At 39.8% G+C, this 72,089-nt stretch overlaps 1 protein-coding gene across 6 annotated transcripts; it reads right to left on the bottom strand.

Annotated features, from left to right (window-relative positions):
• Positions 1-16,988: 16,988 nt before the first annotated feature.
• LOC101422619 (zinc finger protein 705A-like) lies at positions 16,989-49,285 on the bottom strand. 6 transcript variants are annotated; one of them, XM_012520954.3, is made up of 7 exons: positions 49,106-49,285; positions 48,418-48,515; positions 23,307-23,389; positions 21,012-21,138; positions 19,305-19,400; positions 18,713-18,795; positions 16,989-18,265 (listed from the first exon to the last, which is right to left on the bottom strand). In XM_012520954.3, the coding sequence occupies exons 3-7, from the start codon at positions 23,334-23,336 to the stop codon at positions 17,429-17,431; spliced, it is 1,173 nt and encodes a 390-aa protein (XP_012376408.2). In that variant the 5' UTR covers positions 23,337-23,389; positions 48,418-48,515; positions 49,106-49,285; the 3' UTR covers positions 16,989-17,428. The 6 variants fall into 6 exon arrangements, with proteins under 6 accessions (XP_012376408.2, XP_058148401.1, XP_058148400.1 ...); XM_058292418.1 differs by lacking the exon at positions 48,418-48,515 and adding an exon at positions 32,754-32,905 and having other exon boundaries at positions 21,012-21,178; XM_058292417.2 differs by lacking the exon at positions 48,418-48,515 and adding an exon at positions 19,544-20,453 and having other exon boundaries at positions 49,106-49,268.
• Between the last annotated feature and the right edge of the window lie 22,804 nt (positions 49,286-72,089).

Below are 72,089 nucleotides of genomic sequence, written 5' to 3'. Positions count from 1 at the left end.
CTGCAAAGAAGACTATTGGAATTTTGATTGAAATTGCATTGGATCTGTAAATCACTTTGGTAGAATTAACTCTTAACAATGTTTAGTCTTCTGATCCATGAACACGGAATGGCCTTCCCTTTATTTATGTCTTGGTTTCTTATGGCAATGCTTTGTAGCTTCCTCTGTACAAGTCCTTTATATTGTTGGTTAGATATATTCCTAGATGTTTGATTCTTTTAATTGCTATTGTAAATGTGATACCATTTCCTTGATTACTTTTACCCATTTGTTCATTACTAGTGTACAGAAATACCATCGACTTTGGGGTGTTGATCTTGTACTACACCATTTTGCTGAATTTATTTATTAGTTCTAACAGCACTGTAATGGATTTTTCAGAATTTTTTGTATATAGAACTTTGACATTTGCAAATAGAAAGTTTTACTTCTTTCCGATGTGGATGGCTTTTACTTCTTTTTCTTGCCTATCTACTCAGACTAGAAATTCTAGTACGATGGTGTTTGAGGGCATCCTTGTCTAGTTCCCTACCTTACAGGGAAAATTTTCAGCCTTTCTGCACTAAGTATAATAGCTGTGGGTTTTTCATTTATGCCCTTTATTATGTTGAAGAGGTTTCCTTCTATTCCTGTTTTTCTAAATGTTTTTATCAAGGAGTGCTGGATTTCATCAATTAAGATGATCATGTGTTTTCCCCCTTTCATTCTGTTAAAGTGGTGTATTATTTATTTTCTTATGTTGAACCACTTTCGTATACCTCAGATAAATCTCATTAGATCATGTTGTATAAGTCTTTTAATGTGCTATTGGATTCTGGTTTTTTTTTTAGGAATTTTGCATCTATATTCATAAAAGATATTCGCCTGGGTTCTTCGTTCTTGTGATATCTCTATCTGGCTTTGATATGAGGGTGATGGCCTCCTAGAATAAGTAACAGATATATTTTTAAAATATTCACTTCTTGGTTATCATGGAACTTAAATTTAACATCTTAAGTTTTTAAAAATCATGTTTAAGAGGACAAAAAATTAACTTATAGGTAACATACATATAAACTTTTCCTACATCCCTCCATCCCCCAACTTCCTTTTTAACATGTTACAAATTATATCTTTTGACACTGTTTGTCCAAAACCATAGATTTATCATAACATTTATACATTTACACTGTAGAATCTTTAAGAAGTAAGCAATAATTATATACCCAAAACTACAATTAGTACTGACATTTATAAATACTCATATAGTTATCTTTATTGGAAGACTTTCCTTTCAGTCTGAAGAACTCCTTTTAGCGTTGCTTGTGAGGCAGGTCTAGTAGGACTGAACTCCCTTAGGTTTTGTTTATCTGGGAATTTCTTAAACTAGCTCTCACTTTTGAAAGAAAGATTCACAAGATATAAAATTCTTGGCTAGAAGTTGTCCTTCAGAACTCTGAGTATTTAAACACCCTGCCTTCTTGCTTCCATGATTTCTGATGAGAAATTGGCATGTAATCTTATCAGGACTCTCTTTTTCCTAACACAGTTGCTTTTTTCTTGCAGCTTTTAGAAGTCCCTCCTTGTCCTTTGTATTCAATAGCTTTTCTACTATATGTCTGGGTGTATTTCTCTTCATGGTTATCCTATATGGTGTTTGTTGGGCTTCTTAGATATGTATATTCATGCCTTTAGCCTAGTTAGGGAAGTTTTCTGTCATTATTCCTTTTAATGTTTCATCTGGCCTTTTTCTTTTCCTTCTTCTGGGGCTCCCATAATGCCTATATTGGTATGCTTGATGGTGCTTACAGGTCTCTTAGGCAATTTTTGCTTTTTTGAATTCTTTTTTATTTCTGTTTCTCAGCCTGACTCATTTCAATTGTCTAGCCTTTGAATTTACTGAGTCTATTTTTTGCCAGTTCTAATCTGTTATTGAAACCAGAGGTTTTTTCTTCAGTTATCGGTTCTTTATCCCCAGCAGTTCTGTTTGGTTACCCTTAAAATTTTCTATCTCTTTGTTCATTTTCTATCTTCATTCTTTTTCCTCTTAATATAGTTTAATTCTTTCTCAGTATTTTCCTTCATCTATTTGAGCATACTGAAGATAATTTTTAAAAAGTCTTTTTCTGCTATATCTACAGTCTTGTCTTCTTTATTGATCTTTTTTGGACTTTATCCTCTTTCTTTGGATAAGCTACCATTTCCTGTTGGTCTTATCATCTTTTGTTGCAGAGATTTAGGCCCTTAGCTGTTTCTTGGTTTTGTATTCTGCTAGAAGATGACGGATTTTCTTGAGTGCCTGGAGCTAATAAAACCAAGCAAATTAAAAACCTAACTTTCACAGTCTTTGCAAATTGACTTTGCATTGGCTGGTGTTCTCCTTAACATTTCAGAAATGTTGACAGAAAGGTCAAGCCCAGCTGAATAGGAAGTTCAGGGCCCTCCCTATCTTTACTAAACCTGTGTCTTGTCCTAGGCTTGTGCTTGCTAGTGGTATTAGGAGCTCCCGTGATTAGAGGAGGCAGTGAAGAAGGGCCAGCAAGGTTGCCAGGAATATCTATGGCTTTTCAAAGCTCCATTTTCTTAATTTGGCAGTTGCCCAGTAAATGCAGACCTTTAACTGTGTTCTATCATTTTAAGACTACTTTGCCACTCTTGCTTGAGGTTCAACAATGGCCGCCTCAGAGTCAGGACCCCAGCAATCTAAAGTAACCAATCAAAAGTAGCGACTGGAGAGAGGGGGCAAGATGGCAGCAAAGTGAAGGGTTCCAAGAGTTAGATTATCCTACTGATAGCTGGAAAACGTGCTTATTGAAATTTCTCCACTTTAGCAGCTTTGAAAATTCTAAAACTAACTGAACCAGTTTTCTATGAATCTAACTTTAGAAGTGTACTTTTTGCACTTAGTTCCCTGAAGGATATTAACCAGACTGTCTCAGTTTTGCTTACAGGATTAAGATAATGCCTTAAAGCAAAAACCAGACAAAATGGTATAAATCTGTAACTTTTCTAAGAGACAAAGAGTTTGATATCCTTGATTGAGAAAGTAGCCATGAAGGCCTTGCATCTGCACAACTATTTCTAAACTGTGGTTTATTAGCTGCTGAAATCAAGGACAAGTTGGATGTGATTGAGACAACACAGGACTTAGAATTTGCACATACCCTCCTCAGAATACCTCTGGCATCACTTGTTTTTTATTTTTTACTTGTTTTTCTTCTTCCTCTACCCTCTCTTTTGCCTTTAAAAACTCTAGTTTCCATTCTTACTTTGAACTGGTTTGGGGAAGGTTCCCCCAGTTCCTTGTTTGTGTACTCATAATAATTGCCTTTTCACTAAAAGACATGTTTTTCCTTTGTAGAGCAGTATCAGGTGGGCCTGTCTATTAGAAATAGCCATCCTTATGGAAACACTAAAGGGCAGTTAGTAAAATAAGTCAAACTATCTAAATTACCTGTTTGGGGGCCCAGGAGACAAAAGAGCATCCTGCAACATCCTTGGATAAATGGAAGGAGGAGACTGTCCACCTGCATTGAAGATTCATGAGTAGAGCACTCCACACCATGGAGGCCCATGCCCATCCTCCACTGGCAGCACAAGCTGCCTCAGGAGCTAGTCCTTGGCTGGATTTGGAAGCTCCATGTCCAAAAACAAGGGAGGAAGAGATGGTCAGGCACCAATTTCAGCTACTGATTTGTAAATTCAGGTCCAATTCAAAGGACAGCTAAAATTTGAACCTGTTACGTTGGAAAGATGCTGGTAGCCTCCGTTTTAACTCTGCCCCTGGCATGAGTGGAAGCAGGGCTAACTGAAAAGCACAGTGAATGTAGGGGTCCACTTCTTTCCACCCAGGTTGGATTGCAGCCTTAGCCTGGGCTCCAACCCCACCTCCAGCAAGGAGGTAGCTGGAGGGACTTGCAGTAGCCTCTCTGGGCAACTGCAGTCATGTTCATCCCACACTGACTAGAATGGTGGGAAAACTTGTGGATACATCTCTGCCCCCAACAGTATAGGAGGGGGGTGGTGTTTCCTCAACCTCCCTGGGCAACTGCAGGCATTTTGGCCTGCATGGACTAGAGTGTTGGGCACTCCTGGGGTTCCATCCCACCCCTGACAGGGAAGAAGGGATGGTGCTTTCCCAACCTCTCTGGGCAACTGAAGCTGTTTTGGGCCCACATGAACTAGATTATGGGACACATCTGTGGCTCCATCCCCACCCCTAAAGAGCAGGATGAGGATGAGTGCTCCACCAGCCTCTCTGGGCAACTGAAGTTACTTTTGAACTGCACAAAATGGATTGTTGGGAACACTGGAGGCTCCATTACCATCCCTGGCAGGGTAGGCTGGTGTCCAGTGCTCCCTCAATCTACCTGGGCAGCTGCAGTCAGTGTTGACTCAGTTTAGTTTGCTGTTCACACCTGCAGCTCCATCCCCACCCCAGGCAAGGGATGAAGGGGTATGGAACTTCATCAGTCTCTCTAGGCATCTACAGAAGGTCTTGGCCTGCATGGCTTGAGTTACTGCACACAGCTGCAGCTTCATCACTACTCCTGGCAAGGTAATGGAAGTTGGGGCTCGTAATCACCCCACCTCCTTGCCACCTGTGAAATGAGTGCACCTCCACCCCCTCCTGGCAACAATGAGTCTGAATGAGGCAGTGCGAAACAGAACCAGGCATCACACAGAATTTTCCAGCCTCCTCCTCCCACTTTCCCCCAGATCTGCAGTGTTCTACTAGACTATGGACTTTCAAGATAGCTGATTCAAGCAGATCCTGCCTGCTTAGCAGATGTTCTAGTGGAGGGACTGATTCCTGGAATTTCCTACACCACTATCTTCCCACAATCATCTCTGATCGGTAGTTTTAAAACTATTTTAAAATAAGACTTTTAGTTTTACTTTTAAACAGTGATTGAAATCTCATATGTAAAATTCAAAAAAAAAAAAGTGAGAGGCTGTGATTAGAGGCAACAAAAGTTGCTGGACACGTAGCCACTTTAGCTCCTCTATGTTGTCCTCTAGAGGCAGGTTAGTTTAGGAAAAAGGAAGATGAGCCACAGCTGAGTCCTGGCAGAGACCGTGGCCATGAGACACAGGACTGTGAAACCCTGCCCGGAAATACCCTGAGGGGAAGACTGCAGGAAAGACCCCAGCCACAAGGTCCCGTCTAGGTCTAGGAGAGGCCCTAGATACCTTCAAAAAGGCATCATCATTGACCCCTGACAACTAAAAGGTGGGGTAACCATCAGAACAGCAAACAGCTAGGGCCCCTCTCCCAACGTTAAGAAGGGGAGGAGTGAATAACGGCTTAATAAGGTAGCTTCATAAGCCCAAAATGCTCTCTCTGCCTAGAGGAGGTCACACCTACACCTGGGGTGTATTATTCTGTTCTTTTCCCCCATTTCTCCATTAAATCTGCTATTTTCTCCCATTCATATTCTTTTCTCCTATTTTTCAATAAACTACTGGCCTACCCTATGGTGTGTTCTTAAATTATTTTATGTAACATAGCCAAGAACCTGGAGGAATACATCACCTCCCCCAGCTGATTCTAGAGGGCAGGTAGCTCTCCCCAGCCCCAGCAAGGACTGGTGAGTCTAAACTTTTAATTATAGTGTGTTTGTGCCCTCTTTTGGTTGCCTGCCATATCCTCTTCTGCCAGCTACTGCTGTCCTCATTTTGGGTCTGTGAGATGCTTCGGAATGTCTTAGAAACTAAGAATGCTTTTGCTAGCAAAGCTTGGGTACCATCCTTGGTAGTACAGGGAAGTTCTGTTCCTTCTCAGCCCCTGGGAGGCCCTGACATTGCCTTGCCTGCCCTGCCTCCCAAGGCTGTTTTCTAGCAAAGACAGAACATTTAGGCTCTTATGCTTTAGTGGACTGTGAAAATCCCTGGCAGTGGCCATAAAATGAGATCACTCAGGAAAAAAAAAAAAAAGCTTTCAAGCCAGGCCTTCTTCTAGGAAGAATCACATGTGCAGCTTGGTTGCTTTGGTCCAGAATCCAGGTCCCGACATCTCCCAAGACCTAGTTTGCCATGTGGCCCCTGATGGATGACATGACTCTGAATTTTCAGGATGCTGAGACCAGAGCAGTTCTTTAGACTGGGGAACAGAGCAGGAAGCTGCCTTCCATGCCTTTAAAACATCCTCCAGCCTTAGGAACCCCTCACCTAAACAAGCCTTTCTCTCCCTGTGTAACTGAGATGAAGGCAGTGCCTCTAGGAGGGTTAGTCCAGAAACTGCGTGAGATTTCCCAACCAGTAGCTTATTCCTCCAAACTTCTGGAAAGCACAGTGCAGGGATGGCCACCTTGCCTGAGAGCAATGGGGGCACATGCCCTTCTAATTGAGCAAGCCATCAAATTAACCTGGGAGCAAGCTCTCACAGTCTTTACCCCACAACAGGTGAAAGATGTCTTGAGGCCAGGGCACCAATGGCTTACAGGCAGCCAATTAATTAAATACTAGTTTCAAAACTAGAGACCTCTGAGGTGCAGGTGAGGGCAGGTCAGATCCTCAGCCCAGCCACCTTGCTACCAGCAGAGGGCCCAACGTCAGATCCTGGGGGGCTCCTCCTCCACTCCTGCCTTAAGTTCTTAACTAAAATGACTCAAGCATGCCAAATTTAAAGGACAAGCCTCCAGCAAACCCAGACTTTGAGTGGTTCACATACGGAAGCAGTTTTATTAGGGAAGGAATTAAAAGAGCAGGCTTTGCAGTGGTCTCTCAATATGAAACCATAGAAGCCCAAGCTCCTCCCTTGGGACCTCAGCCAAGAGGGCAGAGGTGACTGACTTCACCTAAAGTTTAAAGTTGGCAGCTGGGAAAAGAGCGAATATACAGACTTCATATATGCTTTCCTCATTCTCCAGGCTCACTCTGCTGTGTGGTGAGAATGAGGTTTGCTTACTAACAGTGAGCCATCTATTAAACACTGGCAAGAAATCCTGGACTTCCTGGAGGCTGTTCATTGCCCCAAGAAATAGCAGTTATGCATTGTCCAGGACACCAGAAGGTGGACACTGCTATAGTTAGGGGAAGAGCAGAGGCAGCAGTTACTAGCATCTAGGAGCTCAGGAGCAAAATGCTCCCTAGCCCCAGGCATGAATTCTAATCAAAACCTGGCAGAAGAAAAGGCCTCACTTCCAGTTAGAACAGAAATGGAAGGGAACTTACTCTTTGGTTCTGATCACTCCCACAGCTGTTAAGGTTAAAGGAGATGCCAGCTGGGAGCACTTATTCCAAGTGAAGTCAACTGCCCAAGGAAGTGGCAACTCACTGGAAGCACCTGAGGGGACATGTGAGTGAAAGCCATTGGATGGCCTGGACTTCCTCTTCAAGAGACAAAGTTAAGTAGAGCGTGTGTCAAAGCCAACTGTTCTCTCTAACTCTAGCCAAAATGTCTATTGCTAGGGGGAGAGGGCAAGCCAGACACCGCTTAAGAAATCTTGTCTGTGTCCATTTCCTGTATTTTCTCACCATACAGTGGCTAAAAGGGCAATGCCTCTTCTCACCGTCTCCCCACCCCCTTAATTTTTAGGCATAACTATGGCAGTTATGCCTAAAATAAACTGGGGTTGGCAGTTTATAACAAACCCAGCAGGTCTATCCCAACCTCTCCCTAGAGCTAACCAACAGCACAGTAGTAACTAGCTGTGCCTTAGAAGCCCTAAAACAGCAAACAGACTCTCTTGCCATGTGGTGCTCCAAAATAGCAGGGCACTGAACATGCTAACAGCAGCACAGGAAGGAATATGTCTGTTCCTCAAGGAGGATTACTGTTTCCATGTAAATCATTCTGGAATAGTCTGGGAGAATTTGAAATCTACAAGAAGCCCGTTAACCTCAGGAGGATGCAGCCTCTGAAGGCATCTGGCCTTTCTCACTCTCATGGTCCAGCATGTCTTGGCTGGCCCTTTTTTGGGGCTTGCCTAGAACTGTCTTCTCCATCCTTTTAGTAAGGCCATCTATCTTAAATTCTAAGTTTGTTACTTTGAGAATCAATGCCTCATGTGGGGATTTGCTCCAGTTCCAACCATCGTGCTAGACTTGTCCTCCCTCACCTGCAATAGAATAGCCAGAGGGTTTTATACCTTGTCAGTTAGGGCCTGATTCCTCTAGCCAGCAGAAAGCAGAAACAGATGAATGACCTTTGCCTTTCAGCACCCCCTTCAGAATAAACTCTCTGAGGGGTGAATTAAGGCAGGTTGGTTTGAAGAAAAGGAAGATGAACTACAGCTCATCACAGAGAATGTGGCTGTGAGACGAGTGGCAGTGTAACCCCACCTGGAAAACTCCTGAGGGGAAGGCTGTAGGAAAAATCCCATGAGACCCCAGCTATGAGGTCCCGTTCAGGTCAAGAAGTTCCAGATACCTTCAAAAAGGCTTCACCTTTGGCCCCCTGGGAACTGACAGATGGGGTAACATATTGGAACAGCAAATGACAAGGCCTCCCCACCAACATTAGGAAGGGGAGGAGTGAATAATTGCTTATTAAGGATAACCCCATAAGGCCAAATGATCTGCCTAGAGGAGCCTGCACCTACATCTGGGTTGTGTTATTGTGTTCTTTTTCCCCATTTCTCAATAAACTCTCTTCTTTTCTCCCATTTGTTTTTGACATTTAAAAAATATATATTTTAAATTTATTTTTAAAAGATAAATAGATCACACAAAATGTTACTTTAAAAAATATAGGAAGTTCCCATATACCCCATTCCCCACACCCTCACTTTTCCCACATCAATAACTCCTTTCATTAGTATGGTACATTCTTTGCATTTGATGAATATATTTTGCAGCACTGCTACACAGCATGGATTATAGTTTACATTGTAGTTTGCCTTCTTTTCCAGTCCATTCAGTGGGTTATGGCAGATATATAATGTCCTGCATCTGTCCCCGCAATATCATTCGGGACAACTCCAAGTCCCACAAATGCCCCCATATCACAACTCCTTTTTCCTCTGCTTACGTTCAGCAACTCCCATGGCCATTGTCTCCACATCAAAGATATAATTTCTTCCTTTGCTAGAGTACAATAATTCTATAGTAGAATACCAGTAAATCCACTCTAATCCAGATCTTATTCCTCCAACCTGAGGACCCTGGGAAGGCGATGGCTGCTCCACCCCAACTGAGAGGTACCTTTGATCCCACATGGCTGGTGGATAGGACTCTCATGCACACAGCTGTAGACTCTCTTGGTCCCTTGGTGTGGTGATTGTCCATCCTTACCTCCCTGTCAGCTGACCTGGGTAAGTCCAATGAACTGGAAAGGAGAGGCTGCAAAACTGCTGAGGCTCAGGGCCCAGCTGGCACATGGACAGACCAGAGATTCAAGTCTCCTGGGCATACACCAACCACAGTGTCAACCACAGGCTCAATAAAAGAGACAGAAGAGGCATGTGTGGAGAAGTCATGTCTGAGTCCAACTCCATCACCCTCAGGAGCATCACTACCTGGGATTGTATCTACTTTGGCTGTCTCTGAGATTCTGCTGAGATGTGCATAAGCATGACTCCTCTGATGACCTCCCAACTCATTTTGAAGTCACTTAGCCACATAAAATCATTTGTCTTTACCATTTTCCACTTTTTTTTTTTTTTTTTTATTTAATTTCCCCCCCTCCCCTGGTTGTCTGTTCTTGGTGTCTGTTTGCTGCGTCTTGTTTCTTTGTCCGCTTCTGTTGTCGTCAGCGGCACCCGCTTCTGTTGTCGTCAGCGGCACGGGAAGTGTGGGTGGCGCCATTCCTGGGCAGGCTGCTCTTTCTTTTCACGCTGGGCGGCTTTCCTCACGGGCGCACTCCTTGCGCGTGGGGCTCCCCCACGCGGGGGACACCCTTGCGTGGCACGGCACTCCTTGCGCGCATCAGCACTGCGCATGGCCAGCTCCACACGGGTCAAGGCGGCCCGGGGTTTGAACCGCGGACCTCCCATATGGTAGACGGACGCCCTAACCACTGGGCCAAAGTCCGTTTCCCCATTTTCCACTTTTATTCAAGTTCTTTTTCTAGCTGCATCACCAGCCAGTGCTTGGTAGTAATACTTTGGTGCCAGGGTGACTCAACCCTGGGAGTCATGTCCCACACTGAAGAGAAGGTAATGCATTTATATTCTGAGTTTGGCTTAGAGAGTGGCCACATTTGAGCAACTTGGAGTTTCTCGGGAGATAACTTTTAGGCACCCTACTGCTCTAGGCCAAGTTGTAATTTCAAGTGCAACAGACTCATAAGCATATGCACCTGTATCAAGGGCCCATCATTGGGCCATCCTTCTTCACTGGCCATTGCCCTTGCAGTTGGGGGGTTGTTGCTGTTCCATTAGGGAATGTGACAGAGTTCCCCAGGATGGGAACCCAGCACTCCCTCAGTTGTCATGTGAATTTCTACCCAGTGTGTCAATAGCCAGTGAACATCTGAACATATCTATATACCATACATGCAGGCCCAGGTGAACTCCCTTCCATGCATCCCCCACTATATTCCAACAAGAAGGCCAACTTAGAGGAAATGGACAAATTCCTAGAAACACATAAGCAGCCTACATTGATGAAAGAAGAAACTGATGATCTCAACAGACCAATCACAAGTAATGAGATAGAAGCAGTCATTAAAAATCTCCCAACTAAGAAGAGCCCAGGACCAGATGGTTTCACAGGTGAATTCTACCAAACATTCCAGAAAGAACTAACACCAATCTTGCTTAAACACTTCCAAAAAATTGAAATAGAAGGACCATTGCCTAACTCATTCTATGATGCCAACATTACCCTAATACCAAAGCCAAACAAAGATGCCACAAGAAAGGAAATTTACAGTCTAGTATCTCTAATGAACATAGATGCTAAAACCCTCAACAAAATACTTGCTAATCATATTCAACAAAACATCACACGAATTATACATCATGACCAAGTGGGTTTTACCCCTGGTATGCAAGGGTGGTTCAATATAAGAAAATCAATGTAACACACCACATTAACAAATTAAAAGAAAAAACTCATGTGACCATATCTAGAGATGGAGAAAAAGCATTCAGCAAAATGCAGCACCCTTTTTGATAAAAACACTGCAAAGGATAGGAATAGAAGGAAACTTTCTGAACATGGTAAAGGGTATATATGAAAAACCCACAGCTAACATCATTTACAATGGTGAAATACTAAAATATTTCACTCTAAGATTGGGAACAAGACAAGGATGCCCACTAGCACCCCTTCTATTTAACGTTGTGTTAGAAGTACTTGCTCAAGCACTGAGGCAAGAAAAAGACATCCAAATTGGAAAGGAAAAAGTCAAAATTTCATTATTTGCCAGTGACATGAGCCTATACATAAAAAGGCCAGAGAAATCTACAACAAAGCTTCTAGATTCATATGAGTTCAGTATATTTGTGGGCTATAAGATCAATGTGCAAAAATCAGTAGCATTTTTGTACACCAATAATGAGTAATCTGAGGAGGAAATCAAAGAAAAACATCATTTACAATAGTAGATTTAAAAAATCAAATACCTAGGAATAAATTTAACTAGAGATGTAAAGACTTATGCACAGAAAACTACACAATACTATTAAAGGAAATCAAAGAAGACTTAAATAAATGGAAAAATATTCCCTGTTCATGGATAGGCAGACTAAATATCATTAAGATGTCTAACCTACCAAAACTAATCTACAGATTTAATGCAATCCCCAAAAAAATCAACACAACATTTTTTACTGAATTTGAAAAACTGACTGAAATTTATTTGAAGGGAAAGAGGTCCCAAATACCTAAAGACATACTGAAAAAGAAAAATGAAATTAGAGGAATCAGACAACCTGAGTTTAAAACATACTACAAAGCTAGAGTGGTGAAAACAGCATGATCTTGGCACAAGGACCAATGGAACCAAATTGAGATTTCGGATGTAGATCCTCACAAATACAGTCATCTGATATTCGACAAGGGACCAAGCCCACTCAACTGGGAGAGAATGACCTCTTTACTATATAGTGCTTGGAGAACTGGATATCCATATGCAAAAGAATGAGAGGAACACTATCTCACACCTTATACAAAAACCAACTCAAGATGGATCAAAGATCTAAATATATGAGCCAAGACCATAAAGACCTTGGAAAACAATGTAGGGGAGCATCTATAGGACCTTGTAATAGGAAATGGCTTCATGAACTTCACTTCCAAAGCATGAGCAGTGAAAGATAAAATATATATACAAGACCTTCTCAAAATTAAAACCTTTTGCACCTCAAAGGAGTTTGTCAAGAAAGTGAAAAGACAGCTCACCCAAACAGAGAAAATATTTGGTAACCATGTATCTGATAGGAGACCAATATCCAGCATATATAAAGAAATCCTATAACTTGAAATTTAAAGGACAAACAACCCAATTAAAAAATGGGCAAGAGATGAGAAGAGGACTTGGCCCAGTGGTTAAGGCATCTGTCTACCACATGGGAGGTCCACAGTTCAAACCCCTGGCCACCTTGACCCGTATGTAGCTGGCCCACACACAGTGCTGATGGGCGCAAGGAGTGCCCTGCCACGCAGGTGGTCCCCCGCGTAGGGGAGCCCCATGCACAAGGAGTGTGCCCTGTAAGGAGAGCTGCCCAGCATGAAAGAAAGTGTAGCCTGCCCAGGAATGGTGCCACACACACGGAGAGCTGACACAACAAGATGACACAACAAAAAGATTCCCATGCTGCTGACAACAACAGAAGTGGACAAAGAAAATGCAGCAAATAGACACAGAGAACAGACAACCAGGTCAGGGGGAAAGGGGAGAGAAATGAATGAATGAATGAATGAATGAATGAATAAATCTTAAAAAAAAAAATGGGCAAGAGATTTGAACAGATGCTTCTCCAAAGAAGAAATACAAATGGCTAAAAAACACATGAAAAGATGCTCAAAATCACTAGCTATTAGGGAAATGCAAATCAAAACTATAATGAGATACCATCTAACATCCATTAGTTTGGTGGCTATTAAAAAAACAGAAGACTACAAGTGTTGGAGAGGATGTGCAGGAATGGGAACCCTCATCCATTGCTGGTAGGAATGTAGAGGGATCCAGCCATTTTGGAGGACTAGCTATAGATTTACCATGTGACCCAGCAATTCCACTGCTGGGTATATACCCAGAACTGAAAAGAAGGACACGAACCAATATATGCATATCAATGTTCATAGTGGCATTATTCACTATTGCCAAAAGTTGGAATCAACCCAAATGCCCATCAACTGATGAATGGATAAACAAAGTGTGATATATACATACAATGAAATACTGCTCAGCCGTAAAAGGGAATACAGTACTAACACACAGGATAACATGGATGAATCTTGAGGACCATTTGTTTTCCATTCTTTTTTCTCCTATCTCTCAATTAACTACTGGCCTACCCAATGATGTGTTCTTAAATTCTCTTACATGACATAGTCAAGAACCTGGAGGAATCCATCATCCCCCTCCACTTCCCCTCCACCCACCGAGGAGTATTTTCTGAAATCCACTGAATTAACTTGCTGTGGAAATACATGTCTTTTTAAAACCATGGTTGTGTGAGCACAGTGATTTTAAAAGAATGGTTCCCTCAGATACTTTTATTCATATATTTAATTAATCATCCTTTGATATACCTGAAGAAAAAAATATCTTGAAACCTGGCCAAAAAATGTTCCTGCACTATTTTTTCTGTTACTTAAAACTTTAAAATGCTCGTTTTGTTTTTTTTTAGATTTATTTATTTATTTATTTCTCTCCTCTCCTCCTCCCCCCCCCCCCCACCTAGTTGTCTGTTCTCTGTGTCTATTCGCTGCATGTTCTTCTTTGTTCGTTTTCTGTTGTTGCCAGCGGCACGGGAATCTGTGTTTCTTTTTGTTGTGTCATCTTGTTTTGTCAGCTCTCTGTGTGGGCGGCGCCATTCCTGGGCAGGCTGCACTTTCACGCTGGGCGGCTCTCCTTACGGGGTGCACGCCTTGCGCGTGGTGCTCCCCTTGCATGTGGTGCTCCCCTATTCGGGGAACACCCCTGTGTGGCAGGGCACTCCTTGTGCGCATCAGCACTGTGCATGGGCCAGCTCCATACAGGTCAAGGAGGCCCGAGGTTTGAACCGCAGACCTCCCATGTGGTAGATGGACGCCCTAACCACTGGGCCAAGCCCTCCTCCCTACTCTAAGTTCTTATACCAGTTGCAGATCCTTTCACTGGGCCTAAGTGGGGAGTGCTTGCCTTTTTGATACTAAAATATGCATTCTTTGTAAAATAAAGTGGCTTGTGATGTCTTTAATGGTTAACAATATTAGGAAAATATTTATCACTGGAGACCTAAGTGCATTTGGAATTCTGATCTCAATCAGGCTCATGGGACATCTGGGGGAAAAATGGGGCAGGAAAGACTTCTGGCTGACCCTGTTTCACATTGCCTCATTCAGACTCATTGTTGCCAGATGGGTGTGGAGGTTCACAACACATGTGGCAAGAAAGTGGGGTGATTACCAGTCCCAATTTGCATCACTTTGTTGAATCTCATGGCTACTGCATAGGGTGGAAGCTCAGCTCTGAACTCAGGGCCCCCTTCTGTCTCTTGACAGGGATTTTGGCTTTATCAGGCTGAGCGGATGAGCTCTCACACAGATGCTCAACCACTGTAACAGCAGTGAATGAACAAGAGCACCACCTGGTTCTATCATGTGGTGAATGGAAGAAGAGCCATTTATTTCTGCTTATGTTAGCAGATTGGGACTACAGGCTTCTGCAGTTTCCTGTCCAGGAAAAATGGTAGCCAGTTAAGAAAATCAGGGAACTAACCACCATGTGCAATTACTCAAGCTCCTAAGGAGTCCACATTCTTTCAACTCTGTTTCATTATATGCCTGTTTAGAATTTCTAAAGTTTTTAGTTATAAGGTAAAGTATCTAGCAGAAATGAGGCCTGTTCTAGGAAGAGAGGCTGGGTTTTTCTCATATGACCTACATCATGGCCCAAAAAAGTCATGTTCATAACTCTGACTTCCCCTTGTTTCCACTGTGCATCTCTCCCATCTCTGATCTGTTGCATGGGCCAGTGAATGACCAAGAAATAATGTCTTCATAACATCTTTGCTAATTTAATTCAGCTTCCATAAGGTCAGGTATTCACAGAGAAAGAAAAATATTTCCATTTTCTCATAAAATATGTGTGTGGCCTTGGAGAGAATGAGATGGAATCACGTATCAAGTAAGTGGCTGGAATAAGCTCAGGAGGCACCTGGGAGGCAAGTGCATCAGTAGGTGTGATGGTCTGAAGTTATATGGACCCCAGAAAATCATGGTCCTAAAACAAATCCTTTCTTGTGGGTATAAATCTATTGTAAGTAGGACCTTTTGATTAGGTTACCTTAGTTAAGGCATGGCCCAGGTGGGTCTTAATCATCTTACCGGAGTCCTTTGAAAGAGAATGTAATTCAGAGAGGAAAGACATTAGGAATCTAGAGGCAATGAAACCTGGAGGGGAAAGAACCCAGCAGACTCTACCATGTGCCTTGCCACGTGATGGAGGAACGCAGGATTGCTGGCAGCTAGTCTTTGGGGAAAAAGCATCACCTAAAGAAGCCTTGATTTGGACATTTTTCTCAGCCTTCAAACTAAGCTTGTACAATAAATTCCCACAGTAAAAGCTAAAGCATTTCTGGTATTTGCTTTAGCAGTCCAGCAGACTAAAACAGTAGATTAAATCAATCTAATCAGTACCACAGGGGTGTAAACCCTGGAATATTGTGGGTCCTGAGTAGTAGAATTACCCAGAATCCTGAGTCAGGTTGAACTCCACACATTCTGTTTATTTCTGTATTACTACCCCTAGGATATCAACTTTGTGAAGGTGTGAAATTAAGATCAGGTGAATGCTATGGACCCTCTCCCTACTTATGCAAATATGCAAAGACAGACTTCAGCCAACCTGAAGCGCTTTGTTTCTCCCCTTGAATTCCATAGTTCAAGCTATTAGCATTTCTCGGACCTTAGATTTATAAATTATGAATTTGGGCGGTAGGAAAGGAACAGCTATTGATCTGATGACAGGACAGAAGTGATCATGCAGCTTCTGCCCTTGCCGTAGCCAGCCATCAAAAACATTTTACTTCTAAGAAGGGAATTCTCCCTTGGTAGCTGTTTCTTTCTCTCCGGTTTTTCTATATTTGTCCCATATAGTCTGGATAAAGAGGGGTAAATAAGAGTGGAAATATACAAAATTGATCACCAAAGGTCAGTACTTCATGAAGATATGAATAAATGTATGCACCCCATGTCCATTATATAGCATAGTAAAAATACGGCCCACCTCACATCTGCAATGATAGTCCACCTCCTTAATCCTTGCGATATTTATCTGTATTTTGTGACAAAAGTCACTGGGCAATACAGTTTTAATGTAGGGAATGACCCATTGCCTGACTCAGGATTGTGGGAATTTTTCATCGTTAGGTCCCTCAATACTCTGCCTGGATTGACAACCTTATATTTCTTCTACATTTAAATTAATTTTAATTCTATCTTAACTTATGAAAGCATGGCATTTTGAGGAAATTTATACATCACCAAAAATTACTTACATATAATCTGTTTATGTTCTATTCATCTTTGCCATAAACATGCTTATTAACAGTATATAACAATTATGGCACAGCATTTTGTGCTATATTAATACATTTATCAGTGAACCATTGAAGTAATTTTCCAATCCTACCAAATCATAAAAATGGGTTGAGTTGCATAAAAATAGAAAATTTCAGCAACAACTTTTACTCATTACAAAATTGTTTCAGCATTCCCAGATAACTTCTGAATCCTACATTTTTATCTTAAGTTTCTCAATAATAGGACATTAGGAAATATTCTGAATTCATGGTTGAATTGTATGGTAAAAATTTCTCATTAGATGTTTCCCCAATCTGATATTCCTGATATGAGCTACAGCCAAAGGTTTTTTCACTTTTAGGATTGGCATAACACTGTTGAAGGAATTCAAAGTCACTAAAGATGTTCCTTTATTCATTACACAGAAATGTTTTGTACAATGTAAAACCTCACGTATATTACAAATTTTGTTATTTTTCATTTTTATATTACTGAATAACTTCCCCAGCAAAAATTATGTTATTCCCCTAGCATCCCCTCCTCCTCATAAAGACATTCCCCTCAGATTTTGTGTTATAAGAGTTATTCCTACTTTAAGTTTTTCTTATGCACACAAAGGTTGGAGCTCAGCTGAAATCTACAGTTAGGTACAGACAGTGACCCTTCAAGCATAGTACAATCATGTTGTTTTAGGAAAAATTGTAAATAAAGGCATTTCTACAGTGATTACATTTACATAGATTAATTTGTTCATTTATTTAAAGGCTAGATTTGTGGCTAATGACCCCTGCATATTCATAATATTTTTAGTGTGAGTTTTTGCATGTCATCTACGAGCAGAACAATGAGTGAGTAAAGGTTTTCCCACATGGGTGACATTTGTATGTTTCCTCTCCAGTGCGCATTCTCTCATATTGTCTAAAGTTGGAAGACTGACTAAAGGCTCTACTACATAGATGGCAGCCACGTAGTTTCTCTCTGGTGTAGTTTTCTCAGGCTTTCTAATATGAGAACTATTAGTGAAGTCTTTCCCACATACATGACATTCATATGGTTTCTCTCCGGTGTGGGTACTCTTATGTTGTCGAAGGGTAGAATAGGGACTGAAGGCTTTCCCACAGAGATGACATTCGTATGTTTTCTCTCCACTGTGAATTCTCTCATGTTTTCTAAGTGTAGAACACTGACTGAAGGCTTTTCCACATAGATGGCAACCGTAAGGTTTCTCCCCAGTGTGAGTTCTGTCATGTCGTCTAAGGTTGGAAGACTGACTGAAGGCTTTCCCACATACGAGGCAGGCATATGGTTTCTGTCCAGTATGAATTCTTTCATGTTGCCTGAGCTTGGATGATTGACTGAAGGCTTTCCCACAAATATGGCAGGCATATGGTTTCTCTCCAGTGTGAGTTCTCTCATGCTGCCTAAGAACATAACTTCTTCCGAAGTCTTTCCCACATATATGACAGTCAAATGATTTATTTCTAGGGTGAATGTGCTTATGTTGGTTAAAGGATGAGTGGTCACTGAGGGCTTTTCGAAATTGTTTGCTGATGTAGGGTTTCTTTCCTGTGTGAGCTGATACATACTGAGTCAACGTGGAACTGTGAATGAAATTTTCTTCCAAATCATTACATTCAAATTGATTCTTTCCAGTGTGAGAAATCTGATGTTAGGAAGGAAAGGAGAAAACTGTTAAAGGTTTGCCCGTATATATTTATTCATCATTTCTCTATACACGAATAATAGACTAATTATTTAGTGAGTTTCTCCTTATTTTCACATTAGTTACAAAAATATTGTTATTGTGTTACCTTCATAGAGTTTCTCTTTTGTATTACCACAACTGCAGAACTAAATTATTTTGAAGACTTCCTTACATTTGAAAGACTAGATACATAAGCCACATTTAGGCAATCACCCTTTTATAAATCCCAGGTTATGGTTTTGAGCTAAGGTTAATTTTTTCCTAAAGTGAAACTTTCTAAAATTTTAGGCTGGGATAGTTCTTAATCACAACTTTAATTATAGGCAGGAAATTGTGCTGACTTCCTAAATTATTCTATCCCAGGTTTATATTTGGATGACCAGGATTCATATGCATGAAGCGTACCTTTGACAGGATGATGGATGTATCCTTCCTGGAGATATGTTGCATGGACATCAGTTCTTGTTTTTTAAGGTCACTTTCCATATCTAAAATAATTTTTAAAAGATACCCATTGTTACAGTGGAATTAATAGAACGAAAAATATGAAAATGAAAAATATGCCCCAATGACCACATTGTCACTTAATGGGGAAAAATGTATAATTAAGTTATAATCTAAGACATAGAATTTTTTAGGATATTGACAACTATAGTATTTTCAGATTAAAGTAAGGGGGAAAAATGAAGACTGGATATTGGGAAGGTAAAGAGAGAGAAAATCTTCAAGAGGATGACCAGGACAAAGGACATTATGTGGAAGTTTAACTTGAACAGGTACATTAAAATGTCTTTACCCTAGGCCAAAGACAATGAGATGAAAAGAGACAGAGAAGTCCATGAAGTAATGAAGTCACTTGAGGAAATGTTTCCTTAAAGCCTTTGCCTACATGTCAGAGAATATCATTCATTTAAGGAATTCTTCAGATGATATTTCCAAGGACCTGCTCATTCATTGAGGCCCCTTGCCATACTAAAGCACAGGTTCCCGAACTCACTTGGACTCTGGCCATGGAGAAATCCTAATCTTTCTCTCCATAGTTCCTCTCCTTGCTCCAACTGGGAAGTCACATCTGATTTACAGAGCTGATACCCTGTTTATGGGAAAGAGAAACAAAGATTTTGAGTTCTGGGCTGCAAACAGTCCATGACCAAGTCCAGGGTAGGCTATGAAGTAGAGTAAGATAAACACTGAAGGTTAGCACAGGAAAATATACTTTCCACAGTGGATATTGACCTGTGAAGGATGACTTTGGTTTGGGGTAATTTGTTACTCTACTTTCCATGGAGAAGTCTTTTTCTGTTGTTGTGGTTGTTGGAAGATCATAACTAGAGAAGTATGTAGCTCCGATACTGTTTCTCAAAAGGCTGCAGAGCAATCTGTGGTGTCTATTATACAGACAATTCCTGAAGCACATGGGCAATCTGTACCACAATCACAATAACCAGAACAATAAAATGGTAGTCATGATTAAAAAAAAACAAACCAGCAAAGGGATGATGACATTGTGCCAGAAGTCATTAGGGACCTCAGGTTCTTGATGTACATGACCAGTATCCTCAGTTTTTTCATACCAGGAGAAATTATGTTTCTACGTTGATTGAACAGGATTTTTAAAAAATATCCAATGAGAGAAGAGGATGTGGCTCAAGTGACAGGGCTTCCGCCTACCATATGGGAAGACCCAGGTTTGATCCCTGGGGCCTCCTGGTGAAAAAGAAGAAAAAGCATGTCTGCACAGTGCGCCAGTGCCTGCGTGGCGAGTTGAGTGCCCACACAGTGAGCCAAGTGCCCACGTGGTGAGCTGAGTGCCCACGTGATGAGCTGACTGCCCATGTGAATGCCCGTGTGGTGAGCCAATGCCCATGCAGCGAGCAAGTGCCTGCATGGTGAGCTGAGTGCCCATGTGAGTGCCAGTGTGGTGAGCTGAGTGCTCATGTGAGTGCCCACACAGCAAGCCAAGTGCCAAGTGGTGAGCCAATGCCCATGCAAGTGAAACGCACAGCAAGATGACAATGCAACAAAAGAGAGACAAAGGGGAGAGTCAAGGAGAAGTGCAGCAGAGACCAGGAAATGAGGTGGTGAAATTGACAAGGAACCTTTCCACATCAGAGCAGAGGTTCCCAGGGTTGAATCCCGGTGAATCCTAGAGGAGAAAGATGAAAATAGAAGACAAAAAGAGAGACAGATACAGAAGATCACACAGCGAATGGACACAGACAGCAAAAACAGGGTGGGGGAGGGGGAGGGAAGAATAAAATACATATATCCAATAAATAGAAGCTCCATCAGAACAATCTAAGATCTATGTGGAAAAAGAAATATTTGTTATTGTACTACTGTCTTCTAAACTCACCACAGTCCCTAAAGCATAATAATTAGTGAGAGAATATTTAGTCCATTGATTTATCAATTGTAATACTATTCCTGGATTATTTGGCCCTATTGTGATTGTTGGGATTGAATAGGAACAAAGACATGAAATTTTCGACAGGAGGATTATATTACACTGCTACAACAAATGAGATATAAGTAAAAACTGAAGGAACAAATTTCTTTCAGATAATTCTAAGTGTTATTAAAGACTTGGCGTGAAGATTGGTGTGGCAAATAGGGAGGCTGTTCTAGATATTTCTTGAATAGATAATGGATAGATTATATAAATAATTAAATACATACATAAATGGAATTTTGATAGACTCACCAAGGAAAACAAGATGATTGATATTCTCCAGCATGACATCTCTGAACAGCTTTCTCTGGGTTGTGTTCAGGAGGGCCCACTCTTCACGTGTGAAGTCTATAGCTAAATCTTTGAAGGTCACTGATTCCTATAACAACATGGACATGCTGTTTCAGACAAGGCCGCCCCTACCAATGTCAAGAGTAGGACGGTTAAGATTACACATTGAAGACGGGAGGAGCTGCAGGTATAAAAAGCTGAAACTGTTTCAAGTTCATTAATATCATTCTCAGTGCTAACCAGGCATCTATCTCTCTTACAGAGAAACACACATTTTGAACACATATAATTTTATTATAAGGCAATATCACAAGAATTGTATGTGATACAATCTTGAAAGTTCCCCACATACTGGTAATTATGACTTTCAGATGGGGGTTATAAAATTTGTACTTGAGTATATTCAGAAATAGAACACTTTTCACCACCAATTTCAAATACATCTATGGACAGATTACAATACAAGAAACATCCATAATCTGACTTTTTTTTTTCTTTTTCTTTTAAATGTTACATTAAAAAAATATAAGTGGTCGCCATATACCCCCCCGCTCCTCTCACATCAACAACGTCTTTCATCATCATGGCACATACATTGCATTTAGTGAATACATTTTGGAGCACTGCTGCACCACATGGATAATGGTTTACATGGTAGTTTACACTCTTCCCCAGTCCACCCAGTGGGCCATGGCAGGACATACAATGTCCAGCATCTGTCCCTGCAGTACCACCCAGGACAACTCCAAGTCCTGAAAATGCCCCCACATCATCTCTCTTCTTTCCTCTCCCTACCCTCAGCTGCTACCATGCCTACTTTCTCCTCATCACTGCTACAATTTTGTCCATTATTAATCACAATAGTTCCATAGTAGATTATCAGTAAATCCACTCTAATCCATACTCTATTCCTCCATCCTGTGGACCCTGGGATGATGATGTCCACTCCACCTCTATATCGAGAGGGGGCTTAGATTCCATATGGATGATGGATACAATCCTGCTTGCAGTTGTAGGCACTCTTGGCTCCCTGGTGTGGTAGGTGACCTTCATCTTCCTGTTAGCTGGCCAGAAACCATGACTATGGTTAAATTACTCCATTTACTATCTTCAATGTCCCCATCTATGAAATGATTTAACAAACTCTCAAGAGTTCTAAAATTTCCAATGAATTGTGGTATAAAGTGCCTCCTAAATAACCACACTCATAAAATATAAGTGATAGATCTAATATTTATTAAAAGAGCAGAAATAAAAACTTGAAGCAACACTCTGCAGATCAACTTCATAGAGAAGTTAGGATCAGTAGGTTCTTCCTCTTTCAACTCTGCAGACTTCAAGTGTTCATTACAAGACATGAGGGTAAACAGTTCCAAAGCGCACGCCAGGGCTCCTGAGAGCGCTGTAGTGAAGTACGGTCGGAGCCAGACTTCCTCCTGCACTTAATTTTCTCTTGGACCTCCAAATGCCTATTTTCATTGTCTCTCTTGTATCTCTGTTTAAGGATAAAATTAACCTCTTTATTGGTTTTGGTTTCTCCAGTTCCTCAAAAAATTTCACAGGGCCATAAATTTTATTCTCATTGCTATATTCCTTCTCCTGTATGCACTGTCTAAATTAAGGTCTTCCATTTGGATACCTCCTAGTCATAGCTTCCACTTATCAAAATTATACAAAGGTTATTTTCAAAGAGAGAAAATTGGTGACTAGGGACTATACAGCAATGAGAATTTTAAACATCTTTTCAAAATATGCAAATATATTTCACCAAATTTACTACTTAAAAAATAAATTATTTTTCATTGCCTTTTTGGCCTACCAATTTTTTCTGTGCTCCTGGACAATGCATGTCCTTCACCCCAGCACCTGTAATATTGGACTGAACTCACCTGATGACATATCTGCCTCCTTGTTGGACTGCTGAGCTCTTTAAAAATCACTAATATGGTAAATGAGTCAATCACTTCTCCACCCAGACCATAGGCTGCATGAGGAAAATATATCCTTTCACATATCTTCTGTGAATACACAGGATTAATGGAAGCTGGAACAAATTAGTGTAAATATTGGAAAGGAGATTATTTCTTACTCCCTGGGCACCATGATTATCCATCCCAGAGTCCTGCAGAAACTTAAGTGGATCTCAGATCAGTGAATATTTTGAGTATATATATATAACAATGAGGTCAACAGGAGAAATATGCTCATATTCTGGCAGATGTGTAATTTCAGTAAAAATAGCAATTCCTTTCTCACCAGCGGTTGCATTGTCAATATTTCAGCCATTAAGGGTCTTCCTCTGGTTTTTCACACTCAGGCCAAGCACAAAGTAGGCAATGCTGACAAAAGAGAAAGAAACCATGAGACTCAAGTCTTGTCCACTTATCCAGATCACCTCTCCTAGATACCCATTCACCTGGTAGTATTTCCAAAGTTAATCAAGAAAAGCATACAATGTACTCCAAGAGAAATATGGGGAGGATTCTCATCTTTCACTGTCAAATGTAAGAAACTATGGTTATTATTCATAATTAAGAAAACATCAATATGGATATTTTACAAAAATGAACATGAAACCATTGAGTTTTATAAATTAATCCCTCCCTGATTCCAAAACACAGGAATCCCTAATTCATGTCACACATAGAATTTGGTCTCTACTTGCGGGAAAACACTCAGAAATTTTTCAGGTTAATTATTCTCTGTTTATATGCTAGCATTGGTTCTCTAAAATCCATTCCAACCCTCTGAACCCCCATGCGCTTCTCACTTTAGTGCCCCTAAATCTGCCCCTGCCCTTCTGAATACTTTTGCCCTAAATCATCTTGATTTCCCCACATGCAATTTCTAGAAATATTACTCCTTCAACTTTCAACCCTGACTTTTAGATCTTTCATCCACAGATCTGTATACCATTCCTGCAAATGAAAGGCTTATTTCATTCACAGGGATCATTATTACCTATCCACTAAAACTGGACCTTAAAGTACCCTGTGTATCAAAAAGCAGCAGGGAATAGTTTCAGGAAAATGGTGCCGAAGTATGTAGGCAGAGCCTGACATTCTCATAAAAAAGATGGAAAGAAGGCTGAGACCTAAAGGAGCTTGCTTTGGGTATATATAGAACAGGAAGGTGTCTGAGTCATCTAGGAGGATACTAGAAAGATAAAGAAGCCAAAGGAAAACTGAGTTGCTCACCCCGTGGATGGAAACAGCACATATACCCCACCCTTGGGGCAAGCAGCCTAAGTGGAACCCCTGGCTGGATGCTGCCAAAAGACTGGAAGGGGGTGTTCCCTGGGAGGAAGAGGGGTCTGACGGAAGGTGAAGAGTTGCTTCTTGGTGTTGAGTTTGGTCAGGTGAGCCCCCTTTAAATCTAGGAAGGAGCCCTGACCTGACAGGGAAAGGGGAGGGAGGATCTGCTCAGGTAGGCTGTCATGCCTAGCCCCCCTGGGAGAGACAGGGACTAGATTAGAGAGGGGGTGAGGACAGGTGCCAATCAGCCGGACTCTAGCAAACTGCAGAAGTCTAAACCGCCTGGGGAAAAGGGGGCAGCTAGCTTTCTAAAACCTAATTTAACCCAAGGAGACAATTTAGCTCAGTGGAGGAATTCCCACTTTGCATTTAAGAGACCCCTGGTTCAATTGCCTGGTCTTCTTAGAGAAGTGATCAAGACAGTGATGTACCAGGTTATCAGGCATCTCGCTGATAGGCAACATATACACTTGTTTTTTTTGTTTTGTTTTAGTTTCTTGGATCTGTTATTGTTTTTAAAAAGGTTCCTTTTTTTTCTTTCCCTTATTTTACTTGCTAAAACCCGGTACATCACTTGCAGTGGGCAGGCTGCAGGGTGACTGGCTGATGAACACTAGCAGCCTGAGAAGCTCCTCCTGGGCCTAGGAGGGAAGGCTGTTTTTCCTTAGTTATTATTATTATTTTATAGTTGCTTCTTTGTTGTGTTTCCCCTTTCTTTATTTACCCCATTTTTTCTTTTACCAATTTTTTCCTACTTACTTGTATCTTTTTTTTCCTCATTTTTATATCTCCTGTTTTCTTTTATTCTACCTCTTTTTGCTAGGTCTTCGACATTTTTTGTTTTAATTTCTCTTTTTTTATGTTTTCTTTTTTTTTTACTTTTTCTTTTTTCCTTTCTCATCATTCAAGCCTTTTAATTCATTTTATGTTTTCTCTATTTTGCTTCTCATTTCCTTTCTATTACACTTTTATGATTCTTATTTTTCTGTATTTCTTATGATTTTTACTCATTAATTATTTATTTTCCTAGCTCCTCTTCTATATTTTTATTATTATTATTACTATTATTCTCTTCTTATCTCTTTCCTTTTCTCTGGTCCTAATTTTTTTTTTCCCCAAAGGAACACAGACAACAGCAAGGAAACAGAATAAGAGGAACAAAGTGTCAAAATGAAACTGTACCATGCACATAAAAACAACAACAAAGTAAAACCCTAGAGTAGAAAGAGAAGCTAACCAACCAAGTAAGCCCATCAAGATAAATACATGCCTAGACACCAACAATAAATTACAAGCTATATTAAGAAACAGGAAAAAATGACCTAATCTAATGAACAAACTAAAAACAGGAAGAGATGCAGAATGTGGAACAACTAATAAAGGATGTTTAAACAAATATGAATCAACTTAATGAAGTGAAGGAAGAGATTAAGGATATTAAGAAGACACTGTGAGAATATACTGAAGAATTTGTAAAGATATGTAAAAAGATAATGGTGATGAATGGCACAATGCAAGAAATCAAAAATACACTGGAAGCACAAAACAGCAGATTTGAACAGGCAGTGGAAATAATCAGTGATGTAGATGACAGTACATCTGAAATCAGATAGACAGTAGAACAGATAGATAAAAAGATAGAAAAAATCCAGCAGGGACTTAGGGACTTGAATTACAACATGAAACACATGAAGATACACATTATTGGCATCCCAGAAAAAGAAGAGAAGAGAAAAGGGGGCATAAGGAGTGTTGGAGGAAGTAATAGCTGAAAATTTCCCAACTGTAAAGAGGGACATGGATATACATGTCCAGGAAGTACAGTGCACCCCAAACAGTATAAATCCTAACAGGCCTACCCCAAGACAAATACTTTTCAAAATGTCCAATACTCAAGTAAAAGATAGAATACTGAAAGCAGCAAGAGAAAAGAGATCCATCACATACAAGGGAAGCTCAATAAAATTAAGTACTGATTTTTAACCTGAAACCATAGAGGCAAGAAGGCAGTGGTATGATATAGATGCTATAAGAAAATCTTCCAGCCAAGGATTCTCTATCCAGTAAAGCTGGCATTCAAAAATGATGGAGAGGGAAACGGACTTTGGCCCAGTGGTTAGGGCGTCCGTCTACCATATGGGAGGCCCGCGGTTCAAACCCCGGGCCTCCTTGACCCATGTGGAGCTGGCCATGCCCAGTGCTGATGCGCGCAAGGAGTACCGTGCCACGCAAGGGTGTCCCCCGCGTGGGGGAGCCCCACGCGCAAGGAGTGCGCCCGTGAGGAAAAGCCGCCCAGCGCGAAAAGAAAGAGCAGCCTGCCCAGGAATTGCGCCGCCCACACTTTCCGTGCCGCTGACGACAACAGAAGCGAACAAAGAAACAAGACGCAGCAAATAGACACCAAGAACAGACAACCAGGGGAGGGGGGGAAATTAAATAAATAAATCTTAAAAAAAAAAAAAATGATGGAGAGTTCAAAATATTCACAGATAAACAGAAATTAAGAGAGTTTGTCAATAAGAAACCTGTCCTTCAAGAAATACAAAAAACCTCTTACAAAAGACCAGCTGTGTGGTGACAGAGTCCTGCCAGAACAGCACCTGCAGGGTGGGAGGTGTCTGGACATCGATCTGGTGAGACTGTAGCAGAAGTGGTGTTTGCTCAAGGTAGAACTGCGGGTTTTTAGGGTTTTTAACACTGAACTCGGAAGCTGTGGGAAGGTAAATCCCTTCCCCCTAGGGCTAAAAGCTGTGGCGTTCTCTGAGAACTCCCAGTTGTGGGGTGGAGTTTCCAAGCCCCATTTACCAAATGCGTGAATCCCAAGGCTGTGTCCCCTGAACCCCCGCGGCCCACGTTTCACAGACCTACATACCCCGAGTCCACATTCTCCTGGGCCTCTGTTTCCCAAGCCCAGCACTCCCAGAAACCCCGCGTTGCCCTACCCCTCTGGTTGCGGGCTAACTCTGGGAATGGGAGAGTTTAGGTGGGAGGTGCCGAGGGGCCAAGGAGTGCAGGTTCAATTTTCTGGTCCCCCCCCCCTTTATTGAGTTTGGAGGAGCATATCAGCTGACTTGGGGAGATCCTAGGAAGAGAGGAGAGGCAAATCTGGTGAAAGAGCACCAATTTACCTAAAAGCCCTGGGATAGGAAAATTGGTCTGGAAGAAGGTGGAGTCAGAAAATTAACCAGCCCCCTTGTAGCACACCGAAGGGAAAGGGACAGTAGGGTGTGCTTTACAGGCTTTCAATAGTATATTTAGGGTTCCTGGCAAGGGGTAGGTGCTCTCTCAATAACTTAAGAGTCAGTATTTTCTCAGGTGAGTTGGTTCACCAGGGACCAATTTGGATTTCCTATGGGAGCCCTCACGCAGCCTTCCTGCTGTGCTGGGAGAGAGGGACGTAAGGAAGGGAGAAAGGGGGAAGGTCGGACTCCTAAGCAGTTTATTCAACTGCAAAGAGGATTCTTTGCCTGATGGCTTGTCTGGTCTTTTTTGTTGGTTTGTTTTCTTGTTTTTTCTTCCTCTTTATCCCTACCACCGCCCCCCCTTTTTTTTCTTTTTCTTCCTCTGCATTTTTTTTTCCTTCTTTCTTTTTCCTCTTTTTTCTTTTTTTATATTAGTGCTGCTGGCAACATTTCTTATTTGCTGTACTTCCTCATCCTCAATTTTCTTTTTTCTGTGTGTACTGATTTTGGCTACCAATGCTACCCCTTTCCTTTATATCATTCTCTCCAACATCATTTATTGTTTCTCTTACATTCCACCTCTCTGTTTTGTCCCCAATGTTTCTGACTTTTTATCTCTAATATCTCTAATCTGTTTTCTATCATTTATTCTCTTTATATTATTGTCCTCTCTTTTCTGTTTCCATCTCTTCTGACTACACTGACCTTTTAGTTCAGTATATTCTTCCCCACATTCAGTTTAATATCTCATTACAGGGACTCCCCTTTTTTATGGTTATAACTATGCACAGCCTACATGAGTTCCATATCCATTCTCCTAGATCTCACATGGCTTTTCTGCTAACTTTCGCTATCAATACTACTATTATATTTTTCTTTTCTTACCCCTTTTGCTTTCTCTTGACCTATATTTTCCTTCAAGCAAATACACAAAATAAGAAATGAGAAGGGTGATATCACTACTGACCCCACTGAAATAAAGACTATTATAAAAGGATACTTTGAAAAACTATATTCCAGCAAGACAGACAATTTAGAGGAAATGGACAAGTTCCTAGAAACACATAAGCAGTCTACATTGACAAAAGAAGAAGTCGATGATCTCAACAAACCAATCACAAGGAAAGAGATAGAATCAATCATTAAAAACTTCCCAACTAAGAAGAGCCCTGGGCCAGATGGCTTCACAGGTGAATTCTACCAAACATTTTGGAAAGAAATAACTCCAATTTTGCTTTAACTCTTCCAAAAAGCTGAAATAGAAGGAACATTGCCTAATTCATTTTATGATACCAACATGACCATAATACTGAAGCCAAACAAAGACACCACAAGAAAGTAAAATTACAGACCAATTTCTCTAATGAACCTAGATGCAAAAATCCTCAACAAAATACTTGCTAATTGTATTCAACAACACATTAAACAAATTATACACCACGACCAAGTGGGCTTGATTCCTGGTATGCAAGGATGGTTCAACATAAGAAAATCAAATAATGTAATACACCACATAAAGAGATTGAAGGAAAAAAATCACATGATCATATCTATAGATGCAGAAAAAGCATTTGACAAAATACAGCACACTTTCTTGATAAAAACACTGCAAAAGATAGGAATAGAAGGAAACTTTCTGAACATAATAAAGAGTATATATGAAAAACTCACAGCTAACATCATTTACAAAGGTGAAATCCTAAAATCTTTCTCTCTAAGATCACGAACAAGACAAGGATGCCCACTATGACCTCTTCTACTTAACATTGTGCTAGAAGTACTTGCTCGAGAACTGAGGCAAGAAAAAGATATAAAAGGAATCCAAATAGGAAAGGAAGAAGTGAACATTTCACTATTTGCAGATGACATAACCCTATACAGAGAAAGCCCTGGGAAGTCTACAACAAAGCTTCTATTACTTATAAGTGAGTTCAGTAAAACTGCAGGGTATAAGATCAATGCACAAAAATCAGTAGCATTTCTGTACACTGATGATGAGCAATCTGAGGAGGAAATAAAAAACTAAATACCATTTACAATAGTAAATAAAAAAATCAAATACCTAGGAATAAATTTAACCAAAGATGTAAAAGACTTATACGCAGAAAACTACATAAAACTGTTCAAGGAAATCAAGGAAAACCTAAACAAATGGAAGAATATTCACTGTTCACGAACAGGAAGACTAAATATTATTAAGATGTCTATCCTGCCAAAATGGATCTACACATTCAATGCAATCCCAATAAAAATCAATACAGCATTTTTTACTGAATTAGAAAAACTAACTATGAAATTTATTTGGAAAGGAAAGAGGCCCTGAATAGCCAAAGACATTGAAAAAGAAAAATAGAACTGGAGGAATCTCACTATCAGACTTCAAAACATACTACAAAGCTACAGTACTGAAAATGGCATGGTATTGGCACAAGGATAGACACACTGACCAATGGAATTGAAATTGAGAGTTCTGATATAGATCCTCATATACACAGTCATCTGATATTCGACAGGCCATCAAGCCCACTCAACTGGGAGAGAATGGCCTCTTCAACAAATGGTGTCTAGAGAATTGGATATCCATATGCAAAAGAAGAAAAGAGGATTACCATCTCACGCTTTATATAAAAATCAATTCTAGATGGAGCAAAGACCTAAATAATAGAGCCAAGACCATAAAGACCTTGGAAAACAATGTAGGGAATCAACTACAGGATCTTGTAATAGGCAATGGCTTCGTGAACTTCACACCAAAAGCATGAGCAGCAAAAGAACAAAGAGATAAATGGGACTTCCTCAAAATTAAAGCCTTCTGCACCTCAAAGGAGTGTGTCATCAAAGTGAAAAGAGAGCCTACTCAATGGGAGAAAATATTTGGTAACCATATATCTGATAGGAGACCTATATCCTACATATATAAAGAATGCCTATATCTTGAAAATAAAAAGACAACCCAGTTAAAAAATGGGAAAAAGATTTGAACAGACACTTCTCCAAAGAAGATATACAAATGGCTAAAAAGCACAAGAAAAAATGCTCAAAATCACTAGCTATTAGGGAAATGCAAATCAAAACAACAATGAGATACCATCTTACTCCCATAAGACTGGCAGCTATCAAAAAATCACAAGACTACAAGTGCTGGAGAGGATGTGGAGGAATGGGAACACACATCCACTGCTGGTGGGAATGCAGAAGGAGCCAGCCATTCTGGAGGACTGTTTGGCGGTTTCTCAAAAAACTCGCTATAGATTTGCCATATGACCCAGCTCTTCCACTGCTGGTTATATATCCAGCCGATCTGAAAATAAGGACACAAACTGATATATGTACACCAATGTTCATAGCAGCATTATACACTATTGCCAAAAGTTGGAATCAACCCAAATGCCCACTGATGGATGAATGGATAAATAAAATGTGGTGTATACATACATTGGAATACTACGAAGCTATAAGAAGGAGTACAGTACAAACACATGTGATAACATGGATGAATCTTGAGGACTTTATGTTGAGTGAAGGAAGCCAGGCATTGAAGGACAAATACTACACAATCTCTCTGATATGAAACAAGCAAACCAAGCTGTCTCAGAGAGCTAAAGACTAGAAGATAGGCTTAAAGGAATTTAGGGGGAAGAGGAAGGTTGTTAGCTAATGCCTACATGGGTGAAGTCTATGATAAGCTGGAGATAAGTATTTGTACAGGGAAGGGATAAGATGGGGGCATAGGGGCAACTTTGGGTGGGGTTTTGTGGGCTTGATGGGTTTAGGGTTGGGAGGATGGGTCAAATGACCCAAGGAATTGTGGGGAGGGCTGGGGGGAACCGCTGAATATGGGAGAATGTCAGGTATATGGTTGAAACTATACTGTTGAGAAAACTCTTTAGAAAATATAATAAGGAAAGATTACGTGTTTAAGGTCCTTGGGGGGGGGGGCATCTGGTACAGGGGCAAGCTTCTAGGGAGTAAGTGAGTGCTCATTTTGTCAGTGTTATATCATTGGGTGGAGACCCATACAATGAGTGTGAAAGTGTACCCACAATCTGGGGAGACCTGATGTTCCCAAAGAGAAGGAATTGTGTCTCTCAAGAGGATCGCTGGCTCCCAATTAGTTAGGGGAGTCTAGTATGTTAAGCCCTCAGCATTGTTACAGTATCTATAAATCTGGTTCCTCAGGTAGTGAAGATTGTCACAGTGTGCCCTGACAGGAGGGGGAGAGAGGTATAGCATGGATGGTAGCAGGGCAACTGGGGGGCAATGGAAGTGCTCCACAAGATCATGCAATGATGGACATGTCAACTTACATCTAAAGTGTATAAAAGTCTATCAACTAAAATGTAAAGTATAATATAAAACATAAGGAAACTGAAAATATAGAAATTTGTACAGTCTAAAATATAAACAATAATGTAAACCAAAATGGAACCATGTTTGATAGCTATGTTTCAAAATTTGTACATCAGCTGCAGCAAATATAACATGAACGTGTAAAGAGATCATTGCTTGGGAAATGGGAAAAGGGTTTGAGGTTGGATATCTGGGAGTCCCCTGTATTGTGCATGTGAATTACTATGATCTGAAACTTTTCTGAACACAAAATTAAAAATTAGAAGAAAAAAAAAGAAGAAGAAAGGATGTAGACACTAAGGAAGAAATGAAAGTGCCTTGCCACTGTACATACAGGGCAACACCTATTACAGTGATGAAAGGCAAAAAGTTAGAAACAAATCTTTGTAATATATTTCATTTTATTAATACACCAATTTATTTTTACTTTATTTTAGTATTTCTAAATTACTGCGTGTTCTATTTCTAAACTTTAAACCCATCACTGTATTTCAATTTCCTATTAATTAAATTTGGCAATATATTAAGATTCATTGTTAAAGAAGTTTTGGACCACAGAGAGGTTCAACTATGGCAGGGGAGGAATGCTGGTGTGGAGTGTTATTGATGCTGGGTACATGGGTGGGTGGTAGTTCACCAGGGCATGTATATAGGGTACATAAATATGTTAGGATATATGTTGGGTACTTTTACAGTAGTTACAGTTACAAACATCAGCTGAAGGAGCGCTGAGTTCCCACCCAGGGGAGCTCTGTCCCATTCCCCAATGGAACAACAATTATCCTCCAAGTGCAAAGGCAAAGACCACCAAGGAAGGATGGTCCAATAATGAGCCCTTGATACTGACGACTATGCTTAGGAGCTTGTGTGCCTTAAATATAAACTAGGTCTAGAGCTGTAGGGTGCCTAAGAGTTACCTCCTGAGAGCCTCCATGTTGCTCAGATGTGGCCATGAAGCAAAACTCAGTATTGTAAATGCATCACCTTCTCTGCAACGTGGGACATGACTCCTGGGGAAGAGCTTCCCTGACGCCAAGGCATTAGTACCAATCACTAACTGGAGAAGCAACTAGAAAGAGACCACGAATAAAAGGGTCAACTCAGATCAGCAGAATATCTCAATCTACATGTTAGATCAAGTGTTAAAAATTGCTCTTTGACTTTGAATAAAAGGGGGAAATGGCAAAGACAAATGAGTTGATATGGCTGAGAGTCTTCCAAAAAGAGTTGGAGTCATCATAAGGGTCACGCTTACGCACAACGCAGTGGGATCCCAGAAAAAGCCCAAGTAGATAAAACCCTAGATACTGGTTCTCCTGAAAGCTATGAAGAGCCACAGGGTATACAGTCATGGCAGATGGATTTGAAGCTCTGTGCCATGTCATAGGGCCTTACTTTGGAATTTGTGCTCCTGAGTGTGATGGAGCTGGACTCAGATGTGACTTTTCTACACATGCCTCTTCTGTTACTTTTACTGAACCTGTAGTTGGTACTAAGGATGGTCCATACTCAGGAGACTTGAATCTCTGGACTGCCCATGTGCCAGCTGGACCCTGAGGCTCAGCAGAGTGGCGACTCCTACTCCCTGGTTCATTGGTCTTACCCAGGTCAGCTAACAGGGAGGTGAAGATGGTCAACCACCACACCAGGGAATCAAGAGTGCCTACAACTATAAGCAGATGAACTGTATCCATCATCCTTGTGGAATCTAAGCCCCCTTTTGATCTAGAGGTGGAGAGGACATCACCATCCCAGGGTCCACAGAATGGAGGAATAAAATATGGACTAGAGTGGACTTACTAATATTCTACTATAAAACTATTGTGATGAGTAATAGAAGACATTTTAGCATCGAGGCGGAGAAAGTGGCCACAGTAGTTGCTGAGGGCAGGGAGAGGGTAGAAGAGATGTGATGTGGGGCATTCTTGGGATTTTGAGTTGTCCTTAATGATACTGCTAGGTCAGATGCTGGACTTTATATATCCTGCCATAACCCACTGAAGGTACTGGGGGACAGTGCGAACTACAGGGTAAATTATTATCTGTGTAGTGCAGCAGTGCCCCAAAATGTGTTCACCAAGTGCGAGGAGTGTGCCACAATGATGAAGGAGGTTGTTGCTGTGGGAGGAATGAGGTGGGGGGGTATACAGGAACGTCTTATATTTTTTAGTGTAACTTTTTTTGTGATGTATGTATCTTCAAAAAATACAATTTACAAAAATGATGTGGTGGAGGATGGGGAGTGGGTTATATGGGAACCTCTTATGGTTTTTGTTTTTTATGTTTTTTAATGTAACATTCCTTGTGATCTATTAACTTTAATTAAAAACAATTAAAATTTTAAAAAATTTAAAGGTAAAATAGTAAAATAAAATACAAAAAAATACAAAAGAAGTTCTGCAGTTTAAAAGGAAAAAACAGGAGAAAGAGAGTTGGAGGTGACTGTAAGAATAACCAACAAGATAAAAGAGAAATTAAAAAAAATATGGCATACATAAACCTAAAGAAAATATGGCTAATGTTATGACAGTAATAACATTGAATGTTAATGGATTAAACTCTCTAAACAAGAGACACAGATTGGCAGAATGGATAAGGAAATAAGACCCATCTCAAGGCTGTCTATAAGAAACTCACCTTAGACCCAAGGACACAAGAAGTCTAAAAGTGAATGGTTAGAAAACAATTTTACATATAAACAATACCTATAAAGGGTGGGTGTAGCTATAATAATATTGGGCAAATATTGGACTAATATTAGATTTTAAATGCAAAACTATTGCAAGAGACAAAGGACACTATGTATTAATAAAAGGGGTAATCTATAAAGAAGAAGGAACAGTCATAAACATTTATGCACCTCACCAGGATGCCTCAAAACACATAAAGCAAACACTGAGAAAACTAAGTGGAGAAATATTAATAGATGCATCTATTAATGGGAGACTTTAATATACCATTATCACCATTAGACTAAGCATTTCAACAGACAATCGATAAAGAAACAAAGACCTTGAATGAGACATTAGAGGATCTGGACCTAATAAACATTTACACAACATTACACCCAGACACAGCGGGATATACATTTTTCTTGAGGTCACATGGACCATTGTCCAGGACAGACCAGAAGCTACACAACAGAACAACTCTCACTGAATTCAGAAAGCTAGAAATTATACAAAGTAATTTTTCTGACCACAATGGAACAAAGCTGGGAATCAATAAGTGGCAGAGAAGCAAATTAGGCACAAAAATATGAAAGTTAAACAACACACTCTTAGACAATCAGTGGGTCAAGCAAGAAATTGCAAAAGAAATCAATAACTATCTTAAAACAAATGAAAACAACAACAGATCATATCAAAACCTACAGGATGCAGCAAAAGCTGTACTGAGATGGAAATTCATATCCATAAGTACCTATACTAAAAAAGAACAGCTAAAATCAAAGAACTAATTGCACACCTGGAGAAATTAGAAATCCACTAGGAAAAATGAAGTGAAAAGTTGGTTCTTTGAGAAGATTAATAAAATTGACAAACCCTTAGCTAAATTAACAAAGAAAAAAAGAGAAGATACAAATATATAAAATAAGAAATGAGGAAGGGGACATCACCACTGACTCCACAGAAATAGAATATCATAAGAGGATACTTCGAAAAATTGTGTGCCAACATGGATAATTTAGAGGAAATGGGAAAATTCCTAGAAACATACAAGGAGCTTACTCAATGACCAATCAAAGTAACAGGATTGAATTAGTCATCAAAAATCTCTCAACTAAGAGTCCAGGACCAGGGGCCTTCACAGGTGAATTCTACCAAACATTCTGTAAAGAACTAATATCAATCCTGCTTGAACTCTTCAAAAAAAAAAAAGAAGTGGGAAGGAGATGCCGCAAGATAGCAGCAGAGTAAGGAGATCCAAGAGTCAGCTCCTGCTACTGGGTGTTAGTAAACACACAGAGGTATCTGGAGCTAGCACTTGTTTGGGGGTTCCAGCAGGCCAGAAGGGCATCCTGCCACATTCTTCAAGGAATGGAAAGAGGAGACTGCCCATCAGCAAAGAAGATTCTTAAGTAGAGCACTCCACGCCATGGAGGCTGGTGGCCATCCTAAACTGGAGGCACAAGCCGCTTTGGCAGTTGTTCCACAGCTGGAACTGAAAGCTCCACTTCCCAAAAATGTGGGAGGGAGAGATTGTTGGGTACCAATTTCGGCTACTGATGAGTAAATTCAGCAGGTTAAAGTATTATAATCCTGAGAACAGCTAAAGTTTGGGCCTGTCCAAGTCAGAAAAAGGTGAGGAGCCACTATCTTAACTCCATGCCTGGCATTAGGGGAAGCAGGGCAGACTGAAAATCACAGTGCTGGTGAGGACTGGCTTCTTTCCACTCAGGTTGGGTTGCAGCTCTAGATTAGGCCCCAATGCCACTTCCAGCAGGAAGGAAGCTCTGGGGACCTGCACCAGCCTCTCTGGGAAATTACCAACCAAGCTGTGGAGGCTGGTATTATTCTACTTTGGCGGCACAAGCCACCCCAGGAGCTATTCTGTGGCTGGAATTGGAAGATCCATTTCCCCAAAACAGGAAAACAGGGAAGGAGGAGACAGTTGACTGCTGATTTCAGCTATAGATTGAGAGACCTGGCTGGCTAAGATATAACCCTGGGAACAGCTGGGGTGTGAATCAGCCCAAGTTGGAAAGAGGCTGGTGGCTGTCATTTTGACTCTACCCCCAGCAGGACGGGATGCTGGGCTGACTGAAAAGCACAGTAATGGTAAGAACTGGTTTCTTTCACCCAGATTGGCCTGCAGGCCTTGCCTAGGCTTCAGCCCTGCCTCTGGCAGGGAGGGGGCTGGCAGGCCCTGAACCATCCTATCCAGGTAACTGCAGGTAACTTTGGCTGACACAGACTGAAAATCAGAAATCTAATGGGACAACTGCGGTCATCTTGGAGCTGAACGGTGTAGACTGCTGCCCACACCTGCAGCTCCATCCCTGCTCCATGCAGGAGAAAGGGGCATGAAGCTTTATCAGTCTCTCTGGGCAACTATAGTCCAGGCCTGCACAACTTGGATTATTCCACACAGCTGCGACTCTGTCCTTACCCCTGGCAAAGGAGAAAGTTGGAAGACGCTTCATTGGTCCTTGGTTCAATGAGGGCAGCTTGAGCCTCCACAGCTTACAGCACCAACTACATGCTTGGCTCCTACTATACAACCAGCAAGGGAGAAAGGATAGGAAGCCCTAAACTAAAGAGAAACTGCACCCAGAATAAATGCTCTAGGAGCCAGATGCCAAGACACCAACAAAAAATTACAATCCACACCAAGAAACAGGAAGCTATGGCCCAGTTAAAGGAACAAGATAAGCCTCCAGATGACATAAAGGAGTTGAGACAACTAATCACAGATGTTCAAACAAATCTTAATAAATTCAATGAGATACCTAAAGAGATTAAGGATATTAAGAAGACAATGGATAAGCACAAATAATGTGAACGCATACATAGAAAAACAGATCTTATGGGAATGAAAGGTGCAATAAATGAAATTAAAAAAACATTGGAACCATATATTAGCAGGTTTAAAAAGGCAGAAGAAAGGATTAGTTAGCTTGAAAAATGGCCTCTGAAAGAGAACATACAAAAGAACAGATGGGGAAGCGAACTTGGCTCAACGGATACAGCATCCACCTACCACATGGGAGGTCTGAGGTTCAAACCTAGGACCTCCTTGACCCGTATGGAGCTGGCCCATGCACAGTGCTAATGTGTGTAAGGAGCGCCGTGCCATGGCATGGGGGAGCCCCACGCACAAGGAGTGCATCCCGTAAGGACAGCTGCCCAGCACGAAAGAAAGTCCAGCCTGCCCAAGAGTGGCGCCACACACACGGAGAGCTGACACAGCAAGATGATGCAACAAAAAGAGACAGATTCCCAGTGCTGCTGACAAGAATAGAAGCAGACAAGGAAGAACACACAGCAAATGGACACAGAGAACAGACAACTGGGGGAAGGGGAAGGGGAGAGAACTGAAATTTTAAAACTCTTAAAAAAAAAAAAAAGAACAGATAGAGAAAATAATGGAAAAAACTGAACAAGGTCTCAGGGAACTAAATGACAGCAAAAGTCGTGCAAACATATGTGTCATGGGTGTCCCAGAAGGAAAAGTGATGGGAAAAGGGAGAGAAGGAATATTTGAAGAAATAATGGTAGGAAATTTCCCAACCCTATTGAAGGACATAGATATCCCTGTCCTAGAAGCACAATGTACTCCCATCCAAAAAAATCTGAGTAGACCAACTCCAAGACACAAACTCATTAGAATGTCAAATGCCAAAGACAAAGAAAGAATTCTGAGAGCAGCAAGAGAAAAGCAATGCATAACATATAAGGGATACTCAATAAGATTAAGTGCTGGTTTCTCACCAGAAACCATGGAGGCAAGAAGACAGTGGCTTGATATATTTAAGATACTACAAGAGAAAAACTTCCAGACAAGAATCTTATATCCAGCAAGACTGTCTTTTAAAAATGAGGGTGCGATTAGAATACTCACAGATAAACAGAAACTGAGAGAATTTCTAAGCAAGAGAGCAGATTTTCAGGAAATATTAAAGGGTGTGGTAGAGCCTGAAAAGAAAAGACAGGAGAGAGAGGCCCGGAAAAGAGTCTAGAAATGAGGATTACGTTAATAAAATAACTAAAAATGTCAAAAGAGTGGTGAAAATAAAATATGACAGACAAAACTCAAATAGGAATAAACTTAACCAACGATGTAAAGCACTTATATTCAGAAAACTGCAACTCGATGTTAAAAGAAATAAAAAAAGGCTGAAATAACTGGAAGAGCATTCAATGTTCTTGAATTGGAAGGCTAAATATCATTAAGATGTCAGTTCTACTCCAATTGATATACAGATTCAATGCAATCCCAATAAAAATTCCATAAGCATTTAAAAAAAAAAAAGAAGAAATGATCATCAAATTTATTTGTAAGGGTTAGGGGTCCTGAACAGCCATGAACATCATAAAAAGGAAAAGCAAACCTCTTCAGACTTTAAATCATATTACCTAGCTATAGTGATAAAAATAGCATGGAACTGGCATAAAGACAGACATACAGACCAATGGAACCAAATTTATGGTTCAGAAACAGACCCTCAGATGTATGGTCAAGTGAATTTTGACTAGCCTGTCAAACCCATACAGCTCAGGCAGAAAAATCCATTCAACAAATGGCACTGAAAGAATTGGATATCCTTAGCTGAAAGAAGGAGAGGACCCCTATCTCACACCTTATTCAAAAATTAACTTCAAGTGGATCAAAACCCTAAAAATAAAAATAACCATAAAATTCTAGAAGAAATTTTAGGAAAATATCTTCAAGACCTGGTGGCAGGTGGTGGATTCTTAAAGGAGATAAGAGGAGGATTGAGATGGACTACTGATATTTAATGTATGTCAAACTTTTAATTTGCTTTACTGTAAAAGTGCGAAAATGTATAGAGTGAATGGTAACACATAGTACCAGCTAATTTATAAATGGGAATGTAACTGAAAATGGTAGTCTAGGTATATAAATGCCAAGTGACAGAATGCTAGAGAATAATCTAGGAACTGAATTGCACAGTAAACCAGGATGTGGATGAGAAGTATCATTGATGGCACAGATGCAATGGTGTCCTTTGTCAGCTAGAGCAAATGTACATCACTACTGCAGGGTGTTGGGAATGTGGAGAAGTATGGAAAAATATAGCTGGAGTGACCTATGGACTGTGGTTAGTAGTAATAATATAATATTCTTGCATTGATGCGAAAGATGTACTGTGTTGATAATGAGGCAGTATGGAAAATGTTAGCCAAATGTACACTATGGACATGGTAAGAATCAGATGATATTATCTTATCTGTAGCAAATGTTCCACCACAGTGTGGTGTGTTGATGGAGGGGTATTGTTTAGGAATTCTGCACGTGTGCATGGTTGTTTTATAGGTTTACAACTTCTGCCATAAAAAATATATTTAAAAAATAATAATAGGGTGGGTTGGGGGTAACACTCCAATTGTAAGATAAGGAGTATGATTAGTAGTAAGATTTTGACAATATTCATTCAAAATTTGTAACAAGTGTCTCATGACAATGCAAGGTGTTGGTGGAGGGTTGATGTATGGGACCCCTGTATGATGTTATGCATGTTTGCTTTGTTCAGTTCACAACTTTTACTATACACTTAATTGTTTATGTATGTTCATATATATAAATGATATATAGATAATAATAGGGTTGGTTGAGGGAAAAACACTTTGGTTAGTAGTAATATTTTGACAATGCTCTTTAATCACTAGTTAAAATGGTTAACAACAATGCAAGTTATTGGTGGTAGGGTGAGTTATGAGAGTCCTGTATGATGTTATGTATGTTTGTTTTGTAAGTTCACAACTATTATTATATACTTATTGCTTTTGTATGTTTACTTATGAGTGATATACTTCAATAAATTAATTTTTTAAAAAAAGGAAGTGGAGGGAATATTGCTTAGCTCATTCTATGATGCCAACACCACCCTAATGCCAGAGTCACAGAAAGATGCCACAAGAAAGGAAAACTATAGAATCACTCTAATTAACCTATATGCTAAAATACTCAACAAAGTAGTTATTCAATGTATTCAACAATACATCAAATGAATTATACACCATGACAAAGTGGGTTTCATCCATGGCATGCAAGGATGGCTCAAGAGAAGAAATCAATCAATGTAATACACCATACTAACATATCAAAAGAAAAAAATCACATGGTAATCTCTATAGATGTAGAAGAAGCATTTGAAAAAATACAGCACCCTTTCCTGATAAAAACACTTCAAAAGACAGGAATAGAAGGAAACTTCCTCAACATGATAAAAGGTGTATATAAAAACCAACAGTTAACATTGTATTCAATGGTAAAATTCTAAAAACTTTCTCCCTATAAGATTTGAAACAAGACAAGGATGCCGATTGTCACTGCTCATATTTAACACTGCATTAGAAGTACTTGCTTGAGCACTTAGACAAGAAAAAGTTAGAAAAGGCATCCAAATTGGAAAGGAAGAAGTAAATATTTCACTATTTTCAGATGACATGATCGTATACATAGAAAGCTTCTAGAGCTTATAAATGAATTCAGTATAAGAGCAGATTATAAAACTAATGTGCAAAAATCAGTACCATTTCTGTATACCAATAATGAACAATCCAAGGAAATGAAGAAAAAAATCCCATTTACAATAGCAACTAAAAGAATCAAATACATAGGAATAAATTTAACTAAAGATGTAAACGGCTTGTATGCATAAAACTATACAACACTGTTAAGGGAAATCAAGGAGACCTAAATAAATGGAAGAATATTCACTGTTCATGGACAGGAAGACAAAATATCATTAAGATGTCTATTGTACCCAATTAAATGCAGATTAAATGCAATCCCAATAACATTTACCATAGTATTTTTTACCAAATTGGAAAAGCTAACTATGAAATTTATTTGGAAGGGAAAGAGGCCTAAATAGCCAAAGACATATTGAAAAAGAAAAATGAAATTGGAGGAATCACACTAACTGACTTTAAAACATACTACATAATCTATGTATTTTTAAAAAACAAATAAAAAATATATTTTAAAAAACATATTACAAAGCTACAGTGGTCCAAACTATATAGTATTGGCACAAGGATAGACATACTGATCAATGGAACTGAATTGAGAATTCTGATATAGATCCTCATATATACTGTCAACTGATATTCAACAAGTCCACCAAGCCCACTCAACTGGGAGAGAATGGCCTCTTCAACAAATGGTGCTTGGAGAACTGGATATCCATATCCAAAAGAATGAGAAAGGAATACCATCCAAACCTTATACAAAAACCAACTCAAGATGGATCAAAGATCTAAATATAAGCACCTAGACCATAAAGATCTTTGAAGATAATGTAGGGAAACATCTACAAGATCTTGTATTAGGAATTGTTTTCATGAACTTTATGCTCAAAGCATGAGGAACAAAAGAAAAAAAATAGATAAATGGGACCTCCTCAAAATGAAAAACCTTTGTACCACAAAGGAGTTCCTCAAGAAAGAAAGAAGGCAGCCTACTCAATGGGAGGAAATATTTGGTAACCATATTATCTGATAGGGGCCTAATATCCAGCATATATAAAGAAATTCTACACTTTGAAAAGAAAGACAAACAGATCACTGAAAAATGGGGAAATGGTTTGAAAAGACACTTCTCCAAAGAAGAAAATATAAATGACTAAAAAGAACATGAAAAGATGCTCATCACTAGCTGTTAGGGAAATGCAAATCAAAACTACAAAGAAATATCATCTTACACTGTTTAGACTGGAAGTTATTTAAAAAAAAACAGAAGTCTTCAAGTGTTGGAGAGGATGTGGAGGAATGGGAACTTTCATCCACAGCTGGTGGGAATGCAGACAGTGCAACCATTGTGGAGGACAGTCTGGCAGTTCCTCAGGATGCTAACTATAGAAATACCATATGATCCAGCAATCCCATTACTGGGTATATGCCCAGAAGAACTGTATGGAAAGGAGGTACACAAACAGATTTATGCACATCAATGTTCACAGCGGCATTATTCACTATTGCCAAAAGTTGGCAACAACCCAAATGTCCACTGAGATGACTGTATAAGTGAACTGTGGTATATACATACAATGGAATATTACTCAGATGTAAGAAGGAATGCAGTATTAACACACAGAATAGCATGGATGAGCCTTGAAGACCTTATGTTGAGTGAAGCAAGCCAGGCACTGATGGACAAATAGTACATGACCTCACTAATATGAGTTAAGCAAACTGAGTAGACTCACAGAGATAGACTCTGGAAGATAGGTTTACAGGAGACAGAAAGGGAGCAGAGGGTTGTAAGTCAATATCCATATAGGCAAAATATATGATAAGGTGGAAGGGTGTAGTCGTGCAGTCATGTGATAGACATGGCAGTGGTGCAGTGATAGTATTTTATTGAGTTGGGTGGTGCTGGCCTGTGAAAGGGGTAGTGTAGGGGGGTTGCACTGTCCATGGAACTGGTGGAAGGGTTGGGGGAGGGAGCAGATGAACTCTGGGGATTTGCAGGTATGTGGTTGAAACTACAATATTGGGAATTTTTTTGGCAAATATTGCAGAGTAGGGTTACTGGTTTAGGGTGTTGGATGTCAAGGACATGTGGGACACTAGGCACACTAGGCGTAGGCCTCAAGGGAGCATGCAAGTGTTCATCTTGCCATAATGGTTTATATCAGTAGGTGGAGACCCACACAATGAGTTAGAAGCTGTTGTTATCCCATCCTGGGGAGTCCTATGTTTTCAAATAGAGGGACGGGAGTCTCTCAAGAACATGGGTCATGCCTAATAGGGGAGAACAGGCCAGTATGTTAAGCCCTCAATGTTGCTGCAAGTAACTGAATCTTGTACTTCAAGGTGTAGTTTGGTGGTTACACCGTGGGTCCCTGAGGGGAGGGAAAGGGATGAATAGAAAGAACATGGGACATTTCGTGGGTGATGGAATTATACTACATGATTTTGCATTGCAGTGATGGATACACTCAAAATTTATAAAAGTGTATGGTCCAAAATGTAAATTATAATGTAAATTATTGACCATAGTTAGTAGCAATGTTTCAATATTTGTATATTGATGGGAACAAATGTACCATCCACATGTAAAATGCTATCAATAGGGGAAAGGGGAAAAGGGGGAAGATGTTGGGTATATGAGAATCCCCTATATTCTGTATGTGACTTTTCTGTAACCTAAAGCTTCTTTGATGATAAAATGAAAAAATTAAGACAGTGGGTGAATAAATGGAAGAAAATGTCACCAAACATATAAGACAAGAGATCTTACAGTGATGAAAAACATAGTGCCAAAATTTATTTTTAAAATAAAAAAATTATTTCAAATCCTTTTTAATTTTTTGTATTTTTCAATTTAAAAACTATCATTATTTCATTTTCTTACTACTTTTATTCAGTTACTTTGTTGTCTTCATTTTGTAACAAGTTTTGGATCACAGAAGAGTTACAACTGTGGCAAGGGGGGACCACTGGTGGGGTGTCAGTGATGGGGAATGCATGGGAGAAGGTTCCCCTGGGACATACCTATAAGGCATATGAGAGTTCAAGTGTTCATGGGTCAATGTCACAGTGGGTGGAGATCCACACAATAACCAAAAGAATATCCAATTCCCATCCTGCACAGTTCCGCCACACTGTGAATGAGACAGCAAGAAACCCAAGTACAGGGGCAGTGACTAGTGAAGGAGGATGGACCACTGACAGGCCCATGATATTGATGACTGTACTTATGATTCTTTTGTTTTGAAATTGAAACTTAGCTATTATAGGTTGCCTATGAGTTACCTCCTGAGAGCCTCCTTGTTGCTCCAATGTGGCCTCTCTTTAAGCCAAGCTCAATATCTAAATGCATACTACCTTCCCCTCCCAACATGGGACATGACTCCCAGAGATGAGTTTCTCTGGCGCCAAGGGATTACAACCAAGCACCAACAAGCAATGCAACTGGAAAAAGACCTTGACCAAAAGGGGGAATGGGTAAAGACAAATGAGTTTATATGCCTAAGAGAATTCAAAGTGAGTCGTGAGGTCATTCCAGAGGTTACACTTATGCATGTCTCAGCAGGATCTCAGTGACTGCCACAACAAATACTGCCTCAAATAGTGGGGCTCCTGGGGGCTCTGTACACATTCAGACACTACAGGCAGGGCTGACAGCTCAGGAGTTTGACACCCTGCCAGTGGGCCCCACTTTGGAATTTATGCTCCCCAGTGTAACAGAGTTGGACTCAGTTGTGGTTTCCCTACACATGGCTGTTCTACCCCTTCTATTTGAACCTATTGTTAGCACTAGAGCTGACAGGTCTTTGTCCCAGAGAATTAAGTCTTTGGGCTTTCCAAGTTCCAGTCAGGCTCTGAATTTCAACAGTTTTAACACCTACTCTTCAGTTCATTGGACTCATCCAGGACAACTAACAAGGAATGATGACAGACAATGACCATCTCAAGTAACAGAGAGAGTCTGTAACTACAAGCAAGATAGTCCCATCTATCTGCCCCATGGAAACTAAGCCCCCTCACCATCCCAGAATCCTCAGGATTGGCAATGAATGATGGACTAGAGTAGACTTACTGTTACTCTACTATAGACTAATGTTATTCTAGCAATAAAAGAACTTTTATCATTGGTGTGGAGGAAGTGGCCACCGGAGGTTCTGAGGGTAGGGAAATGGGAAAAGTAGGTGTAATGGGGGTACATTTTTGGGAAATTGGAATTGTCTGAATGTCATGGCAATGACAGATACAGGCCATTAAATATCTTGTCTAACTTACAAAATTCTGTGGGAAAGAGTTTAAATGTAAACTATAATCCACATTTAGTGGCAATGCTCCAATATTTGTTAATCAACTGTAACTAACATACCACACTAATGAAGGACATTAATGTGGGAAAGAGCGGGAGGGGTAGGGAGTGGGACATATGGAAATCCCCTACATTTTTTATGTAACATTTATGTAATCTAAGTATCTTAAAGAAAAAATTTTTAAGTATTTAAGAAAAAAAAGGAGCAAGAGTACACAAGCCATATTTCCACAATGTCCCACAAGCTTCATTAGGCAGAGAGGTTTGTCTCAGAAAATCTATATTACATTAAATCTACAGGAGCGGCAACACCACTGTAATTATATAAGTGTGTGCATTTATGAAATCATCAACAATTTATAAACTCTGACTCAACCCAAAAACATCATCAGCAATTAAACATATTTCTTGAAAAAATGATGTTTCATAAACAGAAGTAGGATTAACTCACCTATTTCTACCTGAAGTCTAGAAAAATGAAAATAATGTTGTATTAAATGTGAATGGTCACATGTGTTTGGAGGTTTACATGCATTCTCTTATTTTCTCTTCACAATAATCTCACTGGCCATGGTTTATTTACAAATTTAATAAATGACATGATTAAATGTTCAGAAAACTTTAGAAATATGACAAAATTCCATGGCTAGACTATGACACAGCTAGAATTAAATTTTTGCAGTGTCTTTTTGTCAAGCTCAAATTCCTTGAGAGTTACATATCATCCCAGTGCTTTACATGTAATGAACTTTCTTCCTCAATCACCAAAGGTCCCACCCTATGACCAAAACTTCCTCTCCTTCTGGTTTGTTCACATAAATTGTTCCCATATCCAGATTCTCCTACCACACGGGGACCTCCAGCATATTCACTCCTCTATCACCATCTTCTTGCCAAACATCATCCTCTATCTCACCAGTTTAATCCTCAGTTACATATTTTAACAGAGATTTACCAAGACCAGGAAATTTTTCTTATGTCTCTCTGACTAGTTACCACACCTACAAATCAACAAAATCTATGTATGCGTTGACTCCAAATACCTGCATTTTCCCAACACTAAATCTGAAACAACCCATAACTAGGATAATGCTCCTGGTCTAAACAGAGTCACAATTTTTAGTGGCTCCCAAATATATCTGGCAACTCTACTAGGTCTGCTAATTTTAAATCATTCTTCATTCTCTATAAATACTTCAAAATTTCTGTATGCACTCTGAATCTCATACATTCTCACATTCCCCTCATTTTTAGCATATGGGCTTATCTCCAAGTAGGCAGATGTATAATTTCATAAATTACCATCAATACCATCATTTTTAATACTCCTGCATTTAAACTCATTGACAACTCCTCTATTAAGTTGAAAAGGCATATTACATCTGTTTAGCAGTGTGATATGGTTATGAATTCCAAAAATAGATATTGGATTATGTTTGGAATCTGGTCTGTACCTGGGCGTGACTGAGTTATTATTGGGGCTTTGATTTGGCCACATCATTAGTACGCTGAGTCCCGGACCCTTGGTGGGTGGCATGAAAAAGGACAGATTTGAGGGTTCTTAATGTTGGAGTTTTTATGTTGGGGTTTGATGCTGAAGTCTTAAGCTGGCACCCGGGAAGTAAGCACACAGAGGAAAGAGAAGCCAGCCCCAGGAAGAAAGGAAACTTGAACCCAGAGAGAAGCAAGACCCTAGAAGGGAGGAACCCAGGAAGCCTGAACCCTCACAGACGTCAGCAGCCATCTTGCTCCAACACGTGAAAATAGACTTTGGTGAGGGAAGTAACTTATGCTTCATAGCCTGGTATCTTGTAAGCTCCTACCCCAAATACATACCATTTATAAAAACCAACCAATTTCTGGTATTTTGCATCAGCACCTCTTTGGCTAATACAATGTTTAAGTCTCCTAGTGAATTCTTGTTTTGTTGGGAACTTATATAATTATTAAGTTAAATATCCTTACCAGAAACATCTCCCTGGTCATTTAATCTCATTTTCCCTCTTTCATCTTGAAACAAAAACCCCCTCTTAAGCAGGGGTTCTTTTTTCCCCCAAATTTGGGTTTATTATTTAGAGTTTCCGAAATTGCCATCTTAAGATTTTTTTAATTGTATTTTTTTGAAGATACATAGATCACAAAAACTGTTACATTCAAAATATAAAAGGTTCCCGTATACCCCCAACCCCCCCTCACCCCACTCCTCCCACATCAACAACCTCTTTCATCATTGTGGCACATTCAGTGCATTTGGTGAATACATTTTGGAGCACTGCTGCACCACATGGATAATAGTTCACATTGTAGTTTACACTCTCCCCCAGTACATTCAGTGGGTTATGGCAGGATATATAATGTCCAGCATCTATCCCTGCAATATCATTTCAGTCAACTCCAAGTCCCATCACATCTCTTCTTCCCTCTCCCTGCCCTCAGCAACTACTGTGGTCACTTTCTCAAGATCAATGCTACAGTTTCTTCCATTACTAGTCACAGTAGTTCCATAGTAGAATATCAGTAAGCCCACTCTAATCCATACTCTATTCCTCCATCCTGTGGACCCTGGGATGGTTGTGTCCACTCCACTTCCATATCAAGAGGGGGCTTAGATTCCACATGGATGATGGATGCAATTCTCCTGCTTGCAGTTGTAGGCACTCTTGGTTCCCTGGTGTGGTGGTTGACCATCTTCACCTCCCTGTTAGGTGACCTGGGTAAGTCCAACGAACCAGAGGGTAGGAGTTGCAACTCAAGTAGGGGTTCTTAACCTGCTTTGTTCCACAGACCCCTTTGCCAGCCAGGTGAAAACCATGGACCCCTTACTAAGTCCACATTACACTGCATATTATTTAATAACTATACTCACCCGAACCAATGCATTGCCACAAAAATAATGTGGTGTTTTCTGAATTTCAATTCAAGCTCATGAACCTTTTAAATTCTTCCCCTTCACACTGAAACTGAAAGTGCAGTTACCATATCTTTAAGCAATTCTCAGCCTTTCACTTTAAAAGCTAAAATGATTTCTCACAAATAAATCCTGCTATCTTTAGCAATGATCTCCCCATAATGAAATTCTTACTTAGAACCAAAGAAGAAGTGAAACATGACTACCTTTGGGGAGCTAACTTTTTCCTGAGCTTCTCTGAAATCTGTCTCCTGTCTTCAAACTGCTCCAGCCATTCCTTCCCCATATTCTCAGGAAACACCTCCTGAAAGAACACCAGGGGAGTATCTCAAAACTACATCATAGCCTCTTTCCCCTCTCTTATATATACAACTATCTGGGTATATGTATACATTTATTCAGTTGCTTTAATTCTTCCACTGCTATTTCTAAACTGAAAAGTGACACACTTGCCTGGATTTCATTAATGAGCTAGCATCCCTACTTGCTTAATTTTATGCACCTAAAATGGAACTTATTTCAGATCAGTACCTCTTTCCCCCCCAAAACAAACAATACTCCTCCTCTAGTCGCTAATCCTAATTAATGGGCTGCACCTGGCACGCAGAGCTTGCACTTTTACATGCCCTCTCAAAATCAAGAAGCATAAACATTTCTATTCTCTCTACACACCAGAATTGTTGCCAAGAACAACCCTGAATACAAAAAAATCCTGCAGCCTATCATCAATAAACGGATACCTTGGCAAAGTAAATTTTCCGGCAAAATTAATAGGAATAAACATGGGAAGAGTGCAGAAAATAGAAGGTCTTGTGCTCTCCGGTTAAGAGAAACCTCTCGGCGAAGCGGCGACACCAGCACCACACCAGCAGCCCCGGGAAGCGTTTTACTCACCACGCGCCGCCGAGGGGCGCAGGGCGGAGGCGCCTCCCGGTGCGGCCCGCGGGGAGAAGTCACTGTCCTCACGGGGTAGGCGGCAAGCTCCCCGCAGGGCCAGCAGGGAAGACCTTGTCTCCCAGGGCGCCGGACCCGAGCGGTCCCGAGTCCGGACGTGCCCCGCGGTCCCGCGGGGACAGCGCCACTGCCCCGGCTGAGCAGGAGGGCGTTTCCGGGCGCTTGGGTCGGAGCAGGAGAGTGCCTGCGTCCCCTGCTGGCTGGAGGTGCGCAGCGCAGGGAAGCTTCGGGCCCCCCAAGTCCTGGGCGGAATCCCTGGGACTGTGTAGGTTCCTCACTGGCAGTGACTGAGTCGCGGAAAGCGGGCTCCTCAGCAGAATCAACGCTGAAGGCGGGAGGGAAGGAAGGACCCAGAGGAGGAGGAGGAGCCGGGAGCCCCCTCCCAGTACCCAGACTCCTCTGTCCACATCGGGCCTGGGACCCAGGCTTTTACGCTCCCTCCCACCCATCTGGATAACCCCTGAGTAAAACACTAGGTATGCGTGACGTCCCGCGACTCCCCTCGGAGACACCCCCTGCCCAGAGTCCACCCTTCCTCTATCCCACTCTCCTGCCCTATCCAATCAGGAGAGGCCCACAGGTTTCTAAGGAGGGTGACAAGTCAGGATCACATCACCACCTGGAAGTGGCACAGGTCCCCAGGGCGCAAAGAGCTGCAGGGGTCGTAAAAGCCAGGCAGAAGCTGTGTACACCCTGGTGGGCCCTGGTGTGGGTCGACGCCCCTGCATTGCCTGCTCCTTGGACGCTGCCCCAGGGAATCCCTGCCAGTCGCTCAGGGGGAGCTTCGGGTAAAGAAACCTCTTTTACTTTTCATTCCTGTGAATTTATCGTATTTGCTCCGTGATAAGTGAACATTGTCCCCAAAGGGTGAAAAATTGACAAATTAATTGGAATTGCAAGGCTGTACATTGAGAAACTGAATAATGTTCCTGCAAGACTTTCCATTATGGGATCTGATCCATCCCCCAGCTCCTTCCAGAACATAATTTTAATTTTAAATTTTTTATTGTTTTTTTTATTTTAAAGAAACTTTAATTACATAAATATTACATAAAAAATGTAGGGGAGTCCCATATGCCCCATGCCCTACCCCTCCCACACTTTCCCACATTAACAACATCCTTCATTAGTGTGGTATATTTGTTACAATTGATGAACATATATTGAAGCATTGCCACTAACCATGGATTATAGTTTACATTATAGTTTACACTCTATCCCACACAATTCTGTAAGTAATGACAAAATATATAATGGCCTGTATCCATCATTGCAATGCCATGCAGGATAATTCCAATGTCCTGAAAATGCTCCCATAGTACACCTATTTTTTCCACATCACTCCCCTCAGAATCTCTGGTGGCCACTGCTCCACATCAATGATAAAAGTTATTCCATTGCTACAATAACAATTAGATTATAGTAGAATAATAGTAAGTCTACTTTAGTCCATTGTTCATTTGGATTTGAAGATGGGATGCCCACTCTGCGTCTGAGAGTGGCCTTAGATCACATGGGGCAGATGGATAGAACTATCTTGCTTGCAGTTGTAGACTCTCTCTGTAACTTGGGGTGGGCATCATCATCACCCTGTAAGGTATAATTAAGGAGGACCTGGACTGCTAACGGTCTCCACCTGTCACAGTGTCTGAAAGAATGTCTTAAGCTCTCTTTACTTTGCTGTCACCATCTTTGTATAAAGAGGAGGAAAACAGAACCAGATACAGAGGGCTATTGTGAAGTTCCTGAGGGAACTCAGGAAAAAACTCAGAATATTATTACCGTTCTCCATGTTAGTTCTTTTGTGATCTACTCTGATTTTTAAAAAATAGAAAATAAAAATTGAGACATATGGAAGGTGAAATTAGGACATCTATAATAATTTTTGAATGCCTCTTTCCCATAATTATCTCTACTTTGAAATTTGAAAATATATTCATAGGTCTTGTTAAAATTTGCATTTATCACATATACTCCAAAAGTCACCTTCTCTGATTTGAAATAGGAATGGGCAAAGTACTTCTAGTAATCATTCACCTTTATGGCTTGTCAGGATTTTTTTGTTGAACATTATTTTCTCTTGGTTATATCATTGCACACTGATAAGTTGCATAAATATTTGGAATAAATTTGCATCAAGAAGTTTTTGGTTTCAACATAGTATAATTCTTCATCTGAGCATATATATATTAGTTATCTCTGGTATTATATATACTTTTGATAATTGTTAATTTGTGTACAGTGTTCTCTGTTTACATTTGTGCCTTTTACAGCATGGGACATAAAGGTAAATTCTAACATCTTACTCAGGTACTTCACCTTAAAAATACCTAACACGATCAAGTCATTACCTGGTGCCGCCATAGGCACTAAGATCCCCTGGTAGACTCCTGGAGGAGAAAGTAACAGGGAGAAAATCCCTCATTTTGGCAAGCTTCTCGCTTTATGCTACGTGAACACACATGTACAGTCTGACAAAAGACAGCCAAGTTCAGGAAATCCCTACTGAGACATGAAGCCATAGAGAAGGGGCTCTTAACCAGAGGTCCACAGACTGCCAAGAGGTCCGTGGAAAGATTTCACAGGGTTTATGAACCTGAACTGAAAATTTAAATAAAACGTTAATCTTGGGGGGATGTGTTGGTGTGGGTGTGATGTATCTATTGCATAATACACAGTATATTGTTGACTTAGTAAGAATTCTGTGGTTTTCACCTGACTGTCAAAAGTGTGCATGGAACAAATGAGCTCAAGCAGAAATTCTGGAACAGCTTTCCCCTGGCTTGGAGGGAATATTATAAGTGTTCTCTTGGCTTTCAACTTGGGGCAAAGGGCAGTCAGTCCACAGAACAGGTAGCAGAAGAAGGGATTCCTTTGTAAAACTTGAATGCAAATATCCTGCTATTGCCACAAACATTCCAAATCATTCAGGACACCACAGGCATAGTGCTATTAATATGATATTCACACATTTCCTCCTTAAAAACGCCTAAACTTGTACAGTGGTGCATACCTTCACAAATTTAATTGAATTGCTTTTCTAGATTTCATCTCCTGAAAGTTATAATGACCTGGTAGTGGCATGCGCATTTTAAAAAGTAATTTGTATTGAAAAATAATATCAAAACATATAAGAAATTGCTATTATAATACAAAGTATTCCTGATTCCTTCACACGGATTCCTAAGCTATCATTTCACCACATTTGCCCATTAAAAAAACATTTGACAAAAATTACTACAGTATATTTATCTCCAAAAGAAGGACACTTTCCTCAAAAACCTCAGATCAGTAAATCAACATTGCTTCAACATTGTAAACCTATCCATAGACCTCTTCAACTTTCACCCACTGTTCCAATCATCCCAAACTGTCTCAACAGCATCTATTTTTCCATTGTTATTCATTCTTTTTTAGCCTATAACTCTTCCTGATGTTCCATTACTTTCACAAGTTTGCCAGATTTAAGTGGCACAGACCACCCAACTGCATGTGCCCGTGTTCCTCTTGAGCAGACTCAAGTCCTGCATTCCCAGCAGAAACAACCCGTCTTGAAGCTATGGTGCATCCCATTAGAAGAGACTCAAGATTTACTGCCCCACCCATTTTTGATGTGAACTTAATAACTAGGTGAAATTTCTGCCAAGTTTCTCCAAGCACAGAAACATATTTCGGTTTATAATGAATGACATTATATAAGGGCATATTCTGAGATTGTCCATATTATGATCCTCATCCAACTTATGCCCATTGACCTTGATAGCCATTGATGATTCTCACCTATATCAACCACCACTCTGATGGTTGCTAAAGGGTGGGTTGTTTTTGTTTTTCATTTCTATTACTGCTTCTATATTTTGGAATTTGTCTACCCTTGAAGGACTTTTTCTGTTACCTATTTATTTGAATATATTATGTATCCATGTATTGTTATTTATTGAGTATGTTGCACCTGCCATCATTATTATTTGTTTTCCTCTTTATTATTGTTTTTTAAATGTTACATTAAAAAATATGAGGTCCCCTTATATCCCCCACCCCCCTTACCCCACTCGTCCCACATCAACAACCTCTTTCATCATTGTGGCACATTCATTGCATTTGGTGAATACATTTTGGAGCACTGATGCACCACACGGATAGTAGTTTACATTGTAGTTTACACTCTTCCCCAGTCCACACAGTGGTCCATGGTAGGACATACAATGTCCAGTATCTGTCCCTGCAGTACCAACCAGGACAACTCCAAGTCCTGAAAATGCCTTCACATCATATCTCTTCTTCCCTCTCCCTACACTCCCTACTGTGGCCACTTTTTCCACATCAATGCTACAATTTCTTCCATTATTTGATAGTTACAGAGTAGAATATCAGTAAGTGCACTCTAATCCATACTCTATTCCTCCAGCCTGTGGACCTGAGATGGTTATGCCCACTCCCACTGTATATCAGGAGGAGGCTTAGATTCCACAAGGATGATGGATGCAATTCTCCTGCTTGCAGCTGTAGGCACTCTTGGCTCCCTGGTGTGGTGGTTGACCTTCTTCACCTCCCTGTCAGCTGGCCAGGGTAAGTCCAACAAACCAGACGGTAGGAGCCACAAGTCTGCTATGTCTCAGGGCCTGGCTGTCACATGGATATTCCAGAGATTCAGGTCTCCTGAGTATACACCAACCCCAGCGCCAACCACAGTTCTGGTGAAATAACAGAAGAGGCATGGGTAAAAAGGTCACATCTGAGACCAACTCCATCATACTCAGGAACACAAACTCCCAAGTAGGGCCAACTGACATGGCACTGAATTCCAGAGCCATCTTCCATGACCATAGAACCTGTGGGTCTCTGTAGCCCTCAGGAGAACCTGTACCTGGGTTTCTATCTACTTTGGCTGTCTCTGGGACCCTGCTGAGGCATGCATAAGCGGAACCCCTCTGATGACCTCCCAACTTTTTTTTAGAGATATATAGCCATATAAACTCATTTGTCTTTTCCATCTCTCCCTTTTATCCAAGGTCAGAAAGCAGGTTTTAACACCTGATATTACATGTAGGCTGAGATATTCTGCTTGTCTGAGTTGACCTTTTAATTAAGGTCTTTTTCTAGTTACATCATCAGCTGGTACTTGGTAGTAATCCCTCGGCACCAGGGAGGCTCATCCCCAGGAGTCATGTCCCACACTGGGGGAAGGTAATATATTTACCTGTTGAGTTTGGCTTAGAGATTGGCCACATTTGGGCAATATGGAGGCTTTCAGGAGATAACTCTTAGGGACCCTGCAACTCTAGTCGTAGTTCATATTTCAGGCACACAGGCTCTTAATTGGAGTCATCAGTATCAAAGGCTCATTGTTGGACCATCCTTTTTATTGGTCTTTCCTGTTGCACTAGAGAGATTGTTGCTGTTCCATTGGGGAATGTGTTAGATCTCCCCTGGCTAGGAACTCAGCAGTCCTCAGTTGTCCTTTTTAACTGTAACCACTATGCAAATATTCAAACATTTTTATGTACCTTGTGTACATGCCCTGGAGAAATCTCTCCCAACCATGTGCCCCTTGTCAATAACACCCCACACCAGTGTTCCTCCCCTGCCATAGTTGAACCTCTCTGTGGTCCAAAACTTCTTTAACAATGTAGCATAATATATTGCCAGGTTCCATTAATAGTAAAATGGAATTTAATGATGGGTGTAAAGGTTAGATATAGAGTATATACTAATTTAGGAAAATTAAATAAAGTGAAAATAAATTGGGGTATCAAAAAGTGAAAAAATGAAAACTGGGAAATGGACTTGGCCCAGTGGTTAGGGCGTCCGTCTACCACATGGGAAGTCCGTGGTTCAAACCCCAGGCCTCCTTGACCCGTGTGGAGCTGGTCCACGCGCAGAGCTGATGCGCGCAAGGAGTGCTGTGCCACGCAAGGGTGTCCCCTGCGTAGGGGAGCCCCACACACAAGGAGTGCGCCCATAAGGAGAGCCGCTCAGCATGAAAGAAAGTGCAGCCTGCCCAGGAATGGCGCCGCCCACACTTCCCGTGCAGCTGATGACAACAGAAGCGAACAAAGAAATAAGATGCAGCAAATAGACACAGAGAACAGACAAACGGGGTGGGGGGGGGGGGGGCTGGGATTAAATAAAAATAAATAAATCTTTAAAAGAAAAAATGAAAACTTTGTTTATGTCATTTTGCCTTTCATAACTGCTATAGGTGTTGCCCTGTATGTACAGAGGCAAGGCAATTTCTTCCATTTCTTCCTCAGTGCCCACATCCTTTTTTTTTTTCTAATTATTAAGTTTGTCTTCACAAAAGTTTTGGATCACAGTAATTCACATATAGAATATATGGCACTCCCATATTTCCAATATTAAACATTTTGTCCCTTCCCCAGCAATGATCTTTTTACATGTTCATATGATATTTGCTGCAGCTGATGTACAGATATTGAAACAATAGCTTTCAAACATGGTTCGATTTGGGTTTACATTATGTTTTATGTTTTAAACTATAGAATTTTCTAAAATTTTAATTATCTTATGTTTTACATTATGGTTTATATTTTAGCCTATAGACTTTTATACATTTTTGGTGTAATTTAACTTGTCCTATATCCACCCTTGCGTGATCTTGTGGAACACTTCCATTGCCCCACAATTACACTGATTCCATTTATTCAATACCTCTTTCCCCATCCCTTCAGGGACTGCAGTGACAATCAATCTTCATTACTTGAAGGACCATATTCAGAGATACTTGCAACAATGTTGAGGGCTTGACATACTCGACTGCCCTAACCCATTGGGAGCCACCACTTCTCTCAAGAGATTCAGTTCCCTCTGTTTGAGAACATCAGTCCTCCCCAGGATGTGGGTATGCCTTCAGTCTCATTGTATGGGTCTCTGCCCAATGATATAACCCCCTATGACAAAATGAGCACTCAAACACTTCCTAGAAGCCCTCCCTGTGTCAGATGCCCCCCCTTAAGCATCTTAAACAGGTAACCTTCCTTATTATATTTTCTAAAGAGTTTTCTCTATATTATAATTTCAGCCATATACCTAACAATCTCCTATGTTCAAATGTTCCCCCACCCTCCCCCCAATTTCTTGGGTCATCTGACCCTCCCATCCCTAGCCCCCCTTAAGCACAGAAAGCCCCACCCAAAGGTATCCCTATGGCCCCATTTTATCCCTTCCCTGTACAAATACTTACCTCCAGCTTACCATAGATTTCACCCATGTAGGTGTCAGCTCGCAACATTCCTCTACCGCCCAACTTCCTTTAAGCCTATCATCCAGTCTTCAGCTCTCTGAGACAGCTTGGTTTACTTATTTCATATCAGGGAGGTCATGGAGTATTTGTCCTTCAATGCCTGGGTTGCTTCACTCAACATAATGTTCTCAAGATTCATCCATGTCATCACGTGTTTGTAGTGTATTTGTTCTTATAACTGAGTAGTATTCCATTGTATGTATATACCACATTTTATTTATCCATTCATCCATCGACGGGCATTTGGGTTGCTTCCAATTTCGGGCAGTAGTTAATAGTGCTGCTATGCTATAAACATTGGTGTGCATATATTGGTTTGTATCCTTGTTTTCAGTTCTACTGGGTATATAGCTAGCAGTGGAATTGCTGGGTCATATGGCAAATCTATAGCGAGTTTTTCGAGAAACCGTCAAACTGTCCTTCAGAATGGCTGGATCCGTCTTCATTTCCACCAGCAGTGGATGAATGTTCTCATTCCTCCACATCCTCTCCAGCACTTGTAGTCTTGTGATTTTTTGATAGCTGCCAGTCTTATGGGAGTAAGATGGCATCTCATTGTTGTTTTGATTAGCATTTCCCTAATAGCTAGTGATTTTGAGCATTTTTTCATGTGCTTTTTAGCCACTTGTATATCTTCTTTGGAGAAGTGTCTGTTCAAAACTTTCCCCCATTTTTAAAATGCATTGTTTGTCTTTTTATTTTCAAGATATAGGAGTTCTTTATATATGCAGGATATAAGTCTTGTCAGATATATGGTGACCAAATACTTTTTCCTATTGTGTAGACTTTTTTAACTTTCTTGACAAACTCCTTCGAGGTGCAGAAGGCTTTAGTTTTGAGGTAGTTCCATTTACCTATTTGCTCTTTTGCTGCTCGAGCTTTGGGTGTGAATTTCATGAAGTCATTTCCTATTACAAGGTCCTGTAGATGCATTCCTACATTGCTTTCCAAGGCCTTTATGGTCTTGGCACTTATATTTAGGTCTTTGATCCATCTTGAGTTGATTTTTGTATAAAGTGGGAGTTGGTAATCTTCTATTCTTTTACATATGGCTATCCAGTTCTCCAGGCACCATTTGTTAAGAGGCCATTCTCTCCCAGTTGAGAGGATTTGGTGGCCTTGTTGAATACCATATGACTGTATATATGAAGATATATCTCAAAACTCTCAATTCGGTTCCATTGGTCATTGTGTCTATCCTTGTGCCAATGCCTTTTGCCAATGTGCCAATGCTACCATGCCTTTTTCACTACTGTAGCTTCATAGTATGTTTTCTTAAAAGATTTATTTTTTAATTATTTCTCTCCATTTTCCCCCCTTCCCAGTTGTCTGCTCTCTGTGTCCATTGGCTATGTGTTCTTCTGTGACCGCTTCGATCCTTATCAGCAACACCGGGAATCTGTGTTTCTTTTTGTTGCATCATCTTGTTGTGTCAGCTCTTTGTGTGTGTGGTGCCATTCTTGGGCAGGCTGCACTTTCTTTCGCACTGGGTGGCTCTCCTTATGGGGTGCACTCCTTGCGCATGGGACTCCCCTATGTGGGGGACACCCCTGCGTGGCAGGGCACTCCTGTGTGCATCAGCACTGTGCATGGGCCAGCTCCACACGGGTCAAGGAGGCCCGGGGTTTGAACTGTGGATCTCCCATGTGGTCGGTGGATGCCCTATCCCTTGGAACAAGTCCGCTTCCCTGTAGTATGTTTTGAAATCAGGTAGTGTGATTCCTCCAATTTCATTTTTCTCTTTCAATATATCTTTGGCTATTTGGGGATCTTTACTTTCCAAATAAATTTCATAGTTAGTTTTTCTAGCTTATTAAAGAATGCTGTGCTGATTTTTATTGGAATTGCATTGAATCTGTAGATCAGTTTAGGTAGGATAGACATCTTAATAATATTTAGTGTTCCTATCCATGAACAGGGAATATTCTTCCATTTATTTAAGTCTTCTTTGATTTCCTTGAATAGTGTTGTGCAGTTTTCTGTGTATAAGTCTTTTACATCTTTAGTTAAATTTATTCCTAGATACTTGATTTTTTAATTTACTATTATAAATGGTATTTCTTTCATGATTTTCTCCTCAGATTGCTCATTATTGGTGTACAGAAATGCTACTGATTTTGTGCATTGATTTTGTAACCTGTGATTTTACTGAACTTATTTATAAGTTCTAGAAGCTTTGTGGTAGACTTCTCAGGGTTTTCTATGTATAGGATTGTATCTTCTGCAAATAATGAAATTCTGACTTCTTCCTTTCCTATTTGGATGCCTTTTATATCTGGTTCTTGCCTCAGTGCTTGATAAAGCACTTCTAAGACAGTATTAAATAGAAGGGGTGATAATGGGCATCCTTGTCTTTTTCCTGATCTTAGAGGGAAATATTTTAGGATTTCACCACTGTAAATGGTGTTAGCTGTGAGTTTTTCATATATACCCTTTATCATGTTCAGAAAGTTTCCCTCTATTCTGATCTTTTGCAGTGTTTTATCAAGAAAGGGTGCTGTATTTTGTCAAATGCTTTTTCAGCATCTATAGATATGATCATGTGATTTTTCCCCTTCAGTCTGTTTATATGGTGTATTACATTAATTGATTTTCTTATGTTGAACCATCCTTGCATACCTGGAATGAATCCCACTTGGTTATGGTATATGATTCATTGAATATAAAGGAAGGTGTGTTTCAAGGAATCTGTCTGTTATCTAAAATATGCAATATCTGTTGGCATACAGTTTTCAATCGTAGTCTCTTACATTCCTTTTTATTTCTATAGAGTTGGTAGTTATGTCATCACTTTCATAAGTAATTTTAGTAAATTGAGTCTTATTCTCCTTCATTCTTAATCAGTGTAAGATAGGTTTTTCAATTTTGTTGATCTTTTTCAGAGAACAAACTTTAGTTTTGTTGATTCTCTTTTTCATTCTTCTCTGCTCCAGTCTTTAGTATTCCATCATTCTGCTAGCTTTGGGTTTATTTTCTTTCCTCTTCTTTTTTCTGGTTCCTTAGCTTATAAAATTTTGTTATTGATTTTAGATGGTTATTTTTTAATGTAGATGCTTATGGCCATATGATTCTCTATGAAAAATTTTTTCTCTTGTATCTTAGAAGTTTTTTTTATATTGTATATTCATTTCTGTTTATCTCAAACTTTAAAAATTTCCCTTGTGATTTCTGCTGCAACCCATTGGTTATCTAAAAATATCTTGTTCTGATTTCACATATCTGTGAATTTTCCAGTTTCCCCTCTGTTATTAATTTCTGGTATCATTCCACTTTGATCAAAGGAGATACTTATGATTTCAGTGTCTTTACATTGGTTAAAACTTTCCTAGGATGTTATAATATCCTGGGAATGTTCAATATGCACTTGAGAAGAAAGTATATTCTGCTGGACTGAGCTGGTTTATAGTTTTATTGTTGAAGGTCTTTATACTTTTATTAATCATCTGTCCACTTTTTCTATCCATTTTTGAAAGTGGGAAATTGAAAACTCCAAATATGATGTTAGAACTGTCCATTTCTCTGATTCTGTCAGGTTTTTATCTCCATATATTTTGGTACTCTATTGTTTCTTGTATATATATTTATAATCATTTTGTCTTCTTATAGATTGACCCTCTTATGGATATATAACTTATTTCTTTTTCTTTTTTAACAGTGTTTGACTTAATTTTGTCTGATATTACTATAGCCAGCCCACCTTTCTTTGGGTTACTCTTTGGATGCAGCATTGCTGTACCATTTTCCATTCTTTCACATTAAGCATATTTGTGCCTTTGCATCTAAAGGAGGAATGTACAATATATGCTTGTATCCTCTTTTATCCATTATGCCGATCTCTGCTCTAATTAAGTTATTACTTTAAATGAAAATAGACTTAACTTTTAATTAGAGAAGAGATTGTAAAATGGATAAAATTACTTATAAGGAAGGACTTGAATCTTCCATTTTGCTATTTGTTTTCTATATGTATTTTTGGTTACTTAATGCTTCCATTACTGCCTTTTGCTTTTCCTTGATATTTTGTATTGTATCATTTTAATTCCCTTTCATTTCCCTTTCTCTATTTTTTTCTTTAAACTTATTTTGAAATAATTCAAACTTAGAGGATAATTGCAAAAGTAAAGAATATCAACTATATTAGTCAGCCAAAGGAATGCTGATGCAAAGTACCAGGAATCTGTTGGCTTTTACAAAAGGTATTTATTTGGGGTAAAAGCTTACATTTACAAGGTTGTAAGAGTCTAACTAAAGGCTGTTTTCTCACCAAACTCAGTTGCCATGTGTTGAAGCAAGATGGTGGGCTATCTCTGTCTGGTCTCTACTTCTTTGTTTTTCTTAAGGCTCCGTGGGCCCAGCTTTTTCTGATCTCAGCTGCAGGGTGGCATATGGCTTGTCTCTCTTCCCAGGGTTTTAGCTGTTTGAGCCTTGTCCTTTCTGTCACATGGCAGGACCAAAATTACCAAATTCTCTCCTCTTCTATATCAATGGAGCTCTCTCCCTTCCCATGTCTTCTTCTGTGTCTGTTATAATATCCTGGGACTGTTCCATATGCACTTGAGAAGAAATTATATTCTGCTGGGCCTAGCTGGTTTAATCTTAACAGGTAATTGAATCACATATATCTCAGGTGAATCTAATACAATCAAAGGGGATCACACTTAGAGGAACAGAACAATTTACAAACACAATCCTTCCTTTTTTGGAATTCAAAAATAGTATCAAACAGTTATAATTCAGGTATAGTAATTATATTCACAATAGTGCTACTATCATCAGTTTCATTACCCAACTTTTTATCACCTCAAACAGAAGATCTACCAACAATAGCTTCCTCTTCCCCTCTTGCCTACCCCCTACCCCTTCCCAGCCCCTGCTAACATATAATCTACTATCCATCTCTCTGAAATTTCCTTCTTACTGGTATTTCATATAAGCAAGGTCATACAATATTTATTATTTTGCATCTGGTTTATTTCCCACAACATGATGTCTTCAAGATTCATCAATATTGTACTATGCATCAGAACCTCATTCCTTTTTATGGGTATTCTCCTTGTATATATAGCAAATTTTATATTTTCATTCATCTGTTGATGACTACTAGGGCTACTTTCAACTTTTGGCTATTTTGAATAATGCTGCTGCAGCAGTTTGATATTATTGATGAATTCCAAAAAGAAATATTGAATTATGTTTGTAAACTGATTTTTCCTCTGCATATATTAGATTATATTGGATTCATAGGTTTATTTGATTAAGTAAATAGGTAAATCTCCTGTGACAGTAGGGCATCGAGTCCCCATCCTTTTGTGGGTGGGGACTCACAGATAAAGGCTTGGCAAAGGACAGAGTTGGGGGGTTTTGATGTTGGGGTTTTGATGTTGGAGTTTGATGCTGAAGCCTTAAGCTGGAGTCCCAGGAAGTAAGCTCACAGAGGAAACAAAAACAATCCCCAGGAAGAGAAAAACCTTGAGCCCAGGAAAAAGAAGCCTGAGCAAGGGAGGAACCCAGGGAGCCTGCCTGAACCCTCACTGATGTCAGCAGCCATCTTGCTCCAACATGTGGAAACAGACTTTGGTGAGATAAGTAACTTATGCTTTATGGCCTGGTATCTGTAAACTCCAACTCCAAATAAGTACCCTTTATAAAAACCAACTGATTTCTGATATTTTGCATCAGAACCCCTTTGGCTGACTAATACAGCAGCTATAAATATTGTTGTAGAAATATCTGAGTCCCTGCATTCAGTTATTTTGTCTGTATTCTAAGAAGTAGGATTACTGGGTAATTCTCTTTTTGACTTTCTGAGGAAGCACCATATTCATATCCACAGTGGCTGTGATGTGGGCTATGGGTGGAAGGCTCTGTGTCTCTTCAGAGATAACTAAGTTGTTTGACTTGTGGGTGTGGAATGGTAAGAGGCTGCAGTCCTGCCCTTAGGGACAGTGGCAGCGGCTCCAGTCCCAGGAAATGTTTAACAATGCAAGGGCTATAAACTTTAAGTATTTAGGGGAAATGCAAAAACCAAATATGCTAAAGGCTTATCTAGAATGTCTGGAGTCCATGCTAAAAGCTTACCTAAGATGTGGAAGATATATGCTAATTGAAGCCTATTGAGAACTGAAACAAAGGGACCATTTGGCCTTTCCTCTCTGTATAAAAGACGTTTGAAAATCTTGTTCAGGGCTCGGGATTCAAACTGAAAGCTCCCGAGTCCGGCCGGCCATCAATAAACCATTTTTCCTTCTCAAAATCATTCCTGAGTCCTGGCCTCTCTATACTCAAATAATTGAACTTCTCTTAAATTCCACAACATTTTTGGCGACTCCGCCGGGACAATAAATGAAGGCCAGAGACGGTAGCATTTTGCTGCCCCTTCCAAATCCCCGAGGAAGCTGGGAGGACTCGGGTAAACCCCAAATCTGGGCGCCCCTGGATTAAATTTAATCCAGAAAAGATGTGGGCTCCGCCAGAATCTTCCTGACAAAAATCGAGGGCAATGGAAGGTCTGAAGAGAAAGATTCTGGGAACGAAAAAGAACTCCGAACATGGAAGAAGGTAAGACTCCCCGGGTGAGCAGAGTCTGGAAGGCCCTAGCTTTAATTGCTAGGAAGGGGAGGCTGATCACCTCCCTAGAGAACCCTAGTAGCCCCAGAAGGCTGGGGGGAAGCCGTTCTCTCTAGGCTTGGGAAAAGGAGGAAAACCGGGGAAAAGCCCTGGTGTTTTGGGTTTGTCTAACTGCATGTTAGAATCTGGTACTGGTCTTATATCCACTAAAGGAGTGGAGTCTCGATTTTAATAGGAAGGGTATTTATAGGTTCAAGTCCTAATGTCCTGGAAATTGGTCTAGATTAAGGAAAACAAAACTTGGTTACAGGAAAATGGATCGGCTTTTCTGGTGGAGCTTGGTCTGGGTGTAAAGTTTAAACAGTGGAAAAATCTAGCTGAAATCTTTTGTTATGGTGCTAATTTGTGAATGAATTCGCTTTATACCAAATGTTAAGTGTTCTGAGGTTTGTGATGGCTGTGGGGGCAGCCATGGTGAAAATAAATATATAAACTTGTGAGTCAGATTAGTGACCTTTGTGCTTCTGTCTGTGTCAGCTCAATGTTAGTGTTGGAGTTGTGTCCTTATGTAAAGTAGAATTACAGCTGAGCTGGAGCCCTCCCTTGCCATTGGCAAGGGGGTGAAATGATTCTGGGGCAAAAGCTGAGGAGTCTGGATGTTTGTGGAGTCTAGATGTTTGTGCATGCTCTGCTGTCTTGTCTCTGGTCTGGCCCTTTGCCGGGGCTTGGAGGCCATCTGTGTCCACGCCAAGCACCCAAGTTTGTTGGGAATGTCCCAGTCAGGGTGGCTGGGTTCCTGGGAGAGTTGCCAAATTTGAGTAGGTTCTGTCTGCCCATTTTGGCTGAAAGCTGGAAATTGGGGAGCGGCTTGCCCCTTTCCAGTGAGTCCACCCTTCTATTCATAAGCCGCATTCCTGTTTGTTGTGCACCCGACTGCCTGGAAGGGGGGGAAGTGAAGGAGGTGAAAAGCAGAATCAGAATAAATGCAGTAAAGTTCCCTCCTTAGGGTGTCAAAGCCAAAATACGTTTGCATTCTGCTCAGGTTCTTAGAAGGTATTGTAGTAACCTTAAGTAAGAGAATGTGTTCTGTGAAGGTAAAATTTGTCTTAAGGGTATAAATAATTATAAAAGTTTTACAAAGCATTGTTTAAGGTATTTAAGTGGCTAATTGCAGAAAGTCATTATTTAACAAAACTGAATTGATAATAATAATAATAAAAGGCAATTTTATAACAAACTTATTTGGCAGCCAATCTCCCCTGCCAACTTGCTTCCAAAAAAAAACTGTTTCTGGTATTACATGCTACTAAGTATTTAAAGTGAAGAAAAGTTCATTATTTTAACAAACTTGTTTAGTATTAATGGCAATTATATGTTGTAAGAAGTTTGCCTGGTAACTTAGTATGTGGGATATATGGAGTGTGTTTTTATTGTTAAGGAAACAGAAGATGATTTTGTCCTAAGATAAAATGATTGATTATTGGAAAGAGTAGAGTGTGGGACAGAACCTGAATGAATACTGAAAGTGTAGAAGGTTTGTGGAAGGAAAATTTTTATGATTAAAATTGAATAAGATCAATATACAAAGAAAATCTTTTATCAATGGCTTCTTGTGCTTTAACCTCATCATTTCCTCAGTATTTAAAGAAGAGTCTTACCTCTTTTAAAAGAACATTTATGTTCTAGAAATCAAATCCTGAAAAGTAGTTTTTTATTTCAAACTAACTGCAAGAGATTCATTCTTTTACTTTAAAGGAAAAATTAAGGTAATAAGTTCATTTAATATGTTATAAGTCGAATGAAGGGTATTTAAAGGTGTTATAAAATTAATAGGTTTTCAAAAAAATTAATAAAACTGTAACTAAGAGTTAAAATCATTTATAAATGCATTTATGTTATAAAACAGTGGAAAGGTAATAACTGAAATTATAGCTGGGTGAATTTAGCTTGAAATTATTAAGTGTAAACTCTAAACTAACCTTTCCTTTGTTTATGGTTACTTCAAGGCTAACCTCACCCTTTGCCTTTGCCTATGGTTATTTCATAATTGAGAAGAGCTGGGACATCACTGTCTCCTCTCCTGGTATTAGTAACCCTTTCTCTCATGAATTCAAGTGTAAACTAAATAAATTGCTGCCTGATAGAATAAGGTTAAATGACCACTGGAGTTTTATTATCTCCAAAACCAAAAAGGGGGGTGGAGGGGGAGAAGTCTCCTGCCTTGATGGTCAGTGTTCCTAAGAGTGGCAATTCATGAGAGAAAGCAGTCTGTCTCCCTGAGGCTTCAAATAGCCTCAGTAAATATATATAAAATTAATCTTGTTGCTTATCCAAAAGTCTGCTAATTTCAAAGTAAAATATAAAGTTCTAAAACAAAATGGTGCTAAGGCATTGAGAACATTTTGGTTATTACAATCCATTAAGTAAGAAAGAAAATTCTTGTGGTAAACTGCATGGTCATAGTGCAAATTAAGAAGAGTTTCAAAAGTCTTTGAAAAGTTTAAAGTAACTAAAGTCATGTTGTTGTGTCAAACTATTCATGTCTGCCTATTTGCTCAAATTGTTGAGGTTAAATATGCAGTTATATAAGTAATATGTATTTCTGGACCCCTAATTAATTAAGCTAAACAGTATATAAAATAATGCAAATTATAAGTAATATCAATGAGTTGTGTTTGTGTCTAACTCTTTGTGTCTGCCCATTTTAAAAAAAAGCTCAATGTATGTCTTCATACATCAGGATAATATCAAATTAACAAATAAAAATTCTTAAAAGAGGTCTATTCAAATTGTTAAAAATTAAATATGCAGTTATATTTATAAATATTCTTAAAGCCCAAATTAAACTAAGCAGGATGAAAAAGTCATAGAAATCTGATTATGAAAACAATTGGGAAAGGGCCTCCTCTTTGCAAGAGCTTTTAAGGCAAGACCAGGTGTGGCAGATTAAACCTATCTACTAGGCTAGGGAATTAAGAATCAGTTTGCCCTGTAATTTCCCAGTTTAAACCTTTGTCAGCCATAAAATGCAAAAAAAAAAAAAAAAAGATTAGGTTAATTTTCACATAAGAAAAATGTTGATGTAACCCGGCGGCCTGCTGCCTCAGTCTCCCACTCCCGGGTTGGACAGCAGTGGAGGAGACCAGTTTAGGCCAGTCCTATGGGCAGTGGAAGGATGCCCAAGAAGGAGCTAACTAAGTCGGTGCCATTTCAGCACTAAATTCTATTCCTTATTTGACAAAGGGGGGAGCAGGTAAAAACTAAAATGGTTGGAATGTGATAGAGGAAGCAGTTAAATCAAACTTTTGGTGGGAAAGTTAAATCTCAGATAAGCTGTAACTTCTGAAGTATCCAATCTATGGAAAAACAGGAAGAGCTTGCATGCTAGGCTTAGGGGTATAAATTGTGTCATTTTTCTTTGTTCGTGGCACCAGCCATATCTGGCTCTGCACCCCTTCTTGCAAGATTGAGAATAAATTATTTTCTTCTCCACAATCTGGTGAGCCTTATTTTCTTCCAGAAGATTTCTTTCCAACAAAATAAAGGTAATTAGTGGCTCTATTAACAAATTTCAGTAAGTAAAGGAAAGTCCATAAAAACTATGGAGAAATCTTTCCTGGGTTATGATTTTAAAAAATTAAGTAATTGTGTAATGTGTTTTAAAACCTGGTAGTCAGTATGCATGTGTTTTAAAACCTGGTAGTCAGTTATGCTTTTAAATTAATAATTTTCATAACTTAAAGAAAAGAAGTTTTTAGCTTCCTGTAAGGGAAAAAGAGAACATTCCTTGCATAAACTATTATGGTTTCAATTTTATTTAACTTGAGTGTAATCTCCCATAGTTAATTTATAAACTAAATTAACATTATGTACGAAATCTTTAGAGTAATGAAAATTGTAAGTTCACATTAGTGAAATTAGGCTAAAGGAAAAAGATTGTAGATATGCTCTCAAATAAAGAGTAAATTTCTTTGGTAATTGTAATTTAATAAGTTTATTTAAACATGAGGTGTCTAGTCAATGCGGTTATAGTCAATTATAAAGAGTTTGTAAAACATCCTCCAACTGAAAATGTTTAAATAGTTCTAGTTCTAGAAAAGTAATTGTTAACTAAAACTTAGATTGGTTATTGGTAGCAGAAATAACTTCATGATAATAATCCTGTCTGAAGGCCACTGCAAAGTACACATTTAAGTAAATGGTAATAAAAAGTTATCTTGATTATATTGGAAGTCTTCTGTTTTCATTTTAACAATGAAAAATAATATTTTTCCTCTATTACTAAAGTACCTACTGTTATCTTCATAATAAAATTGTGTAAGTAGACAGTCATTTAATATATGATGTGTTGCATTAAATTGTTTAAAATATATATATAAACAAGGAATAAACGTTAACATTATCAAACTCTTGTGCATTCGAACCAGGCCTTGTATACATTACAGGTGGCCTCTCCATGTGAGTTATTGGCTAGGCTGGTCACTGACCCCTCAATTAAAAATATGTGCTATATCAGTCTCTGGTTCTGCTCCTGAAGTCGATGGAAACTATATTGCAGTTTCAAGCTCCTGCAGCCAATAATGACTCGGTACAGACAAGTGTACAATGGATATCGCCTCCAGACTGGCACTGTTTCATGGTGCCAGAGAGCACTATGCACCAGGCTAGTAGAATACTGGAAAATCTCTCTAAGATGAAGGATGCTGCGACTTGCTCACTGCGTTGAAGAACATGCTAAGTGGAGCCATGATACCAGGATACTGTAAGTAAAACTTAAACACAATTGGCATTATGGCCTGCTCTCATGGAGAGATAACATGTAAGGTATTACAAACCTGAAACTCAAAACTAATAATTGCAACTCTGAATCCTTATGCATTAAGTAATACATTAGTTAATATTAAGTGCTGTACTTTTATCCTGTACTAAATATATGCCTAATAATTGTAATGTTATCTTTTCTATTTTGGATCAAGTGCAGAAGTATATTAGACATGTTAAATTCCTGGTAAAATCATTTTCTAAACAGTTAATAACATGTCTATAGAATAAGGTGGCAGTCTCAGCCAGTCTCAGTCAACTTCTATATTCTGCTGTACTCTGCTGTGTAGCAAAAGTGAGGCTTGCTTGCTGATGGTGAGTCACCTATTGAACAAGTCAAAATTGCTAGAAATTGTACAATGAAAACCAAGGTGTAAAAATCTTTATTCTGTAGTTCTGATCACTCCCACAGGTGAAAACTAAGAGTATTTCCAAATTAGTGTTCTAATCCTGAGTAAAGCCAGTTGCCCAAGGAGTGCCAGTTCACCAGGAGCATCTGACAGAGCAAATGAGTGTCAATCATTGAACAGCTTGGAATGTGTCTTCAGACAAAGCTAAGTGTCTGTTGCAATTTCTCTCTAAAGATGGATAACTTAAAAAAGAATATATATGCTGTTCCCACCAGCTTTTAAGGAATGCCATCTTTATAGGCACCTAACCTTGTCTACCTCTGTAATCCAATGTGTCCTCTTTAAAAACAGGTATTCCAAATTTTTAATTAAGTTTGTTTCTTTCAGAGTGAACATCTTATTAACCATATGAAAACTTCATCCAACTTCGTACAGAATGCCAGATCCATCTTCCTCCAGTTAGAATAAATTAAAGAGTTTTACACCTTATTAGGCAATGACTACAGCCCATGGCCAGCAGGAAGCAGTTACAGAAAAGAGATCGTCTCCCTTCAGCACCCCTTTTAAATTAAAGGTGTAAACTCTTTAAGAGTAAAATAAAAGTAATAGATGGATCTGGAACCTGACTGGAAATCCACATGAGTGCCAGTGGCAGCAGAATAACTGCAGGAGGCCCCTGCCCAAGATTCTGCTGTCCAGAATGAAAAGTTCTAAACTTCTAAAAACAGTCCTGGATGCTGTACTAAAAACTGATAAATAATCAATCAAGACAACAAACAGCCATCCACCTCATAGCTCCAACAATAATTATGCCAAAGCTTAGCAAGTAAACTTTGGCAAAAGGGGGGGAATGATGTGGGCTATGGGTGGAAGGCTCTGTGTCTCTTCAGAGATAATTAAGTTGTTTGACTTGTGGGTGTGGAACGGTAAGAGGCTGCAGTCCTGCCCTTAGGGACAGTGGCAGCGGCTCCAGTCCCAGGAAATGTTTAACAATGCAAGGGCTATAAACTTTAAGTATTTAGGGGAAATGCAAAAACCAAATATGCTAAAGGCTTATCTAGAATGTCTGGAGTCCATGCTAAAAGCTTACCTAAGATGTGGAAGATATATGCTAATTGAAGCCTATTGAGAACTGAAACAAAGGGACCATTTGGCCTTTCCTCTCTGTATAAAAGACGTTTGAAAATCTTGTTCAGGGCTCGGGATTCAAACTGAAAGCTCCCGAGTCCGGCCGGCCATCAATAAACCATTTTTCCTTCTCAAAATCATTCCTGAGTCCTGGCCTCTCTATACTCAAATAATTGAACTTCTCTTAAATTCCACAACAGCTGTACCATTTTACAATGTCACAGAAATGTTTCTCTACATCCTTGTCAGTTGTGGTATAATTTGCTTTTTCTGATGCATAATATTAAGCTCTTTTCATGTGCTGTTTTCTATTTCTATATCTTCTTTGGAGAAAAGTGTACTTATGTTACCCATGAATCCCTTTGGTCCTGGACTTTACATTGTTGGGAGGTTTTTGGTTTACTGATTGTTTCAGAGCTCCCACCCTGCCTTCCCTCTCCATCCCAATCCCTCCCTCTTCTTGCAGCTTAGCATTCCTTTCTATAGGAAAGTAACAACCCATGTTAGAGGGATGATAAAACCTAGGATGCAGGTGAAACTACAAAGCTGAGGTAAATGATCACATACTGACCCTGAAACAATAAGGCTAGCATAAATTGTCACAACCCAGCCCTTTGTAGTCTAGCCCCAGAATGAGTTATACAAATCCCCTTCTCCCCTCCCTAGGGGCTGCTGTCTATTCAGACTCAGCCCACCTGGTAAGCTCTCTCTCATTAAAAGCTTTGCTTAAACTGACCTTGGCTCCCAATCTGATTTCTAAGACACCTCCCTTCCTCAGCTTCCCCTCAAACCTAGCAGTAATTGCGTGTTTCTGGGAATTTATCTATTTCCTATGAGTTATCTAATTTGCTAGCATATAACATAATATTCTATACTACTGATAATGCAGAACTTCTGCTAGTTTGATATTTGGCTTTTGTAAGTTATACTTTTTCACTCCTCAGTTCTTCTATTACTCCCTACTTTTATATTTAGTTGATCATTTTGTAGTGAATCATTTAGAATCTCTTCTTATTCACAATTGTGCATATTTTTTTTCAGATATTTTCTTTGTTCCTCTGGGGCTTAAATTTGATATCCTTAATCTATAGCAGTCTCTTTAGATTCAATATCAATTTCAATAGCATATACAATTACAAACTGTGTTCCTATACTCCTCCATATCCCCTTCTTTGGTATGACTTGTCACAAATTATGTCTCTATAACTTGGGGTACAAAACCATAGATGTATCATGATTTTAGTGCATTTGCATTTTAGATCCTGTATGTGGAGTTACATACCAAAAACAGAATTCAAAAGTACTGGCATTTATAATTTTCCAAGTGGTGACTTTGTTGAAGATCTTTATTTCTTTATGTGGCATCAGCCTACATTCTAGTGCCCTTTCCTTTCAGTCTGAGGAGATTACTTCAGCGTTGCTTGTAGGGCTGGTCTAGTGGTGATGAAGTCTCTCAGCTTTGTTTTTTTGGCAAAGTCTTAATCTTTTCCTCATTTTTGAAGGAGTTACACAAGATATCAAATTCTTGGTTGGTAATTATTTTCTTTCAGTTTTTTAAACATTTCTTCCCCCTGTCTTCTTGCCTCCCAAGTTTTGTGATGATAAATCAGACTTACTCTTATTGGGGTTGCCTTGTTCATGACATGTTGCTTCTCTCTTGCACCTTTCAGGAGTCTCTCTTTTTCTTTGGCATTTGATAGTGTGACTATACAGTGCAGGGGATGAGGTCTGCACTGAGTGTGCAAGGCTTGGTGAGGGTAGACCGATTTGCTCTGGGAGGTGGGTGTTTTCAGAAAGATGATGCACAGTTGGAGAGGAGGGGAAAGGGGTGGCAACTGAGTCAGGAATCTGAGTCTAGGAAGGCAGGAAAAAAACCCACTTTGGGGACAGTACTGACAAAAGTCCCAGAAAAAGTAAACTTTAGAAATAGTAGAAATGAATCTAAGTAAGGGGAAAAGGAAGGGGGATTATGAGGGCATGGGGAGGGTATGATTAGTGGTTAATCCATCAGTGAAATTAGCCAGCCTTGGGCAGGATGTAACAGAAGTGGTCAAAAGGAAGATCAGCCCTCTATTTCCAGAGACTCTGGGGAAGTGTAGGGCTGGGCAAAGTTCCTGATCCTCTACAGTGAAAGACAAAATTCAGACTTCTTTTCTGGAACTAAGAGAGGGTCAAAAGATATTATGAATATTTTCCAGATCATGGGGCTACCACCCCCGTAACCTCTGTGATATAAAGGAATTACTGTAATGTGTCTGGAATGGATTTCTTTGAGTTTATCCTTTTTGTGGTTTGTTGTATATTCTAATCTGTATACCCGTATCATTATAGTGAAAACTCATTAAATTTGGGGAGTTTTCTCCATAACTTCTTCAAATATCCCTTCTGACCCCTTTTCTCTTCTTTTTCTTCCTGAGACTTCTATAGTGTCTATATTGATATACTTAATGGTGTCCCGGTGGTTTCTCAGACTTTGTTCACTTTCCTTCATTTTTACTTTTAACCACTGCCTGTATCATATCGATTTTTTTTTGTCTTCTAGTTCACTGATTCTTCTCACAGCACCAATCTGGTATTAAACTCCTTTAGGGAATTTTAAATTTCAATTTTTGGGGTCTTCAGCTCTGTTTGGTTCCTTTGGATAATTTCTGTATCTTTGTTGATATTATGACCCGACCCACCGATTAGTGGAACGAAGACCTGAGGGAGGGAGTGGAAATGAAAAAGGACAAGAGACACAAAGAATGGAAACAAGACAGGATTCTGATCAAGCCTCGTTTACTGAGGGTCAGTC

Source organism: Dasypus novemcinctus (assembly GCF_030445035.2).
Source record: "Dasypus novemcinctus isolate mDasNov1 chromosome 8 unlocalized genomic scaffold, mDasNov1.1.hap2 SUPER_8_unloc_2, whole genome shotgun sequence".
Lineage (NCBI taxonomy): Eukaryota > Metazoa > Chordata > Mammalia > Cingulata > Dasypodidae > Dasypus > Dasypus novemcinctus.
The sequence above is the reverse complement of the archived record's forward strand: the minus strand, read 5'-3'. Positions and strand labels throughout refer to the sequence as shown.

Excerpts from the sequence above, each read along its gene's own strand:
- LOC101422619 (XM_058292417.2), bottom strand. The coding sequence starts at position 19,724 with ATGTGCTTCAGGAATTGTCTGTATAATAGACACCACAGATTGCTCTGC. Across the intron at positions 19,401-19,543 it reads ACCAAAGTCATCCTTCACAG|GGTATCAGCTCTGTAAATCA; the intron begins GTCAATATCCAC and ends TCCCATAAACAG. Across the intron at positions 18,796-19,304 it reads TCTCCATGGCCAGAGTCCAA|ATATGGAAAGTGACCTTAAA; the intron begins GTGAGTTCGGGA and ends AAATTATTTTAG.